The 72,089-nt window shown below is 41.6% G+C and overlaps 1 protein-coding gene across 1 annotated transcript; it reads left to right on the plus strand.

The window, feature by feature from the left end:
- Window positions 1-3,146: 3,146 nt before the first annotated feature.
- Window positions 3,147-29,356, plus strand: UBE2H (ubiquitin conjugating enzyme E2 H). The gene is made up of 7 exons (XM_072147510.1): window positions 3,147-3,587; window positions 16,763-16,839; window positions 18,921-18,995; window positions 24,111-24,150; window positions 25,369-25,421; window positions 26,272-26,400; window positions 28,341-29,356. Exons 1-7 carry the CDS (start codon window positions 3,535-3,537, stop codon window positions 28,463-28,465), a joined length of 552 nt encoding a protein of 183 aa, XP_072003611.1. The 5' UTR covers window positions 3,147-3,534; the 3' UTR covers window positions 28,466-29,356.
- The last annotated feature ends 42,733 nt before the right edge of the window (window positions 29,357-72,089 follow it).

Genomic DNA, 72,089 nt, shown 5'->3' on the forward strand with positions numbered 1-72,089 from the left:
CACATAATTTTTTTTGATCACTTTTTGGAACATTTTTGTGAAGGGATTTTATGAAAAATTAACATTTTTGGCGTGTTTTTACGGTGTTCACCATACGGGTCCAATAATGTTTCTTATTGTACAAATTGTTACAGACCTGCCGATACCAAATATGTGGGGGGTTTTGGTGATTTTCAGTTACTTTATTAGATGTGTATAGGGAATGTTTGTGTTTAGGGGACTTTAACTTTATTTAATTAATTCTTTTTATTAAAAAGTGTGTTTAATTAGTGTTTTTAACTTTTTTCTTTACTTTTACAAGTTGGCTTGAACAAGCGATCCTCTGATCGCTTGTTTAAGCTATTCTTCACCTAATATAGTGTACTGTATATACTCGAGTATAAGCCGACCCGAGTATAAGCTGAGACCCCTAATTTTACCACCAAAAACTGGGAAAAAACCTATTGACTCGAGTATAAGCCGAGGGTGTAGTATACAGCCAGCTAGCCCCCTGTAGTATACAGCCTGTCCCAAGTAGTATACAATCAGCCTGCCCCCAGTATGCCAAGCAAATAATAAAAAAAATAAACTTAATACTCACCCTCCGACGATACTCACCTTTGATGTTTAGTGGCGGCTCCCGGTCCTCGGCGGCGGCTTCTCTTTTCTTTCTTCACTAGCCGGCAGACGCATCCATGCGATCTGCCGGCGGGAGCACACTACGATGCGGCGGTGTCACCGCTGATGACGTCATCGGCGGCGACACCGCTGCATCATATTGTGCGCCAGCCGGCAGGTCGCATAGACGCGACTGCCGGCAAGTGAAGATAGAAGAGAGAAGCGGAGCCGCCGCCGAGGACCGGGTGCGCCGAGGTTCCGAGTGCCGGAGGTTGAGTATTATTTTTTTTTATTATTATTATTGACTCGTGTATAAGCTGAGGTGAGGTTTTTCAGCACATTTTGTGCTGAAAAACTCGGCTTATACACGAGTATATACGGTAATACAGATGTATCACACTGTATTATGTGACACATGCTCAGTGTGTTACAGCCAGGTCCTGCTAGAAGGCAGGACCCGGCTCCTGAAGAGGATCGCGCAGCCCCAGGACACTGGCAGATCCCGGGGCTGCAATCGGAGCCACGGACTCCCCCCCCCCCCCCCTGCACCGCTAAGCGCCACGGGAGTGGGGGGTTGGGGTCCAATTTGCATTAAATGCCCGACACACCGTGGTCAGCACAACCGCAGCATGTTAGGGGTTAACACCCGCGAACTGAGAAATCTCCGATCGCGGGTGTTGGCTATCATATACTGCCGAAACCCGCAGATTCTGGCGCCGAATCCGTTAAGGAGCCGGCACCAGAAGCACGATGAAGTATTACTGCATAATGCGGTAACGCACCTCCCGCCATGCAGTAATACTACGTCAAATGTCGGGAAGGGGTTAAAGAGGTACCCCGTGTGGACGCAAAAGCAATTCGTTTTCAGTCCGTTTAAAAACTGTCCAAGAGAGTCCTGTATGGCAAACAAAGCCGCACCCACCGGGATGGGCCGCTGCCCCATCGCATCGCGTTTCTATGGAAACACCTGCGATCGGGAACGAGCGGCCGGTGTTGCAAGCGCAGACAAAGTGCCACGTGTGGCGCCGACCTTAGCCTTGATCACATACTTAGGTTACTTTACATTTCCACTGCATTTGCTAAACAGCAATGCAACTTCAGCAGGTGGTCAAAAACTCATCAAAAAAGTGACGCATTCCACTGGCTTCAGCCTTGATTACATGCTAATGGTGATGACACACGTGGCGCTTTGTCTCTGTTTGCAAACGCAGACAAAGCCGCACCCACCAGGGCAGGCTGCGGCCCGATCTCATCGGCATTTCTATGGAAACGCCTACGATCGGCAACGAGCCGCTGGTGTTTTGCGTTAATTTAATGCCATAGAAAGGCCAATGCGATCAGGCCGTGGCCTGCCCCAGTGGGTGTGGCTTTGTCTGCGTTTAAAAAGGCAGACAAAGTGGCACGTGTGTCATCACCCTAAGGGTGAAGACACACGTGGCGTTTTTAGGCCGTTTTTAGTTAATTAACGCAAAACACCGGTGGCTCGTTCCCGATTGCAGGCGTTTCCATAGAAACGTCGATGCAATCGGGCCAAGGCCCGCCCCGGTGGGTGCGACTTTGTCTGCGTTTGCAAGCGCAGACAAAGCGCCACGTGGCGCCAGCCTAAGGGCACGTTCACACGTTGCGTTTTGACCTGCATTTTCATTGCTTTGAAACGCATATACAACAGCTGAGGAGAGGTGATTTGCCTAATGACATCACTGTTAACGTTTCAGTTTTTTGAAAACCGGATGCATTTTTTAACATCTAAAAATGGCCCAAAAAGGGCCTTAAAACGCCACGTGTGTCTTAACCCTAAGGTTACATTGCGTTTTAGCAGATGCAGTGGAAACACAATGTAACCTTGGCAAGTTATCAAGACCGAAGACAGTGGAATGCGTAGCATCATGTGAATGCACCCTGAGGGCATGTTCACACGTTGCGTTTTGGTCGCGTTTTCATTGCGTTTGAAACTAATTACAACAGCTGATGAGAGGTAATTTGCCTAATTACATTACAGTTTACGTTTGTTAACACATACGTTAATAAAATGCATGCATTGTTAACGTGTGCGTTAACATCACGTTTATGATGCGTTTAGTAAACTGACATGCGAACAGTGATATAATTAGGCAAATCACCTCTCAGGATCCGTTCACACGTTCAGTTTTTCAAATGCAGTTTTTGATGTCCAAACCAGGAAATGAGTGAGAGAAAAAAAAAGAGGAGCAACCATCTCATCCATTATGATCTACACCTACTTTTGGCTTCCGAATCCACATCTGAAAAACTGAACGTGTGAACACACCCCAAGTTTCCACACAAAAGGATATCTGACAAGAAAACTTCCAGCCCACACCTTATTTCCTTAGAGGTGCATGCTCTGCTTATAGCAGCCTGGGAGCACTCACCCACTGCTGTATATTTAGTAGTGCTAACATGACAATGCAGATGACTACAACTCCCAGAAGGCTTACTGGCCCTCTCTGTAGCGCCATCTTTCTCTAGACGCCGCTTGAAGTCCTGACAGAACAGGTACACACTCTCTGGAGCGAGGCTTGGGAAGCACATAGATCACTCCGCCCTCTCGTCTGACTCCACCTCTCTCTTCTCTGTTTTTAAGTCTTCCTCCGCGACCGGCGCGTCACTATTTGGCGAGGTCACGTGACAGCGGTGCTCGTAGTCGGTTGTATTATTTATGTGTTGAAAGGGAGTCCCCGGTGAGCGAAGACATCGGCGGCGGCAGTGACAACACCGACAGAGGAGTCTAGGGGCAAGCGATATCGAGGCCCGGCCCCTCGGTCGCGTCTATAAACACCGATTGAGACTAAAACCCCGGATAGCACAGCCCCGGGCAGAAAAAAATTAGTCCCGCGGTCTGTGTCAACGACAACCGCCTTCTCCAGCCCTCAGCGCTGCGTCCAGCGGAGTGGGAGACCCCGGGGGGGAGCTGAAGCCATGTCATCTCCCAGCCCGGGCAAGAGGCGGATGGACACGGATGTTGTCAAACTGTATCCTTTTCGGGGTGCTGCTAGTGGGGCACTGGGGTGGGGAGCTCCCGCTAGTGTCCAGGGGGGGCGAGCAGTGCAGCTGGAGGAGCGCTCATTGTGTCTGCCATTTTACCTTGTCATGGCTGGTGGACACCTCTGTAGTGGTGTAGCCCGGTGTATGGGGCGCAGGACGGGCTGGTTACGTGGCCTCTGGTTACTATAAGTAGCTTAGACTGGGGGGGAAGGGGCTGCTGAGATCACCACATGTGGTCACTGGGCTATAGATGACTATATGGAGGTAAATATTGTAATACACAGTAGCACTGGTGACTAAGGCTGTCCTGACTATTATATTGGGAGGGGGCCCTAGACAAACAGGACTTGTATGTGCTGAGCCTGGATTTTCTGTTTACAGCTCATCTTTGTGGATTTTATGTCTTTATCCTCTGTCTATTGTCTTTTTAGCACTTTGCTCTGTACCTTTAAAGCTGTCATGCCCTACTTTTGGTGTGACATGTCCCTGCATTGTGTCACATAGCATATTAATAACCTGTCAGTCAGCGCTCTGTGTCATCTGCTGCTCTCTGTCTTTACTTCTCTTCTCCTTGTATTTTACTCCTGACAAGACTGGCTGTTTTTCTTGTAAGGCAGCACAAAGGCTGTTGTCACATCCCAAGTGGATAGCAAAGTGTTCAGGCCCCATTGCTGATTCTTTCTCCTGGTCTCTATGTAGATGAATAAAGAAGATTTGTCACTGGAGCGTGATGTGTGCAGGTACCTCACCCTAGAGCTTAATTTAGATTGCTAACCACAGCGTACACGGCATGTTCCTCTACAGTTTTGGTGAAAGGCTTTAAATACTGTCACTGCTTCTTTGTTCCTTTCTAGCTTTGGACACAAAGATTTCTGATAGTGTCATTGCATTTAATAAACACAAAGATTCCCATTGGACTTTTCATGTCTGCAATGCAGGGCTCTTCTATAAGGAAAAGGGTCACCTGTCTCTGAGAGCTGGATAGCTAACAGTATCTATTAGTCATGTTGATTAAGTATCACATTTTCCCTAGACCTGCAGTGTCCAAAGCCTACCCCCCCCCTTGGGTACACAAAGTTAACTTTGGAATCTATATTGTAGACCTTGTACACTTTCTATGGGTCTGTCTGGCACCAATGGCTTTAAAGGGGCTGTGCTAAGGGGTGGGGGCTGTTTTGTATGAATGTTATTCTGCTCCACCCTTTTATTTTGCTAGAAGTCCATTTACCCAAGTGTATTAAGTGGGTGAGGACACTATAGTTTTTGTTTTTGCTCTTGAGGTGGTGGGTTTACTGTGAAAGGGAGTCTTGTTGAGGAGGAATGTGGCCCTGAAGTCATAAGGCCTAAATCTAAATCTGGCCACATTGCTGAGTTGTATTTTGGGCATTAAGTTTTTATATGTGTAATCTTTACAAACAATGACCTAAAGCACTTACCTGAGAGGAGTTGGTTAATGGATGGATACTTTTCATTGTTTAATACTGAGCTGGAAATGTTTAGGGCTCGGTAATGACATGAAGCCTGCAGAAATTCTGAGTCACTGACATGTTTTTGTTCCTCCTCCCTTCAGCTGGCCCTATTCTTATGCCCATTACTTATACCCTGAGAATAACTTAATGTGTCACATTGTATTGTGTGTCATATGTTTGTCCATATGTTTGTTTTCTTGTGTGGTCTGTTTGGTTATTGTTCAGTTTCCAGAGTTTTGTGGCTGAGAAGTTCCTTCAACCTCAGCCCAACCTCTATGTAGGGAAAAGGTCACGTATTTAGGACCTGCAGAGTATCGGATGTAAATATGCGGCCCCTACCCCCTTTGGTAACTTCCTTGTTAAACTGTTGCATATTACTAGAGCAGGGCAGGAGTGCTGAGCTGCTTGTTTTGTCAGCTTGCTGTCATATTATTGGCTGCTCTGTTACTACCCGGAAGCAGGGAGAGAGGATGGGGCCAAGCGAACAGCTGATCGACTGACAAAGGAAGCTGCTTTGTGTATAGAGGCAGACTAGCCATGCAGGATCTGTGTACATAGTTGTAAAGTCATTTTGCTGTTGCCAAGTGACAGCTTAAGTTTTTTTTTTTACTTTTTACCATTTCGGTTTATACAGATAAAGATCACATTTCTTTATTGTGATTCAATTGCAGATTCTGTTTTGACACGATTGCATGCAAGTTTTCTTGCACTTTTGCATTTATCATTCCTGTATTGAAGGTGTGTATTTTCCATAAACTTATTAAAAATGCACTTCAATACAATGGTACTTTATTTATTTATTTTTTTATCAAATCATCTTTGTAATCTAGTAAATTTTGGGTTATTCCAGTACTGGCACAGTCCAGTTGTGTTCCCCCAACCTCCACATAAGCTTGCAGGATTGACTAACATTTATACTTAATGGATCGAGGGAGACTCTCTCATCTCCTGGGAATAAAACAATTCATCCAGCATGCAGTATCTTATTACAGGCAGTCCCTGGGTTATGTTAAAGATAGATTTGTTCTTTAGGTGAATTTGTAGACAAGTCGGAACTGTTATATTTAGTAACTCCGGCCAAAGAATTTTTTGGTCTCACCGTCTCTGTAACAATTGGATTTTAAAAAAATTGGGGGTTGAACTGGGAACAAGAATCACAAGAATTACTTTTCTGTAGATCATTGCAGCCTGGGATTAAAGTAATGTATATTACAAGCATCCAGAGATTTTCACCAGAGGTCACTGTGGGCAAAGAAGTCAGTATATAACTAGGGGTCGTCTGTAAGTCAGGGACTGCCTGTGCACTTTATGGGCAGTAGATTATCTGGTTGCCCTCAACTGACCTTATGTCTGTGGGGTACTTTATTAATGTAGCTTTGGAAGCTTGTAGATGTGGCACATGAGGTGTTATTTGTATGCGGTGAGTATGTGACTAGTAAAATGTTAAAAAGTTGTACAAAAGTTGCAAATTTGTTGATACTAGTTTTTCCTGTGCCACTTAGACATAAATCCTCGCCAGTATTTAAGTTTGAAAAGTCACACTTCTTAAATCTGATTAACTTATCTGGATTTAAATGCTACGGCCCCCTGTACGCGAATCTGCCTGGTCCGGTGAAATGGACCCGTGTGCTGGAAAGCTCCCATGGATGAAGTGCAGTGGAGGGGAGTCCTTGATTCATAATGAATTATGATCAAAGGAGTCCCTGTCTGTTGGCAGAACAATCGGATTGTTCTTGTTCAGTTGGCCTGCAGGGGGTCATTGCATCATATTTCGCTAATGCAAGAACTCCCCTCCCGGTCTGTGGGATCTGATCAGCACAAGGCGTTGTTTCCATGGACAGAGGAGTGGGTTGGCTAAAAAGTCACAAATTTGGTGCAAATCGGCAGATGTAGCAGTTGTGAGACATTTTAAAGACCAAAAAGTCGCCCAACTGCAATTATACAACCTCCCGATATATTAGGAGGGACCTGGAGTAATTAATTCCAGTAAAGGCCCTAGGGGTCCCTTTCACACTTGCATTTTTCACGCTTGTGTTCTGCTCGTGCTTATGATGCCCAGAACTTGCATTGCACTCTGACCCATTGTAATCAATAGGTTTTGTCAGACATGCTTTTTTTTTTTTCATGCACACAAGTGCTTTTTTTTTTTTACACACGTTTAAATGCATGCTCTACTTTTGCAAGTCAAATGAGTGCAAAGCGCATCATACAAGTCTATGGGGTTGCATCAAAAACACATTGCACTCTGAGACACATGCAAGTGCAATGCTTTTTTCACTGATCAATTGCCATGGAAAAGAAAGACCACAGCCTTGAGTCAAACAAAATCTGACTGAAAACTGATTGAACTGTGATGGAAAATGTCAGTTTTTCACTGACCAAATCCTGATCGCTCTCTCTGATCAGATTCTGGCGTGATCTGCAACGCAAGTGTGAAAGAGGCCTAACTGCCAGACAATGAGTAAAAAAAAAAAAGCAATGAATAGGTTTATCCAATGCCTTTAACATACTGGGAAAACCTGACAATTTTACGTCTCCACTAGATAGTGAGTTCAGCTGTGTGACACCTGTTGAACAAAGCAGGGCACATTTATAACAAGTAAGCAACTTGTATGAAATTAGATTCTAGATATTTTTTTTTTTTTTCGTGTTGCACAAAAGCTGCATTTAGCTTTCCTGAGAGAAAATTCGATTTAACCAAGACAGTGTTTTAGTAACTATAAATGATATCGTCTGTTTATACATTTTATAAAATTGGCAAACATTAAATGTTATTGATACTCCTGAATATTATATGTATCTTACAAATATTTTGCCTTGTAATAGAAATAAATGAAAAGAATAAATTAAATAGAAATAACTTAAAACCGCAATCGCATACTTCATCGGACAAAACTGCATCAGGAAATCAAAATGTTTGTTAGATTTTGTTGTGGGAAAATATCTTCTTGTTCTTTGAATATAGAAGAATGCGATGTGGATTTTGACAAATTTTATTTTCCACCATGTGTATACATAAACAAAAAATGTCACCCCAAACTGTCAGCACATGTAAGATAGTCCTTTGCTGAAAGTTTTAACCTGTTGGAAAACTCCAATGCATGTGGGTGCTATATAGAGTCCTCGCCGATGATACCTAATGGAGGTTCTCTTTTTCAGAGCAATTGAGGCATAGCCATACATTACATGGCAAGTAAAGTTGCCTTTCCCCTACAGGCAATAGATCACACAATGGGTAGTTAAAAACGGTGTGTCTTCATGTATAATATAAGCCGATATGTAATTGGTTGTTTAAAATTTTGTTCCCCTTAGCAGAGAAGTGTTATTGACATGCGCTATAATGAAGAATTACAATGCTACTGGCCCTTTAATCAGTCTGTTGATTTTCTCCGCGTGGAGCAGACACAGGACAGAAGATGCCCACTGGTCACATGTCCACATCGCATGTCCTGCACCTGCCTGGGCAGGTCATGTGATCATCACTATGGCTGTAGTCGGTTGGTTACAGTGTATCCAGTATGACCAGTGTTGTGGTGAGACATCATCTCAGTGAGCTAATGTGCAGTGATGGCAGTTACACATCATTACTATGGTGACAGAGCAGTACAATCTGTTATATCATCATGGGGACTATAAGAGGTAGGAGGAGTTGCTGAGAACTAAACGATCATGGGACTTGTAGTTTCCAGTGGTGGCCATCTTGGTGAGAATACTATTTTAGAAAGCGCATAAATTTTGTGAATCATAAAATCAAACTATTTGAGCTCCATTTTATATTCATTTATTTATAGCATCAGGGTTTTTGTATCAGATGCTCATATTCCCATATTAAGTCTAGAGGTGTCTCGTGTGGAAGGTGATGCTTTTGAAGGTGTAAATCCACTGATCTCCCCAAATTTGGAAAAATGTTGAATCCCATTTGAGTTCACATTTTACTACTGAGATCTATCTTGCTGCTCATGTGATTCTATACAACTGGGCTTCTGCATTCACAAAAGTCTGACACTTGTCATTGTGATACAATTTATTGTCGCGTTACTAGCCACGTGCTCCCCAGAATACCCAGACTCAATGTCACAGCTGTTGCCAGATGGAAAATATAAATTCCATAATAACCATTTGCCTAATAATCACCCTTTACTTATTGCATACATTTTGTTTTTGCCATTTTGAGCATTCTCTATATGGAACTCAGTTTGGAGGAAAAGTTTTATTTTTATTTTTAATCATTTTTTTCATGTGCTAACACAAGATTGTTACAGTGGACTCTATAGATTCTGGTAGGTAGAGGGCATTTACCATATAACCACTCGGAGGGTTCAAAATACTCCTCTTACTATTTATTTAATAAAAATACTACATAGTAGTCAAAATTGTGGTAGATGACCACGGTGGTGTGCAGGCCAGGGAGAGGCTCAGTACTAGCGTGAGGCTCTCACCTGGCTAATGTGGTGTTCGATCATGTGAGTTGAGCATCAGCCGTCTGTACAGAACAACTGGCCTCTGGTCACATGACCTTCCATCAGGGCTGCGAGCTGCCGCAATGAAGGGGCATTAAAGGACATCTACCACTGGGATGAAAGTCTGTATGCAATGTGCCTGCAGATCGCGTCCAGGACTGAGGGAGGGAAAAGAAAAGCCACACATGGATTTATCAGCGTGGGGCATTTGAAGGAGTAAGCTTGTACAAGCGTTAATGCTGCCTCTGACCACTAGTAGACATTTTTTTGGCCACTCAATGGCCTGCATTACACTTCAGTGGAACCTTTGCCTAGCACATGGTAAATTTGGACTTTGCACAGCAGACCTGAAATAAGCTTCCTAACTCTTTGCCATACAGTTTCTACAGTTGCTTCAATTTTTGTCAGACAAGGTGGAAGGGGTGTACCTGAAGATGCATGGACAGAATTGGTAAATCTGCTCCATTGTGTGATTAGGACTAACTGAACACCTTCATCTGCCCACTACATTTTTCAACAAAATTTTCTGTTTGAATCTTGGCAAACAACATTTTCACATTTTAATGAGACCCTTTCATCGATTTCATGCTGCCTAAATCGTGATTTGCATGAATTTCTTGCAAGGTGTGTTACCACCTTGTTTTACGTTGTTAAGTTTCAAAGAAAACCAAATTTTTAAAAATATCTGGGCAAGGCCAAGACTCCACTGTTTAGCTTCTTCCCACCCTGCTTGATTGACTGGTCCCTCCCTGCTTTTACATAGAAATACACAGGGAATAACATGTCTGTCAAGTCAAGCAAGGTGGGAAGAGGCGGAACATGTTTTACTTAAAGGGACTCTGTCACCAGCCTTTACACCACTAAACTTGCATGAGCATCATGTAGTTTATGAACTATCATTTCTAGATTCCCACTTTTGTGTTATAAGAAAAAAAAGCCCTCGGTGTCATGCAAATGAGACATTGCGTTCCATAGCTGCTAGAATCATTGTAGTTTTTGTATAGATGAGTCTTTCTTTAATACCTTAAGAACGTGGCATAAAATGGCCTTCAGGACACAGCACTTTTTTTTTCCCGGCTCAAATTCCAAAAGAATGGGGGCGCTTTTTTTGTGGTAAGATTGGTATTTTCCGATGGTTTAATAATTCTGAATCATTATGCTATTTTTACCATAAAAATTAACTCTTTCCTACAGTGGAACAGAATACAGGAGCTGTTTTGCCACTTGTTTTTTTATTAAAACTTTTACACAGTTCGCTGTAGAGTATAACAAACATGATAAAACTATTCTGGAGGTTACTATGATTTAGAAAACACCATACATTCACAGGATTTCTTATGCATTTTCCTGTGTGTCGCCATAGTCTGAGAGCTTTAATGGTTTTTATTCCTTTGGCAATAGATGATTATTAGGACCTGTGTATTGCGCTAAAAGGTAATGGTTAGATTGGTACTATTATAGGGTACATCTGATGTTTTGAACGCTTTCTATTGCTAATTTTTTGGAGGTAGAAAGCACTAAAATTGCAATTTTTTTTAATACCCCTCTCAATACAGGTATAATAATGTAATATGTGCTTGGCAAAGGTTGCTATGGACACAAAAATACGGATCAGTGCTGCGGATCAGTGCCAGTGTTCCAGCGCCATCTGCAAGACGATATAGAGCATTTGAAGAAGAGTGAAGAAATCAGGCGATACCTTTTTGAGGCTATCTGAGTATATTTGATGGTGAGCTTCCGAGAATACTACTTCTCTTCGTCAGACATGATGTTATGCATGAAACAGAAAATTCACAGCATTTTATACACACTAAACTGTGATCATCAAAGGATATTAAAAAAACGAGTATTCTCGAAAGCTCACCATCAAATATACTCAGTTAGCCTTAAAAAGGTATCGCCTGATTTCTTCACTCTTCTTCTGCTCTCCATGGCTAACACAGTACAAATCTACAATACTATAGAGCATTGGAATGCTGCAATGGCCTGCTAATTAGGACGATCTATATCGTCCTATAGCACTAACCAGTTAAAAACTTGTGGTTGTGCATGCTATAGAACTGGAGATGGTCGATTAATTGGATCTTTATCTGCTTCATGATTTATCCTGTTGATTTTTTTTTTTTTTTTTTTTTTGTTCTGCTGTGGCTTTCCCATACTATACAAAGCTACGGACAGTGTTCGGCATCCGGCTGTTAGACCCGTGTAACCGTACCTTTATGTGTGTGTGTTGTAAGTAAGCATCAGCAGGACTGTGTAAATGGACAAAGACTATGGACTCCACCTTGCCAAAGGCAATAACTTTTATATATTATATTAGAACAACGTTATTGGAGGAGTCAAGGAGAGTGCTATGCATCAGCCACTACTGTCACCTGGTGGTGTTACTTCATGGGCAGGTGTGTCTAGTCGATACAGAACTGCCCTGACTCTGTACCTCAGAACCTTAAAGACCCAAAGAGTGAGATGGCTATAAGTAGATTTGTGAATAGCATAAGGCATGGTTGTCAAGTTGTAATTAATGGGCAGGCCACACGACAGGTTATTGAGACCGTTTTTTGGTGGTATACCCAGCATGTTTGCTTTTGTTTCAATAAAATGTTTGAGATGAGGAAATCCTTGAAGTGATGCAGCTGCAGAAATGAGCTGCGAAGTAACAAAGTATACAGCCCAGGTTGGTGAGATAATGGTGTGTAACTATAATAAATGCTTAATAACTGGTCAGTTTAACAAAAAAAAAAAAATTCATGCACAAAAATGTGCTGAAGAACACTGAAGACACTGTAATCGCCTTTCCGATGCGCCACCCCCCCCCCCTCCCCCATAGGTCCTTTTTTTTTTCTTCGGGTGCTCCGGCTTTGTCTTCGATCCTCCTCTTCGGCTCCCTACGCGATGCCAGCACCCACACAAGTACCGTTGTCAATGAAGTCGGTAAGCGGTCGACGTCAGTGTATGTGCCAGCCACGCACGGGGACCCCAAGATCGAGCTGGAACAAGAAGAGGACCTGTGGGGGCTTTGGAAAGGGGAGTACAGTGTTTTGTTTTTTATTATAGGCTTGGTATACTCAGGGCAGTCTAGCTGGCAGGCTATATACTAGGTAGCATTGGCTGGCAGGTTATATACAGTGTGTGGGGGGGAGGCTATATACTGAGGGTCGGGACTTCCAAGCTATTTAATGGGGGGGGGGCAGGGGCTGACGAGCTATATACTCAGGGAGCCGGCTGGCTGGTAAATGGTTACACAGGTCTTCAGGACTGCTACCTAACATTTGTCTGCAGCTATGTATGGTCAAAACTTTTGACCTCCCTTTAATTAATATAGTAGTTTTAGAAACTTCTGAGGGCAGTGACTCTCATCTGACCTCCTGTCACAGTTTACAGGATCATGGTTGTCAGCACTGGCTTACAAAAGACCCTTATGTTGAGTGTGGAAGTTCATTGTTAGTTTTACTGACCTTATACACTGTCTGTATTGAGTAAACTTTTTTCTATTGTCGAAGGTGTAAATTATGCCTGGCTAATAATGTTTTATAAATGTGTGTAAAATATACTTTTGTAGCATTTATATGATAAGTGGCATCATAATATATTTATTTGGCTTTGGGCCCAATCCTATTTATTTGTTGCTATCATTTTTGTTTTTTTGTAAATTGGAGAACAATTGGCAAGGAAATTGTTTTTGTAGAATATTTGGCAGCAGATTCAGGAGCCAAAATCCGGTTAGCATTGTACATCAAAATAGTAACTGCCTGTGTTTCCAGTTTCCAGTCTTTCTTGTGATTGTACAGAAGTTCTAATATTGCTTTGATATATTTCTTGAAGGGAATGCAGTATTTGAGGGAAATGAATTCATAAAATCGTTAGTGGACTGTTGTCATGTTATATTAAATTACTGTTGTAGTCCTTGAACAGATCTAACAGTCTTTATTTTGCATTATTTTGAGAGCTATGACATTACTGAATAAACTTTATTTTTTAAATATTTTTATCCTTGTCAGGCACACCGTTTGGGGGCATACAGGTTCCTGTGGAGTATACAGTATATTCAGTATAGTAGAAGGGGTTGTTTATGTTGCCTTTTATGTACAGGCATTCAGAGCTTGTAATCGCAGGGTTCCAGTTTCATTAATACACGGGGTGCAGAAACCATATGTCCTTCTGTCAGTCCTTTTCCATGACTAGATTCACATATGTAGTTGTCTCAGCCAACAGCAGAAGCAGATATCAAACAAAACACTTTTTGGAGCCACACATCAAATTTAAATCACTAAGAACTGTTTTATTCAAACTTTATTACTGTGGTTAGAGGATAGGTCAATGTGATTGGCAGTTAGTGGAAAGACTAAGCACCCAGTGCTTGGCTTATTCTAGAACACCAATAGTTGTTTTTCCATTGATAAGTTGCTTTATTTCTAGTCATCCTGAGGAGTGAAGAGCAAGCAGTATTTGGCTCATGAATGAGTTTTTATTTTGATCATTGTAAAGAAAACATAACCCATACCCTTCAGTAGTTAATTGTGCAGTTATAATTGCTTCATGCAATGTCCGTTTTCACTCCCAGACGAAGGCTCAGCAGGAGCCGAAACGCGCGTCGGGGCATTGCAGCCGGCACAGCTTCTTGATAACACCATACCTGTTCTAACGGTAAGGACTGATAGTTACAGCATTAGGATGTCCTACTAGGTTTCCAAGGTGCCAACTTGGCATGTTTTTGCACCTCAGCACTTGCAATAGACATCCTCAGTACCATACATCATCTCCAGTCCCGATATATATTTTCTTCAAGTAGAATTCTCTACTGTGTTTTCTATGCTGCTGGTGCCGCTTGCAATTTTTCTGTGTTTCACCATTCTGTACGCATCGTAGATTTTTACATTTCATGTTTTTATATATTTTTTCATTAAAGACTTATTGTATTTCCATGATTTGTTCGTAGTTGTCTTTCCTCCTTTTCCCCGTCGTGGGAATACCATTGGATTAGTAGTCATTATTTGAGGTTATTGGACCACATATGCGTATACTGAGGGGGCGCCACGAGGCCTTTAGGTGTGGAGTTCGGATGCCCACACCTATATTACATTATACCCTGTTCTCCCCCGTCATTCTGTTCCTTTTTGTTTGTTTAATGTCCGTTTTATGACTACGCAAGACCGGCTGGCATTGAGGCAACAAGATTCCCAAAAATTATTTTATCTGGGGCTTAAAGGAAGTTATTGCCTGACAGGGGAGCATTTATTAAAGGGGATGGCCTCTCTTTTACATAAGTTGCCCAACCACCTTTACCGACTTAATAATAATCCCTGATTGTTCATCAACAGATTCAGCATTTCTGATATTTTAGTGGTGTCTGTAGACTCGTTGTGATTCTTTGTTTACATGTATGAGCTCTGATGAATAGGAGGGGCTGAAGCAGGAGATTGAGTTGTCAGGAAATTGTGTATGTATCCAAAGGAGAGCCTGGTGAGAACTGGGAAAAGCAGAATGTATGAAAAGAGGCAAAGGCACAGGTACATATCTCATCTAATGGAAGAGATTTATTGTAAAGTGGCCAACCTCATTAAATTGCCGACTTTTCGCTGGATCCTGTAAATGGGCCACTTATTGAGAGTAACTGTTCCTTGAAGTTGTAGTATCTAATGGATCTGTATATCGAGACCTTTACCACTACAGTGCCAGGCAAAAATGGCACGGCTACTTATATCGACCTATAAATGTTACTGCTGTGTTTTTATAACTTGTATTCTAATGGCTCCACTTTCCTAATTTGTATTTGGAGATCATTCAGTTAATTGGTTATCTTGCCTGTTCTTGAATTTTCATTTCATTTCATTTGTGGAAGAAGAGAGCAGGTTTGAGCATTTGGGTATATGATGGTGGTCTTGGGGTTAATGCTCTGTCATGTTGATGTATTTTTAGCTGATGTTGTAGGTCTTCTAGCAGAAAATACAAGCTGTCGTATAATGACAGCAGTGCAGATTCCTGGAAAAGGTTTTTTCATTTTGAGAAGAGATGCCGATGTGTGGAAGAGAACATCATGTGCCGGGCTTTGTGACTTATATGTTGGAGTACACTTTTGAGACCATTTTGTATTATAGCAAGGGATACAAACGGTACTGAGTTCCCATGCTTGTAACAACTGATTGGCAGAGAGACCTATACCTATACAATTACCTTGTCCTTTGGCTCTGATAGAAGCAGTTCACAACTGCGTAAAAATCCACTCTTATCCTTCAACACAAATTCAACATTGTCTATTGCCTTGAGAAATAGGAGCCAATTATTCTAATGTCTAGCAATGGTAATACCCTTACATGAGCCCTTATTATCTTGTAGCTGCTTATAGAGTATTACACCTATCCTTTCTCTGTTCCCTCCATCCCCCTCCTTCTTCATCGTGCCTTCAGCTAATAGGCTGTGGTTGGAACAATTTAAATGGCTCTAACTTCTGAACCATGGCACAAAGAAAAACAGTTCTGGTGTAATTTTAAAGAGAATGATCTCCGCACACACAATAATTGTGTTTCTAGGTGTCGCAGAGAACTGTACCAGTTAGTCAGAAGTGGAGGCTGTATAGGATAATAACACTTATGAATTTATTTTGGGCATCTAGAAACACAGCACTTAAGGGGAGTTTCTCCTCTTTAAATTGACACCAGAAAATTACATGGTTCTAGGTACCGCAGTTCAAAAGATATAGCTACTGTAACTAGGGCTTCTCTGAAAAGACTGAAAAGTCATGCTAAAAGTCTTCTTTTTGGCGCAACCTGGTATCTGTTGAAGTCCTGATGAAGTTTTAGTGGGCCTGTAGAAATTCAGTTCACAGCAAGTCCAGTAAATATTGATTATTACTGCTAACTGGGATGAAGATCAACTATAGCTGGCATATAGGTAGTCTGTGTTCTAGGTCAAATCTAATGGGTCATACAGACTCAAAAAATCAATTTCTGAGGTACAAAGTGACACTTTTAGTATTCGTAGCTCATCTGATGTATCAAAAGCATCTCAAAGTAAGACTTGACAGTGTTAGGCTTTTCCGGATTTAGCAGAGGATCTGAAGCTGGAGGATAAATCTGGCGTTGGATAAGTCTAGTCTAACTTTGGCGTAAAATAAACCCATTAACAGAAGGTGCAAACTACACCAAAGCTCTGGGACTGGCTAAAACTAATTTTAGTATTTTATGTATGGACCATAGATTATCATTCAATTCTGTTCTCCTTAACCTATTACTTTAGTATTGAAAGTAAACATGAAGTTACAATTCTAGGAGGTCTAAATGAATTTATAGTGAAGTTTTATGGACCACAAGGAAGTAAGTATAATTATTTCAAATGACTATACTGTTTCTGTGCTATGATATTGGCTTTTTATTTCATGCTTATGTTGATATCATTTGAATTGGGAATGTACTATGGAGTTTCATGTGTTGAGTGCTTGTATCACAAAGCAAAGCTCAAAATATCAACACCATACTAGAATGTAATACTTGCGTGCGTGTGGAAGGGGTGGGGGTGATTGTGTGACATGTCTAATGGGCTCTGCCAAATCTATCTAGTCACAGGAACAGTTGTTAAAGCTTCTTTCCTACTTGTAGGTTCATGATGCACAATTTAACATTGTTTGCAGCTTGGGAGTAAAGAAATTTGTAATCTATTGAAAGCATGCAGTCTGACAAAGTTGTACTCAATCTTTGGAGGTTACAGAACTGCCATCTTTTAATGGCTATTTATCACTAAGCAGGCTCCTTGCAATGGTTGTAGAAGTGCCTTTGGAGCTGTACTGCCTGTCAGATTTATTAAAGTGGCATTGGCCCTTTAATTTTTATAGTAATAATTGCAGCAGCGCACATACACCAGGGTGAAGTGACCTTGCAATTCTTTTTTGATTATTTAAAAAAAAAAAAAAAAACACATGTCCTAAATCTTTGCACAGTGGTGCTCTAGCAGTGCTTCTTTATTTAAGCCATGTTCTGAGTATTGGGAAAAGACCCTTGCATTTTTGTAGCACATTTTGTTGCAAAAAAAGTCAAAGAAAATTGTTCCCCACTATTCAGCTAGCTGCATCTGAGTACGAACAGTGGCTTAGTGGTTAGCATTACAGCCTTGCAGTGCTGGGGACCTGGGTTCAAGTCCCAGGGTCAACATCTGCAAAGAGTTTGTATGTTCTCTCCGAGTTTGCATGTGTTTCCTCTGGTTTCCTCCCACACTCTAAAACATACTGGTAGGTTAATTAGTTTGTGAGCCCCATTGGGGACAGGCACAAATTGTGCAAGCTATGTGCAGCGCCGCAAAAGCTGTGTGCGCTATATAAATAAAGAAATGATTTATTATTATTATGATGTTATCTGAACTCAAGTCCAAAAACCGTTTCCTTGGGTAAAAAATACAATAGTCTGTATTAGTCAGTAAATATGTAGCAGTAACTCTACTGCATATCCAAAGGGAAATTTGTGCTATAGATCCTTAGTCGGAGTCCTCTCAAACTACTTATAGACTTTTTTCTATATATATAATCTTTAGAAGGAACCACTAAAGTCAGCAAGTTTGTTCATATACATCTAATGTATAAAGTGCAGTGGGATTTATGCAAATAAAATAACCTTGCAAAGATATTATTGACCTTTATGTATATGGCCCAGTGTTTGTCCTGGAATGTCTCACACAATTGATTAGAAAATAAATTAACTGGATAAAGTTCTTGTGTCTTCTAAATAAACAGTAGGTGAAGGTAAGTTTTAATGTTGGAGGAAAGTATTAGTTTGTTCTCAGCAGCCGATATCAATATCAAGGGGTGAATTTCATAGTATAAAAGGGGTGGCAAAGTAGTCTATTGCTTCATGCTCTGCTCTCTGTATTAATATACAGGCAGTCCCCGGGTTACATACAAGATAGGGTCTGGAGGTTTGTTCTTAAGTTGAATTTGTATGTAAGTCGAAACTGTATATTTTATAATGGAAGTTCTAGAAAAAAATTTTTCTTTTGCCCCAGTGACAATTGGAGATTCAAAATTTTTGGTGTAATTGGACCAAGAATTATCAATAAAGCTTCATTACAGACATCTTACAGCTGATCATTGTAGTCTGGGACTATAGTAAAGCATCCAGAGAGCTTCACCAGAGGTCACAGTGGGCAGAGGGGTCTGTCTGTAACTATGGGTTGTCTGTAAGTCGGGTGTCCTTAAGTAGGGGACCGCCTGTATTTAGTGTGGGGCCCCCACTACCTGGACCCGAAGTGATTGTTTTATGGGTGAAACTGCTCCTGTCCTGTGATCTAGGAATTGTTTGACATCTTACACGGAGGTTTATTAACATGTACATGTGCCACAGCATTCAATTGCTTCTTCCTTATGTCTGGGATAAATTTTAGTCATGCATTTTCTTTTCATCTTTGACAGCACCATATGAAGGTGGAGTGTGGAAAGTTAGAGTTGACCTTCCTGATAAATATCCTTTCAAATCTCCTTCTATAGGTTGGTATTGTTCAGTTTAATGTTTTCATAAAAGTAGGATTTGTATTTTTTTTTTTTTCTGGTGACAAAAAAAGTTTATATTCTGAATGTTATTTTATGCATTTGCTGATCTTCCTTTTTGTGAAACTTAAGTCTTATTTTCAATTTAAATCAATAAATGAGTAGGTTTTATTAAGGAACTTTTTATTTCCAGTCATTTTAATAGTAAAATAAAAATCACTGCATTTAGGATGTGTGCTTTGGCAGACTTGCAAAGAAGATGCTTTTCAAATGTTCTGCACAGGTCTCCAACACTCATCTTGCCAGGGAATCCATGTTAGTCCAGTACTACTAACTACCACCCAATCAATCTGTAATCTCCCTTTTCATTTCCAAGCTCCTGCAACCCCTGGTCTATTCTCGACTAGCCCGTTATCAGTCATCTAACTCCCTACTCAATCCCCCACAATCTGGTTTTCATACTATGTACTCCACTAACACTGGTCTTAGTAAAGTCTCCAATGATCTCACTGCTAAATACAAAGGTGCCTATTCTCTCCTCATTTTTCTGGATCTCCTCAGGATGCTTCACTCTGTTGGCCTAAAGGACACTGCTTTTCTACTGATCTCCCTTACCACATTTTCAATGTTTGCTTTTCTGGATCTTTCTCATCTCACCTTCCCCTCACTGTATGGGATCCTCAGTTCTAGGTCCCCTTGTCTTTTCCCTCTGTTTCTCCGATGGGGCAGTATAATCAGCAGATTTGGTTTCCAGTATAATTTTTATGCTGATGATACCTGACTGTATACTTCTGCATGTAACCTCATCCCTGCTTTACTTCAGAACACTGATGATTTGTCCCTCTCCCCTCTCCATAGAAAATAATGCTGCCCAGCCTTACATTCAGGAAAAGATAGAGCATGCTTTCTTTTCCCTGTCTTTGGAATGGTACGGTGCCATCGCTGGGTTGCCATAGCAGTCTATAAGGATGTATATCCGAACGCAAATTTGTGGCCGTATGTACGTCCCCACGACGGCCGTGTGAAAGAGGCTTAAGACTGAACTTCTTGTCTTTCCACCATCTACTAACTGACCCAACCCTGGCCTCTACATGTCGGTTTGTGGGATCACTATATCACCGAGGCAGGCTCTCTGTTGGGGTTGTGCTGGACTCCAACCTCTCCTTTGCACCCCATATTCAATCTCTTGCTGCATGTATTTCCAGAAGCTGCACATTTTTTACAATTAAAAAAGCTAATTCTTGCTCTCATTCACTCTCGACTAGACTACTGTAAACTCCCTGCTAATCGGTCTCCCACACACTAAACTCTCCTCTAGTCTATTCTTAACCCAGCAAACGGGCTTGTCTTTCAGACCAAATGCTATGCGGATGCATCCAGTCTGTGCCAGGTCACTGCACTGCTTGCCGGTCTCCTTCCGTATACAGTTTAAAAATAACCCTCGTCCACAAAGCTTTGCATAATGCTGCACCTGTCTATTGCCCAACCCATGCTCTTCGATCTGCTGGTGATATTAGATCAATCTGTACCTTAAATTGAACCTATCACACGCCTCCAAGACTTCTCCCGAGCTGCACCAATTCTCTGGAATTTCCCTTCCCCGGGCTCTCAGACTAATACCCATCCTCCAAAGTTTCATACGTGCTCTTAAAACCCATCTCTTAAGGCAAGCTTATCACACCTGATAACTTCATGAAATTTTAACTCTTTAATAACCCATTCTGTGTACTCCTCCCTGTTGTTCAGCAAAGACCAGATAGATGCCAATGTCCAGGCTGATCCTGTGCAGTCTTATTGACTTTGGACTTTTATATAAGATGCCGGCTGATGGCGTGTTCAAGCAGCAGTATTTTTATTGATTAAATGTTATTGTATTCCCTTACAAAGAATGGCTGGATCATTATACAAGCTCTTATACCTCTTGTGTCACCCCCTCATCCTCAGGCTGTAAGCTTTGTACTCTGTAATGTAGTATTTTATTTGTATGTGCCCCCTTCGATTTTGTAAAGCGCCAAGAAATACGTTGGTGCCATATAAAAATTATCGCTATCAACTGGAAAGACAGGAGCAGCAATTCATTTAGGAACATCTTATTTTGATCCTACTAATGAACCTGACAGTTGTCAAAAATAGCAAGTAAACTAATGGACTTTTTCGGACTCTGCCATTAGCCAGTTAACCCCTTATCACCGAGGCTTGTTTTCAGCTTAGTGACCAGAGTCAATTTTTAGAATTTGACATGTCACGATAATTGATTAGAACGTTGGAACGCTTTAACATATCCAGGTGAATTTGAGATTGTTTTCTCGTGACACATATTCCTTCATGTTAGTTGTAAAAGTTAAGTGATATGATTTCCGTTTTGTCCTGGAAAAAAAGAAAATATGGGAAAAGTTAGGAAACATTCTTCATTTTCAAAGTTTGAAATGTTGTGTTTTTTAGGCAGATTGTTAAAATACCCAGAAAGCTTGATAAATAACATTTTCAGAGCGTCTGCTTTCTGTTGGAATGATATTTTATGTGTCTTCTCATTATTCTAGGTGTTAAGAGTCTTTAGGTGCGATTTTATTTATTTTCAGCTTTTCATGAAAATTGCCAATATTCACATTTTGAGGAACAACTCTGCTTTCAAATGACTTTGAAAGGCCTAAATAATAGTAAAACCCCATAAATTACCTTGCCATAGAAACTACACCCCTCTATGTATGTAAAACAACTTCTATTAAGTCTTTTAACCCTTTACATGTTTCACATGGACTAAAACAAAATGCAACTGTGATTTAGAAACTTTTGAATTTTTGGGGAAAATATATTCATTTAGGCCAAAAATGACACTTTCCTTATGAATAAAATGATGAAATGCTCTGCAAAGTTTGATACCCAATGTAGTGTACCGATGGCCAATATGTGGTGGTAACCTGCTATATGGGCTCACGGCCGGGGATAGAATGAAAGCCACACCATTCGGAGCAGATTTTTAATCACATTTTAGTCTTAATCACGTTTAGTCTAAAATATATAATTTTTTTTTTTTTTTTTTTTGGTAATGCAAAATCATTATTTGCGGGGTTAGATACAGTGTAGAGTTAATTAATTTTGGGGTTCTATAGCTTATTCACAAAATTTTTATTCAGGATTCCAAGGGGGCTCCAACAAAATCATCAATTTTTATTTTGTATTTTTACCCCCCCCCCCCTTTTTTTTTTTTTCCCAACTTGCTAGAACATAAAAATATTTTATTTTTAGTTCTCTGGTTCACTACCATTATGGTGATACCTCATTTATATAGTTTTTGTTATCTTTGCTCCGTTTTACTGAGCAACACCAATATCGTAGGAAATTGCATTGTTTTTACTGTCAACAACTTTTCAGGTGCATAACTTCTGTATTTTTCTGTTGAACGATCTGGTTGAGGACTTATTTTTTTTGCGTTGTTTTGTCTTTTTATTCGTTTCATATTAGGGCGCTTAATCACTTTTTAGATTATTTTTTGTGAGGGTATTTGATGAAAAATTCCATATTATGGGAAGTGTTGTGTGTTGTTGTTTTTTTTTTTTTTTTTTATATAACCAGTTCAATATTTTCTTAGATTTATTGTTAAGATTGATACGGACGCGGTGATTCCAAATATGTATAATTTTTTTTGGTGTGTTTTATATACATTTATTTGTATTTTAGATGTAACTGAAGTGATAAGGGGACTTTTTATTTAAGTATTATTATAAAATTATTAAATAAATGGGGGATTTTTCCACTCCTGGGCTTGAACAAGCGTTTAACTGATGGCATGTTCAAGCCTTTACACTACAATATATGCATGCTCAGTTGGTTACAGTTGGCTCCTGCCAGGAAGTGGAACACGGCGCAAAGAGTCTGTAATCTGTAATGCATCATCTGTAATTTGTGCAGATAACCCAAAAAAAGGAAAGTCTTGGTGCAGTCATTTCGGATATCACCCAAAGACAGAAAGCTGAAACGCCTTACTTGTGGCACAGATCTCAGCAGTGTAACCTGACCATGGATCGAAGTATCCTATGTCTGTCATACTTGGATACCTGTTACAAATAGTATAATAAAAATGTAGTATATTTTATGTACAATTGTGCCTCCTAAGGGACATAAAAAAAAAATTATAAAAAGGTAAATCTCCCCTTTTCCCTACAATGCACATATAAACAAAGTATAAACTCATTAGGTGTCCCTACATCCCAAAATGCAGATTGTTAGTGTTTACTATATTGGATGATGATAATGATTATCTTTATATAGCGCCATAATGATCTGTAGCACTTTACAAATCATAGAGGACCTAAACAAATAAAATACTACATTACAGATTACAAACAGTCATATAGAACAATAGGAGTGAGGGCCGTGCTCACAAGAGCTTACATGCTATGAGGATGAAGGGGTGACACAAGTACAAGAGCTTGTATAATGATCCAGCCCTTCTTTAGAAGGGAAAAGAATACTTTTAATAAAGAAAAATGCTGCTGCTTCAACATGCCATCAGCTGCCATCTTATATATAAAGTCCAAAGTCAATGAGACTGCAGAGAAGCCTGGAGCTTGGAATGTATCTGGTGTTTGCTGGATAATAGGGAGGAGGACACAGGATAGGTTAGTCAAGAGTGTGATAGCCTTCCCTAAAGAATAGGGTTTTAAGAGCACTTTTGAAATTTGGGTATTAGGATGATATTGGGGAGGTGCAGCATCATGCAGAGCTTTGTGGATGAGCGTTATTTTTAAACTGTATACTGAAGAGTGGCTGGCAAAGACTGGAGGCATCTGTGTAGATTTAAATCTTAAAGACCAGCCTGGCTGTTGCATTAAGAATAGATTGGAGAGGAGAGAGTCGGTGAATGAAAGACCGATTAGTATGGAGTGGAAGACCGATTAGTATGGAGTTAAAATTTATTAAAACCATTATCCCAGACAGTGAGCAGAGTAACAGAAGAAATAGTTTGAAGCTAAAAGGCAGATGCTCACAAAACTTACTAAAAATAAGAAGTTCAGATATAATACAAATCAGTAAGTGTTTTAAGGTAGTGAAAGGGTTACACCTATACCTATTTTAACAAGGTTTTTAAAATACTTTTTAACATTTTTGTTTTAGGATTTATGAACAAAATATTTCACCCCAACATTGATGAAGCGTAAGTTACCTCTTTAAATTTTTTTTGACAAATAAATAAAACCCTCCTTGTTCTTTGTAGACCTGTAGCTTTGCTAAGAACAGTATTTAAGTGAGTTTTTTGGGGGTCTGCTATTTGCACATGCCCCATTCAGTTAGCACATGTGTATATAAATTGTGTTAATATAATTATATTCTGTGTACTGAGAAGTTGGGGAGGGGGGTACAAATGCAGTGAAATTGGTGAAAAATGCATTTGTGCCATTTTCCTGTGGGCTTGGATTTTACAGCTTTCACTGTGCGCCCAAAATGACAGTCTTTATTCTTTGGGTTGGTACGATCATGGGATATTAAATTTATATAGGTTGTAATGTGTTTTAATGTATTTGATCCTTTTGTGACGCGCAGATACCTAACAACATTTTACAATTTATATTAATTCTAGGGTAAGGGAGTGATTTGAATTTTATTTGAATTCTAGACCACCTAGATAGTCTGATGCTACCATATACTGCCATTCCTGTATGGCAGTATATGGGGATTTTACTACTCCTTTATTACAATGTGACCCCATCACATTATAACAAATGGCCTTTGGGTCTTTCAAAGACCCGAAGCTTTCATGGAGACAATCATTGCTCGCCGAGGACGTCCCTGGGAGCAACAATCTAAGCTAATATGGCGGTGCCCACACACCCACGATCGATGCTAGCACTGATTGTGGGTGTCTGCTGCAATGTATGGAGAGGTCTCAGCTCGTGGTACCTCTATTAAATAAAAGAACGGGGTCCTTTTATCCCTAATTGAATGACATGATGTGTCCTTCTGCTTCATTTTAGAGGCTTGGAAATTGTAGAGTGTTGATCTTGTGATCTTTGGGACTTCCAGCAGTCAGACTGTTCAGGTTTTTATCCCTTATCTTGTGGATGAGGGATAACAAATGAACTTGGTACAATCCTTTTATGTGGTATCCCAACATTTTAATATATCTCTTCTTTCTACATAAAGTGTTAAATTGGTGTACCTTGGCTTGGTTCCATAGTAATGCCACATAGTCATGCATTTTAGTAAGAGCTAAGCTCCAAAGAAAAATCCACAAGAACATGATGCATCATATGGTTTGAGACAAACCCTGCATGCAGTTCCTGCCTGCTTGGTGTGATTTGGACTGACTTGGATAAAACCCAATACCCACTTTGGTGTAATACTTACTCCATTTTAACACTTTGTCTCTCCACAGATCAGGTACAGTGTGTCTAGATGTTATCAATCAAACCTGGACGGCTCTGTACGGTAAGTGTCTTCATGTAACAGAGCGTACTATATGAAGCAACATATTCAACTTTACACATTTTAACTGTAAATATTCACACACTACTTTTAAGTATGTTCCACCCATGTCAGGATGAGGAAGGGGGGTAGGGGTGTATCCTTCTCTTGGTATAATTCAACTTTATCAAACGTTGTGTGACTCGTTCTAACATTGCACTGCTTGTTTGTTAGCTTAGTTCCCAGTAACACCTTAGTGACACACAATGTTTCCCAAGATGCTCCTTGGACTATGCAAAAAAAAGTCTTAAAAAAAAAAATATATGAATGGGGTACGAGCCAGTTTAGCTTTAAAGTGTGTGTGTGTGTGTGTGTGTGTGTAAATTTTTTGTTAGCTTTCTCGTATTACAGGTCAATTTCGCTCCGATCTCATATAGTTTAATTGGGAAGGGTAAGGATGGATGGATAAATAATGGCACATTGGCTAATGTAAATGGCAGTACTTGGTATGCGGCTTCCTCATTGGTTAAACCCTTATTGATGATATTATTGCTGCTATAGTAGTAGTCGCTACAAAGCTCAATACATGAAGTGTGGGGATGTGCACAGTGGTTGCAAGAAGTGCTCTACAACTGTGTGTATAGATAATGGTGTGAAACCCAACCACATAGTGTCCCTTTCACTAAATGTATGTAAATGATTGTTACAAGATATATCTTATTTTTTAAATTTTGTTAAAGGTAAATTTTAGGCTTAAGTGACTTCTTAATATTTCTTCTGAGCAGGGAGCATAGACATTCTGAGACTCTCTTTTTTTTTTTTTTTTTTTTAAATAAATAATCCTCATATCTTTTTTTTAAAAAATTTCTTGCAGATCTTACAAATATATTTGAGTCCTTTTTGCCCCAGCTTCTGGCCTACCCCAATCCAATAGATCCACTTAATGGAGATGCTGCAGCTATGTACCTGCACCGACCAGAGGAGTACAAACAGAAAATAAAAGGTGAGTTTGCAGGTATCAGTAGTACATGGTAGTGTATTGTTAGAATCCCTCAATCCAAACAAACAATACAATGGGGCACATTTACTTACCCGGCCCATTCGCGATCCAGCGGCGTGTTCTCTGCACAGGATTCGGGTCCGGCTGGGATTTAAGAAGGTAGTTCCTCCGCCGTCCACCAGGTGGCGCTGCAGCGCCGAAAATAATCTTAACGCCCCGGAATGCACCATCCCATAGAAGGTGAAGGTGAGCGCTCCCCAAGCGACACATTTTCGGTTTTTAAATGCGGCGTTTTTTCCGAATACGTCGGGTTTTCGTTCGGCCACGCCCCCCCGATTTCTGTCGCGCGCATGCCGGCCCCGATGCGCCACAATCCGATCGCGTGCGCCAAAAACCCGGGGCAATTCATGTACAAGCGGCGCAAATCGGAAATATTCGGGTAACACGTCGGGAAAACGCGAATCGGGCCCTTTGTAAATGACCCCCAATATGTTCATCTGTATCAGAAACCTAAGGGTAAAACAATCTTCTATTTGCAGTGGTGTAGTTTTAGAGGTCTCAGTGGGTGCAATTGCCTCTCGGAAATTGAGACTAATCTGCACCACAGTAACTTTGGCATAAGGGTCCTAAAAGTGCTCTTCTGTCCATAGCTAAAGAGGACTCAAGTGTGAGAAGTGGTTATTAATTTAAGTATTTTCTGATGTCTGATTTGATTTCTTAGGTTTCTGCTCTTTTTCCAGACCCCTATCTTTAATATGGTACTCTAATCATCTTTCTAGGTATCATAAACAACGAGCGGGGCTGTCTGAAGTGACTCCCCCACTGCAACCTCTCTTATGACTCTCTTCTGCTCATTTTCTTATGACTTTGGAGGAGACTTTTAGGGGGAATGTAATACCCTACCTGAGAGTGCTAGTTAAATGGTTTAAAATCTGGTGACCGTCCCTTTAACCCCTCTCTGCAAAAAGATGTAAAAGTACTACACAGCAGGAAGGAACTTTCCACAATCCTCTGTACTATTAAGTATGGCCCGGGCTCACAAGTTGAGCCCATATATTCTAGCTGACGCTGCTCTGTGACACCCACTATTAAGGTAACACTTCATAAATACATTTTCATAAACTCAAAACAAATCAACCAAGATTTTCAACTAACCTAATGTATGATGTGTCAGGAAAAAACATTCTCACAGATTTTGTGAAGGCAAAGTTAAGCAGTATTCTCATCTGGACATTCACACTTACTTTAATCAGCCAAATACATAATTTCTTTAATTGGGTGTTAAAAAACATTTTTTTAATTTGATTTCCCATAAATGTCGCCAATTTGTGCTTTAGAAACAAAATGGCTGTCCTTGGATATGGCCACATGCGCACCCTGGAAGCAATGTCCGTGCTTGGCTTTTGAGGCACCTGACCTCCTTGATTCAATGTTCATTACCATAGGATGACTGTAGGACATGTAGTAGCTCCTGGCCATTACATATGCAAAAATTATTTCTTTGTTCTCCTTAGATATGACCATTAAGGCTGGAGAGATTGCACAATCTAGTTTCTAATGGCTACATTTATCAGAGGTTATTTTCACATAGGTACTTCTTTTCAATGCGCTTTTTCACGCTTCAGGTTTTTATTTTTTTATTTTTATCCAATGTTGTCAGTGAACAAAAAACGACAGGGCTCAAAATATTTTTCTACTGCCCAGTGGAAAACAAAACGGAAAGTGTCAAATAGCACATTGGAGGAGGTCAGGCTTTTCAGAACCATTCTTTTCAGTTTTATTTAGGCATTTTTGTACGTTCAGATAACTTTCTTTCAAAAGAACATTCCTTGACTTTGATTCCTTATTTCATTTAGTTTTTGTTCTTGTTTTTCTTCTCATGCAAGTATTTAATTTTTTTTTTCAATTTATAATTTGGATATTATCCGGTGTTCTTCTTCTAGAGTACATCCAGAAATATGCAACAGAAGAGGCGCTTAAAGAACAAGAAGAGCGCACAGGGGATAGCTCATCTGAAAGCTCAATGTCTGACTTCTCGGAAGATGAAGCCCAGGACATGGAGTTGTAGTAGATACAATCTGCTTTTCGGAAGTGAAAAAAATACAAAGACTTATTTCCTAACCCTGAGAAGCAGACTATAATATTCATATTTAAACAAAGCAATTTTTTTTATTACTAAACAAGGTTTTTATGAATAATAGCATTGATATATCACCCTTTAGGTCTTGATTTTCCTGATCATTTTGCAACCCAATGTGCATAGCGTATGCCCCTCCCTCCCCCCACATTCCATTTTGGTAGCTGTGTGCATGAGTTCAGCAGTCCAACGTTGTACGCTACTTGAACTGAGGAGAAAGACCACAAATATAGCAACAAACAAGTGTGACTGCTGTGATGCCTAGTTTTCAAGTAGTGTTGTCCTTTTGATCGACACCCTGCCAAGTGGATCATACCTTGGACTCCGCTGGAATAGTACATTCTCTCAACCTGTATACATTGAGGCATTTTGTGCACAAAGAAAAAAAAACTTAAATTTAACAAACTTCCATGGAATGTGTGCTTTAGGGGGCACCTATTGGTGTTGGCCCTGCTCCTCCCCCTCCTTTTTTTTTTTTTTTTTTTTTTTTAATACATTCAAAATTAGCTTAAAAAAAACTTAAATTGGCCCCTACAGAAGGGTTTCATACATGCCTGTGTCTGTTTTTAATTACAGTTTTTCCTTTTTAATGTTGATTTATCACCCTTCTTCCAAGCCGAGAGGGTTTAGACTATGACCATGTTTAATTTGTGGATATGGCGATGTATTCCATCTATAAGGAGTTTATTCATTTGGAGATGGGGTTTGGGGGTGTGCAGAACCAGTGGTGAAGTGACCCATTGCTATTGTTTCCCTTTAGAGAAAAAGAGGGTGGTGAATTGTATGACTTAATTTACTTTCAAATATAGAGAAAACATCAAATATGTGTCACATTATTCATGTTCTTTCAGTGCACCTTTAGCTTTTTGCTTTCACTTCCATTCAAGATCTACTTATCATTCCACGGTTATTCTTCTGCATTTCAAAGGGCTTTTCTGGTATACAATTCAGTTAAAGGAGTTGGCCACTTCCCCTCTTTTTTTGTAATGTGTGAGGTAATTTAACAGTATACATATATTAAAAGTTCTGCAGTTTTTTTTATATGTAAAGTGAAGCCTCCTGTATTTTACCTTATCAGCCATATGTTCCTGCCATAAAATTGGCACAGATGGGGGGGGGGTAATGTGATCTCTAACTGTCCATGAGCAATCAGCCTTCAAGGACCTTATGATAGTATTCATGAATATAAGATTATGGGTTTGGCAGAAGGCCTGATCAAGGGCAGTTAGAGATCACCTGACCCTCCGTCTGTGGCCACTTCATGGCCTGGAATGTCTAGCTGATGTGGTAAAAGACAGTAGGCTTCACTTAACATATCAGAGACATATCATCCTGCCCCCCTCTCCCCAAACAAGTGGCCTACCTTTTAATGCCACAATAAAGAAATATTGCTAACATACCCAAAAACTTCAGTGTTCTTAGATACTGGTGTACAAAACCTTTTGTAGAGCCTTTGCAAAACAAGTGGCTAAACTTGTACTTGTAAGCTAAAACGGCACTTTCTTGAGGTGAATAAAGTCAAATGCCTTAATAAAGCAAGTTAAAGTCCATCAGTAAAACAAATCAATGTATGCATTTTAGTCATATAGGATTTGATCGAAAACATTTCATCCGTACAGGCTTTAATAATTATATCATGATTAACTTGCTGTACTGATGGATTTTTGTATGCATTTATAAACTATTGGATTTTATTAACCTCAAGAAAGCTCTGAATGCTTGCTTTATCTACGAATTTGCCAATGGTGTCAGAATGTTCCATGTGATCGGGAATAAAAATGTGAGTGGGGAGCTTACCGCTTCATTTTATGTTGTATTGTAATTGTATGCAATCAATGCACTGTGAATAAGGCTTTTTCGCAATCACTTTTTCTGCAAGCCTTGTAGTCCACATTACATTTCTCCGACCCCACTCCCACACAGTAGGGAGGTGCAGTGTGCTTGAATCAGTGCCTGCATTGCATTTATTATGGGAATATAATAGGGAGTTAAGTCCTGCAGTGATACAAAGCTCCTACATATCCCAATATTACAATTAATAATATTTGGCCTGCACCATTTTATATATTCTAAACGTTGTTTGAAACGCTGAGTTGCACACGCTAAGGTTTGTTGGCACTGGAGGTATGCATTGGGCTTGTGGTGTTACAGCATTTGTTGTTTGTATCAATACCTATTTACTAACATATGATTAAAACTATAAAAGCTATAAAAAGGTTCTCCTTCACGCTGATTCAGCATGACACCTGCTGTCACCAACGCCTTGCCATAACTTGGTGTGAACAGACTGCAGCCTAGTATTGTACTTGACCAATTGAGTAACCTGTTTAATACAATTTCTCCAAAAGGTCCTCAAGGGGCTGTGCTGACATGTTCCAGCAAAATAAGTTGCCCATGCACAGGGTATTTAAAACCCAGCCATTACATGACATCATTGTTGCCTGTTTGGCCACATCCAGACATTATAATAGCTGAGGAGTATTTTTTTTTTGTGTAATAACGAATAATCTATACCAGTGGTGGCGAACCTATGGCACGGGTGCCAGAGGTGGCACTCAGAGCCATTTCTGTGCGCACTCAGGTTGTCAACCCAGGACAGAGCTCACCAGACAGAAACAAATCCGCCATATCCTGCAGTCCCAGGCAACTTAAGAGTTGCTGCTCTCAGCGCTATTTTAAAGTGACACTTCATTGGCTGTTTGGAACTGTGGGAAAAGTGAGAAGGTGTGGACAGGGCTGCATTATCTTTGGAGGTCTTCCTGCTGGATTCGCCATTCTTCCTGTACAGAGAGACCCTGTAGAGAAGCTACAATGATGGTCTGAATTTGCCCTCCTTCTTTCAACTGTAATAGTGGCCCCAGGAATTAATACGATTGAAAGATGTGGAAGAACAGGTAGCAATAAATTACTGATTAAAATGCCATGTTGGCGCTTCACGGTAAAAAAGAGGATTTTAGTTGTAGCTTGGGCACACGGTCTCTAAAAGGTTCGCCATCACTGATTTTTCTATAATATGTGAATGCAATAGCAGATTTTAAATCCTAGCAACAGTTTTGAACTATTCTAGTAAATGGTGTCTTGGTTCTTTGTTAGAATGTGATCTTACTCTTATTTGAGTAAAATTATCTTTTGCTGTCTAGCAGGTAAGGCATTGTGCACTTTAACTGGGTTGGTTTTAGCTGGTCTGTCAGGATCACTTGGCTCACTTCAAAGAGCAGTTTTTTGTTTTTTTTTAATTTTGTAGTGATTGGTAATGTGAAGAAATCCAGCAGAATTTACCAGTACCATAAGTAAAACGTAACTTTTAATTACTGATAAAATAAGTTCACAGTGTACCACAATAGTATGCACATCAACCATCTAGTCAGCAAAAACACATCCGAAAGGGATCTCGTTCAGACCTCCAATAAGCCTCGTCTGATACGGTCCCCAGTAATACCTCGCCATGCCTTAGTGCATTGCTATATAGCATATGACACGGTGCATCATCTCAAAACCACGGACCAACATTAATCCGGACAGTAAGGAATAATAGGGTGGATCTCACCAGTCTTCGATGCTCCGTCTCCTGGTCGAGCGGTACTGGTGCGGAGATACAGGACCTATTAAGCCCTACAATCGCTTTATACATTACTTTATTCCCCTGATGAGTGCGTCACACGACGTACGAAACGCGTAGGGATTACATATTGGGGACTAACAGGGTCTGAAAGGGACAGTAGTGGGACCGTCCTTGTCAGGGCGGGAGCAATATTGCGGGGTCAGGATACAAAGCGATCGTAGGGCTTAATAGGTCCTGTACCTCCGGAACAGTACCGCTCGACCAGGAGACAGAGCATCGAAGACTGGTGAGATCCACCCTATTATTCCTTACTGTCCGGATTAATGTTGGTCCGTGGTTTTGAGATGATGCACCGTGTCATATGCTATACAGGAATGCACTAAGGCAGTGATGGCGAACCTTTTAGCGGCCGAGTGCCCAAACTGCAAACCCAAATCCCCTTATTTATCGCGAGGTGCCAACCAAAATTAGAGCAGTATCTTATTGCTCCCTGTTCTTCAACAACGTTCAATTTTCCTGGCCTCCTGAGGACACCAACACAGTAGAAAGAAGGAGGGAAAATTTGCATAATTGTAGCTTCTTTCTAGTGTCCCTCTGTACACAAAAAATCATGGGGCAAGCAGGAAGTCCTTCAGAGATAATTAGGCCCTGTCTACACATTCTCCCTCTTCCTACAGTCCCAAGTAGCCAAGAAAGTCGCTTTAAAATATCATTGAAAACAGGGCCCTCACTCCTATCATTCCTTTGCTTGGAACTACAATTCTTTGAGTCCTGCCTGGTGTGCTGGGGCGGTGGCCCGGGTGCCCACAGAAAGAGCTTGGAGTGCCGCCTCTGGCACCCGTGCCATAGGTTCGCCACCACTGCACTAAGGCATAGTGAGATATTACTGGGGACCGTGTCAGACGAGACTTATTGGAGGTCTGAACGAGATCCCTTTCTGACGTGTTTTTGCTGACTAGATTGTTGATGCGCATACTATTGTGGTTCATTTATTTAATTCTTGAAGGTTGGACTTGATGGACTTGCGTCTCCTTCCAGCCTTATATACTATGATACTATGATACTGTGAACTTATTTTATCAGTTATTAAAAGTTACGTTTTACTTATGGTACTGGTACATTCTGCTGGATTTCTTATCGATTTATGGATGTATTTTTCTTGACTTGAAAAGTGAGCCAACTAGGCAACCTTTTTCTGTCTTGTTCGGATTTAGAATTTTCTGATTGGTAATGTGGAGCTAGATTTCAAGACCTATTTATATACCTCCTTCTAAAGAGTGTACATTATCATTAACTTCATTTTAATTGTAACATTAGATCATAAAGTGTAATCTGCACAGGGCCTTTCTTAAAGGGAACCTGTCACCACATTTTCTTCACAAATACAGCTAGTGACAAGTTCCCATAGAGCATTATTAACTAAATGCCTCCCTTTTAGCCAAAATTGTTTCCCACTAACATCCCCATAAAATCAACTTCATCTTCCTTGGCATTCAGCCAGATCTAGCTGGAGTCTGAGGGAATGGTGTGTCCTTTTTGGCCAAGTCCAGCGGCTCCTCACTATTCAGCACTTCATGTAATCTAACCAGGGTGATGTCATCGAAGGCCATTTACCCACTAACATTTGAAAAATCTTCACCATGTATGTATCTGGTCACATGGAATCACAGCATGCCTCAATGGACGTCTACCCCTCCTCATACCTCCATGGAGGCATGCTGTTATTTTCTGTGATGCATACATTCGGTAGATTTTGCAATTGTTGGTAGGTAGAGGACCTTAGATGACTTCACCCTGATCACATGACATGAAGTGCTGAATGGGGTACTAACTGGCTGCTAGATCTTGCTTTATGCCAGGTAAGATAACAAAGTTGATTTGATGGGAATGTGAGGAGTACAATTTTTAGCTAAAAGATTGGTGGTATTTAAAGGAAACCTACCACTTGTAGTGGCAGGTTTCTGATGGAAATACCGGGCACCAGCTCAGGGTGAGCTGGTGCCGGAGCTTATTTTCGTTAGTGTTTTAAACCGCGGTATCGCGGTTTAAAACACTTTTTAAACTTTATAGCCGGCGCAGGCAGGTACGCGCTCGGTGCTTACCGTGCACGCGGCTACATAGGAAGTGAATGAGAGACGCGCGCATGGTAAGCGCCGAGCGTGTACCTCCCTGCGCCGGCTATAAAATTTAAAAAGTGTTTTAAACCGCGATACCGCGGTTTAAAACACTAACGAAAATAAGCTCCGGCACCAGCTCACCCTGAGCTGGTGCCCGGTATTTCCATCAGAAACCTGCCACTACAAGTGGTAGGTTTCATTTAATGATGCTGCAGAATACATCAAAAATAATAAAAATTCTAAACTGGAAGGCTAGTGTTTCAGTAAAAGATGTTGGTTACGGAAAGTGTTTCTATTTGAGGTTTAATGGTTACATGCAACATGTTTTTGCACTGTCCTGGTGCCTTTTGTAAGGCATTTACTTTAATGTACAAATCCTGTGCATGCTTACAATAAATCTAGCTTGGATTCTCGAAGTAAGCTATGCCCATTACTGAAGTACTGGCATCCTAGATCTGATTGTGATGAAATGAAGGGATTCTTGGTTTTCCACTTGGATATGTAGGTGATACGATTCTCTGCAGCTCTACGTTCCCATCCAAGTTAAATCCTATGTACATTTTATTTATTTTAAAGTAGGTTCCTATTTTGTTCACATGTACTTTTGTTGTGTTTTTTATTTTTCGTTTTTCCTAAATCTTAACAGTTCTATTTCTTTATTATACTTGCTGTATTTTCATTATCAAGATGTGAGTGATAGACATGTACAATAGATCCGTTCCAGTAAGTGTATTAGAGCTGGGTCTTCTAACTACCTAAGCTTGTATCACTATATGATTAGGATTGATTTTCATTACCTGGAAGTAAATTATTGAATGACAAAAAGATGAGAATATTTTGAGGAACAAAATGTTTAAATTAAACAAAATTATTTAAGACCATTTAATTCCCTAGTGGTTAGACTCCTCTGCTGTAGCCCCCCCCCCCCCCATTGGCTCTCATCCCATTAAAATAACGAACTCCCACCCCCCTCCTCAGCTCCCTCTGTGCCATATTTACTAAATCCACCCTGACACACACACACACACACACACACACACACACACTCCCTTCTGTAAAACTTTCTCTCCAGCTCCCCACCACCTTACTTTATGCTGCGTACCCCTTCTACTGAAATTCCTTAGTCTACCTGCATCCCTTAAGCTACTCGCAATGTAGCTACAAAGCTGCTTGCTTCTTGGTCAGGTGTCTTGACTGTTAGAAGGGGAGGTACAGAGCAGTGCAAAGGCAGATCAGGGGGATCTGGTAGTGCTGGCTCCAGAAAGGGTTAAAACTCACAGCTCAAAGCTGTATAAACAAACAAGAGAGCAGAAATAAATCTAGTAGTCTGGAAGATCTGGAATTTCAGCCAGACATCAACTGGGAGAGAGCAGTTACTAAGGGGCACTTTTCAGCCGGTTTGTAAAGAAAGTATTATAGAAAAATGTTCACAACACTTGCGCTGGCACAGTAGTATAAATTATGTCTAACTACAGTTACTCTTTACATCTAGGCAGCACACAAGGTTTTCACAATATATTTGCTGAAAATTAGTATGTATCCTTGTGTTTATCAGTTTTCTCCTCTAATTTTTGGTTCTCCCTCAGATGCTGCTTCCATCTCTCCCAGTCACTGCACATTGAAACCACAGAACATTCTTCTAAATTGATCTTCCTTGGAAAAATCTGCATATGTGACATAGAGGAATATTAATGGCAGTACTGGGATAGAAAAATGTTTCTTAAAGGACAACTACCATCACATTTAGGGGTGGTTTACTATCACCAACTGCATTGATGTTTCCCTATGTCGTGGCCACAAGCGCTGCAGACAGCCGCTGACATCACCCAGCAGTCAGCTCAGGCGCATGCGAGAGATTAGCACACTATCGGCCCGAAAGAAGTGCCGCTTCACAAGGAGACAGACGCAACTTCGTCCAGCCAAGAGGAGGAGATTTAAATCCTAAAAACACCAATTTCCTTCCCTCTTTGAAGATTTATACAACTCTCAGGGGCACATGCATCTTTTATTTTGCTTGGCTTTTTTTTTTTTTTTTTCTTGCTGCTTTTTAGGCAGATTTGTAGTTTTGTCCGTAAGCTATTTATCATTCAAAGTTTGACATTGGTGTTTTTACTGCAGTGTTCCCTGAGTTATCAACTTTTTTTTTCTTCAAAAAAGTCAGTTTCAGATTTCGGCACAAAACAATACCTGCCTTTGCCAGGCAAAGCAAATGGGATTGGAGTGAAAACTCACAAAATAACTTGTCCCATAAACCCCAAAACATATAAAGAGACATGATTTAGACTCTTTTTGTGCATTATAACACAAACCCCACATACATAGTATAACCACATCCGTAACAACTTGTAGAATAATAGTAAATATTTATTGCATTTATTGTTAAAAAACAAACTTAAAAACCTGCCAAAAATTATTTTTTACCTATTTATTGAAATTTTTGTGGGATTAAAAAGTGATAAAAAAAACATATACTCCAGAATTATACTGTTGCAAAGTACAACATTTCCCGCAAGAAACAAGCCATCAACCATCTTGGTAGCCAAAAAAGAAAGAATACTATGCCACTAGGGAGATGGCAATGAACAAATGATTTTTTTTCTCCACATTAGGGTTTTATTTGGCAAATTTAGTAAAACATAAGACAAAATATTCAAGTATGGTATCCCCGTAATTGTATCGACCCGTGGAATAAAGATAACATGATTATTAGGCTAAACGGTGAACACCAAAAAAAACATTAAAAAAATCCAGTACAGAATTGATGCTTTTCTACTCATGCCCTCACAAAAATGGTAACACTGGAAAATGCATCTCATCCCGCAAAAAAATGCCATCACATGGCCCCCGATAACGAAAAAGTTAAAATTTTATAGCCTACAAAAAGGGCCAATGAAGAAAATAAAATCCTGGAAGCTGCAGGGCGCTCCTTCCCTTCTGCGCCTCGCTGTGCGCCCATAAAACAAGTAACGGCCACATATGTAGTCGTGAGAAATTGCAGAACAAATTGTAAGGTGGGTTTTCTCTTCTTATTTTTTGAAAATGTGTCCAAAATTTGTCCATTCTAAATTTCACCTCCGTTACCATGAAGATCTCAAGGGGTTAGCAAACTTCCTAAAAGCTGTTTCTAATAGTTTGAGGGGTGCAGATTTGAAAATGGGTTGATTATATAGGGCAGTGGTGGCGAACCTATGGCACGGGTGCCGGAGGTGGCACTCAGAGCCATTTCTGTGGGCACTTAGACCATCGCCCCAGGACAGAGTTCACCAAATAGGACCAAATTCTCCTGCAGTCCCGGCAACTTAAGCGACACTTCATTGACTGTTTGGAACTCTGGGAAAATTGAGAAGGTGTTGACAGAACCACATTATCTGTGAAGCTCAACCTGCTGGACCCACCATTCTTTCTCTACAGAGAGAAGCTATAATGAGAGTCTGAATTTGCCCTCCTTCTTTCAACTGTATTGGTGGCCGCAGGGGGCCGATACGATTGAAAGATGTGGAAGAACAGGTAGAAGCAAATTTGCTTGGTTTTATCACTCAAATTTTACTCAAAACATAAAGTTCAATATGTCATGAAAAACAATATTAAAATCACCTTTGTAAATTAAAGCATTCCAAAGTTATTATCATCACAAGGGATGCATGTCAGATTTGCAAAATAGAGCCTGGTCATGGTAGATGACTATTATTTACCTCCCCATTCCCGTGTGTCCCAAACTTAATTTCTTATATCTTTGCATGGCCGCATTTCTGTAAAAAAATAAGTTTATAAGAAATGCAAATTATCCTGTGGTGCTCTACCCGATGATGCTCCGCAGAGCACCACAGGATAATTTGCTTATCTTATAAACTAATTTTTTTACAGAAATGCGGCCATTCAAAGATATAAGAAATGAAGCTTGGGAAACAATGGGACGGGACGGTGAGGTATGTAATAGTCATCTACCATCAGGTTACCTCCTGTGGAAACTAAGTTCTGGTATTGTCAAGGCCACTCACTGCTACTTTGACATATTGAAAAAGGTATTGGATAAACAAAACATCATCTTTCCCTTTTTGCAATAGCTATTACTTAGGATACATTCGCTCAAGAATATTCCCTTAGAATCCATGTGGTTGAGATGTAAAGCGTGCTATTAGTCATTTTAAAAATAATCAAAGGGTTTCCTATATTAATGCATGCCCCTTCTCAAAACCTATGCCTGCGTAGCAAGCTCTAAATTTGTTGGATTCTCCAGAAATGCTTGCAATGTGAATATGTGAAGTCACTTGTAAGATTTGATAGTAGAGGAATGATTGTGTTGAAGCTCTTGGTCCAGTAAAGAGAAGACAATGTGACATATACAGTTATGCTCAAAAGTTTACATACCGCTGCAGAATTTTGTTTTTTTATATCCTTTTTTCAGAGTATATGATTGATGATACAAAAACTTTTTTATACTTGGGGTTTGTGCTTGGGTGAAGCCATTTGCTGTCAAACAACAACAAACGGCATAGAGACAAGGCTCAAAACTTCTGGAACAAAGAAATTTGGAGTAATGAGACCAAAATATAACTTTTTCGCCACAACCATAAGGGTTAAATTTGGGGAGGTGTCAACAAGGCCTATGATGAAAGGAACACCATTCCTACTATATAGCATGGAGGTGGATCACTGATTATATGGAGATGTGTGAGCTATAAAGGCACAGGAAACTTGAACAAAGTTGAAGTAATGATGAACGCAGCATGTTAAATACTGGAGGCCAATTTTCACTCATCATCCAGGAAGCTACGCATGGGACGTACTTGGACATTTGAACATGACAACAATCCTAAACACAAGTCCAGGTCGACCTGTCATTGGCTAACGCAGAACAAAGTAAAGCTCCTGCAGGGGCCATCTCAGTCCCTTAACCTCTTTATCTTTGAGCCACTCAGGGACATCTCAAGCCTGCAGTTCATGCAAGACAGCCCAAGAATACACTGGAGGCTTATTAACAAGGAAAATGGGCAGCTTTACCATTGGAGAAAATAAAGAACCCCATCCACAACTACCACAAAAGGCTTCAAGCTGTCATTGGTGTTAGGCAATACAAGGTATTAAGAACTGGGGTATGTGAGTTTTTGATTAGGGTCATTTGGATATTTTTGGTTGTTATTATGAGTTAAAAAGAAAAAACAGTAGTTTGCAATAAATGGCTTCACCCGACCACTGACCATGAGTGGAAAAAAAGTGTTATTAATCATATTCTCTGAAAAAAGGCTATGAAAGCAAAAACTTTGCTTGGGGAAGCACTGTAACAAAGTTAGCAAATGTGTACATTGGCTCACCTCACTCATATCCAGTAATAAATGCTTAATAGTGCATCCCCAAAAGTCCAATAGGTGTTTTCTTCCACTGTAGAAATGTAGAAAGTCCATAAAGTTTCCACAGCCAACTACAAGACCAAGACCAGGTTCCACCATATGGACACTTTATGGACTTTCCTAAGTGGATGGATATGCCAAGTAGACATTTGGTAAAGTGTTCTTCTGTATTTACTTTTGATTTGTCTATTTGCGATTATCTTTTGGGGAACAGAAAGCAAGAGAGGAGCAGGGGAGGAAAGGGTCTGTATAGGTAACACTTTCATGGTTGATCCAATAATACGGAATCAAGTAGAATTATATCATAAGTTACTCTTTCAGAGTACACATAATAGTTTTACTTGAAGACAATGTTTTTTTTGGAGGGAGGTCAGTATGTTAGTATTTCTTTTTGCATATAGGTATTTTACACTTTGGTGTTGTGTTATTCATAATATAACACTGAAAACAATAGTGCTCTCTAGTCTTCTGTACTTCCTTCTGTGGAAATGTAAAGGTGTCTTTAGCAGGTAGTTATCACTGAGGCATGGTCTATTAGAATGGTTTCTGAGTTTAGAATTCTGAGTTAGAATTTAACAACACAACTAGGATGAAAAGTAAAGGTCTCTCTTCCTAGAGTGGGTACAGACCCCTTTAATTTTTTTACTTTTTGTTTCATTGCAAGATCAAAAAAGTTTTTTTTGTTTCTCATTAATGTTCACTCCGCACCTATTGTTGAAAAATAAACACACAGAAAAGTAGATATTTTTGCTAATTTATTAAACAAGAGAAAAACTGAATTTTCACATGGTCATAAGTATTCAAACTCTTTGCTCAGTATTGAGTAGAAGCACCTTTTGAACTTATACACCCATGAGTCTTGGGTGTGATGTAAAGCAGTCCCCTCAGGTTGTATGGTGAAGGTTGGTGGACGCCATTTTCCTGTTTCTCCAGAGATACTCAATTGAGCTTAGGTCTGGGCTCTGGTTGGACCAACCAAGAATGGTCACAGAGTTGTTCTGAAGCCACTGCTTTGTTATTTTAGCTGTATGCTTAGGTCATTGTCTTGTTGGAAGCATAGAAGAGAATCTGAAGATGTGCAGCCAAACCATTGCATTTCAAGTGGGAATTTGCCCATTCTATGGCATTGCTGAACAATCATGAGAAGATGAAAGCTATTTTGGGTTTGCCAGACAGGCTGAGTGACTTAGGCCCTCCTCCTACAGTCCAAAGTAACCCAGTATGGGCTTCTAATTTAACGCAATACTTCTAGGACTTCTTCACTGTATGAGGAGGTGTGAATAGGGATCGATTATCATTGAAACTCCTGCCCCGCGATTATTCCTAAGAGATGGTACAATGGTAATTTGAATTTCCCCTCCTTCTTTCAACTGTATTGGTTTCCTCACAATGCCAACACGGTTGAAAGCTGTGGCAGAGCGGGAATCAATAAGTTGCTGATTAGTTTGCTGTGTCTGCACATTGTGATAAATAAGTGGGATTTTGGCTTGAGTTTTGGCAATTGGCTTCTAATTGTACCACCTAATTGGTGTGGTTTAGGACTATTTTTTCAGTATTTCTTCCCCATTGTTATCCACTCTTTTCTATACAGAAATCTGAACAGTGTTGTAAAAACATAACAGTTACCAATGGTGCCATGGCTAAGGGGTGATATATGGAAAAAAGACAAGTGCAAAATGCACACCTTTGCATTGGAGTAGGGAGCTTAATACTCCAGCACATTTCTGTGGGGAAAGGAGGCCTTTATAATAAGGACTCAAAAAGAGATATATTGGAAACACTTTCAAGCATAAGTGATAATAATGACTATGTTAGAATATTGATCTCAGAATAAGTAATATCCCAAGTGGGTGTTAAAATGCACACATCAAAATAACAAAAAGGTTGCAAAACTCACCAAAATGTTTGTGCAAGAAGGTAGCAACGAACATTTTGACATTTATTTTGGTACAACCCTGGTCAAGATCTGATCTCCGACTGCACACTGTACTTAAATTGAACAAAAAAAGCAACCTGTATAATTTTTGCTTCCCGTTTGTTCCCATTCATTTAATGTCTACGTCAACCTAGGTTTACTGTGTAACCCCATTGTGACAGAGTGTCATTGGTGTCTGAATGTCAGATCATTTTTTGTAGTTCTGTTTTGCTCTTTAAATCGTTATATCTTAGGAAACGCTTCAGATATCATAATAATTTTGACTTTAATTATGCATGACGTGAGATTTTAACTTGATAGAATAATTTTATTAATAACATTTTTGGTAGAGTTAGCAGACACTTAATGGATATCTATCACCAGGATCAAGGATTATAAACCAAGAACACTAATATGTTGCTGTGCGGCCTCCCTGGCAGGTTCTGCCATTCTTTTAGATTTTGATGCCCTAGTTTTTAAGAAAAAAAGGCCTAAATAATGCAAATGAGCCTTAGGAGCTCCAGGCTCCGTTAACACCTATGTAGTCAGAAGCCCTTCAGGGCTTACGTGAACCCTCTTCATACAGAGGTGGGGTTTGCTGCATATGGCAGCAAACACCCACTGCTAATACCCGCGAACCGTACTAGCACAGATCACAGGTATTACCCCTTCCAATAACCCTTACAGTGGCATTTTAAAAAAGGTGGCCCCCATCTTTGTTCTGATCGTCGCTCCCCAGGACATCATCAGGGAGCGGCGATTGCTTGCCATAACAGCCTCGGATCTTGTCTTGTCTGTCTTGTCAGACCCGAGGCCGCATGGCATTTGCAGTTTCGTTACAAAATCAAAATATATAAATGGAAAATAGCTCCCAAATGTCAAATGTCCTTCAACCCAGAGAGACTTTTCTGTTAAATTTAGAGGGTCAAGGATGTTGTCAAGATCATGTGATCATCATCATAATTGCAGGTCCTTTAGTCTATTACATTTACATGGAGCAGGCTGTGTGAAGAAGAAAAAAAACAGGTTACGCTGAAGAAAGAGTGAGCTTTGGAGTTGCAGGTTGGTTAAGGTGAATATAGGGATGCAGACTGGAGAAAGAGATGAGGTGAAGTTTTCTGACTTTCTTAATTTTAAACCTCTACTATGCCTATCAGAGCCTGCCAGCACCAACCTCTCACCTCATTTACCTTGGTTGAGCTAGAAAAAGTTCTAGCCAAAAATGGGAAGATCCCAGAGCCAGACGGGTTCCCCATTTGGTACTCCCATTTTGGGAACTGTTCTTACTAAAGAGTAGGTAAATACCATAGTCTCTGCTCTAATTATCACTTTATTTCATTGTTGAGCACTGGCTATAAATGATGGGACATAATATTAGTGTTGCACATTGTGCTTGTCAATGACACCTTCATAAGGCAGGATCGGATGGGAATTGGGTAGGGTGGGCAGGCACAAAACTACAAGGTTTATACAATGTATTTCTTTAAAGCCAGGAAAATTCCATTGGTCTCTCTTGGCACAGAGTAAGTTGGCAACATATGAGATCCACTTTGTAAAGGTTTGGCTTCTCCTTTTCCTTTATTGCTACTATCTTTACCCCATGCAATGGTCCCTCTGTTTAGGCTCCAGTAAATGGAACTCTAGGACTTTTAAGATTAAAAAAATGACCAAGATTATGTAAAAATGAGCAAAGGAGAAGATTAATATTTAGAAACATTTTTGGTGTCATATTGAAGACAATAATCTCTTCTTTCATACTGCATCAGGATTGTGGTTCTGTGAGCTGTAGAGACGTGGCATACAGGCAGTAAAAGTTGGAAAGAACTGAAGATGGGTGCATCTGGAGTGGCACTCCCCTGCAGCCTCTAAACTTAACTTATCTCAGGAAAAATATGATTATTTTCTTCTCATTTTCATGAGGTACACAGTACAATCATACGTATCAGACAGTACTATATTAAGGACATCCTGGGATAATTACATCTTCAATGAAGCAATTAAATAACAAGAATAATCCCGATATTAGGCACGTCTACCCCAAGGTGGAGAAGACACACATTCACCCAGCACATACGCAACACACAAAAAAGAAAGTTATTCCTCCTCCGTATTCGAAGCAGTCTGAGCAGCCAACGATGCATAATAAGTTTATAAACATGCCTTGTCCCCCTCCCCAGCTGAAAGTAGTCTTAAATCTACCCATTGACCTGTATCTATGCCCTGGACCTGCTGGAGCTGGAGTCACTTGATAAAACTCATCAGGGAAACCTAGTCTACCAAGCAGTCCCCACTCTGCCAAATCTAATGCTTTTTCGTAATCCAGGGAAACAATGTAAATGGAGTAGATTTCAGACAAGAGGGAATTATACAAAAGATATTACCCTACCTGAGGGGGATAGTACTTTAATGGGGTAAAACTGAGTCCCTTTAAGGAGTGACAGATAACTGGAGTAGCTAGTCAATCTTATTCCAGCCAGCTGGAAAATGTAATTACGGACCTGGGCCTATCCCGGTCCCATCTGTCAACCCAACCTTTTTACACACTCCATTCTTACAGTGATCTCCTACATTCCCCCACCTACACTATCACAAGATCATGATTTTTATATGATTTCATACAGGTTACTCTAGCATTGAATCCGTGTACTTTCTACCTTTCCATTATCTAAGTGGATGTATCAGTTGCTTATTATGGATATATTAGTTTTATTATTTTGATGTTCTAGTTTTGTATGCCTACACCATTCTTTATAAACTTTATTTAAGATAAAAAAAAGCACTTGTGTCACTCTCGGCAGTAGTTTAGCACCCAGCACGATTCATAAAAACAAAATGTGAGCGAAAATCAAAATCTCCTGTCACCCATGCAGATTCAATACATCATCTTTGGAGGAGGGATTCTTTTCCCTGACCCTCTGCCATACCCACACAGCTCATATTGCTGGTGTCCCGGAGACACCGTGTTCAGTAATATAAATACAGCTCGCTAGAACAACAACAATGTGAGGACATTGTGTGCTCACTGTGCCAGCAATTCCACTTCTTCCACTACACTGTAAGGACACTGTTACTGCTTGAATTATAAAACAAGCCATGGCCTTGTTTCCACTTATGGTTATGTGATATGTTAACCCTTAGTTCTAACTAAAGTGGAAAGGAAAACCTTAAAAAGTTAATAATTTGTGCAGCAAAGGCTATACATCAGTAACTTGTATAAATAGAATTAGTGGGAATTTACTAGGTACACTGCTATGATGACATGGCTCCCACCTTTTCACAGATTCTTTGGTGGCATGTAAAATTATGGTAGAAACATTCCGCTGATATTTTGGCCCTGTCCCACTGCATAAATTCATTTTTAGAAATGTCTAGAGGTTTGTAAAATAGAGATCTAGATGTCATCCACCAAATCACCCAGATCTCAATCTGATGTTCTGTCTAAACAAGTCTGATAAATGGGTTCCTCACCTTAGAACTAAAAAGGAACTGCTGCCAACATATTGGTGCTAGATATCACATGACTCCTGTACACATCTTGAAGAGACCATATCTCAATGTATTAAGTAATATAAGGCTGATATAATACTGCTGTAGTTCAAAAGAAACTTTTTTTCATTATTTTAGTAAGCTATGTGCAGCAACTTGTTTTTTAATGCTGCCAGGGATAACTGTTAACAAGATTACTAATGTAAAATGACATTTTCTCATGATCTACCTCCACTTCCAGACATGGCATCTGTTTAAAGGGAACCTGTCATCCAGAGCCCTTTTTCTTGCTCCCCCATGTCCACATAGAGAATAGTGTACACATTGCCAAAGAGTTTTTATAGTATAACTGGCTTTTTCTGAAAAAAGATAAGTTAGATCAAGGGTCACCTTTCTGTATGCAGAGCTCTATCCCTAGTCTTATGGGAGGGGCCACTGAGGAGTGGTTCCCCCCACCCTCGGGAAACTGCTCTGTCATGCATGGATTTTAAATGAAAAAAACGTCTATCTCTCCCATATCTCCTCACCCCATCACTTCCCCCCTCATGAAATCATTCATGTCTGCCCTACTCCTCACTGGCCACTCCCATGGGACTATGGACACAGCACTGAATACAGAAAGGTAAACTTTGAACCAGGGGCGTCGCTAGGTCAAAAGATCCGGGGCCCGTGCCCCGGATCTTTTGACCTGTGCCCCGAATGTCCTGGTGTCCGGGCACATTTCCCTACTCTCATCGCTATCTACGTCCTCAGGACGTAGATAGCGATGAGCGGATGAACGGAGCCGGCGGCCGTTCTCCACTACAGGGAGCAGGATGAACGGAGCCGGATGAATGGAGCCGGCGGCCGTTCTCCACTACAGGGAGCAGGAGACGCGATCTCACAGCGTCTCCTGCTTCAAGCAGCTCACTACAGTGCCGGGACCAGGAGACGCCGGGTGATGACGTCACCGCTCCTCAGCGCTGCAGTGAACGGAGAGAAGCCATGGGAGACACAGAGGTGAGTAGCAGTGTTTATTTTTTTTAATTATGCAAGGTGGAGGGGGCACATTGGGGACTTTATGGTGTCTAGGGGGAACATTACATTACAGGAGGCTTTGGTGGACAGTAAATCCACTATAAAGACATTGCGGAGGGGTGCTGTGGAGGACATTACAGGGTGTTTTGGAGACATAACTAAGGGCTCTGAAGACTTTGGGAGTGGGGGGGGGGCTGTTAGGGACATTACTGGGGGCTGTGAAGACTTTGGGGGGGCTGTGGGGAACATAACAGTGGGTTTTGAGACATTAAAGTGGACTGTGAAGACATTGGGGGGATGTGGGGGACATTACAAGGGGCTACAAAGACATGGGGGGGTGGGGGACATTACAGGGGGCTTTGGGGACATTACTAGGAGCTGTGAAGACTTTGGGGGTGCGGGGGCTGGTAGGGACATTACTGAGAGCTGTGGGGAACATAACAAGGGGCTTTGGAGACATTACAGGGGGCTGTGAAGACTTTGGGAGGGCTGTAGGCAACATTACAGAGGGCTTTGGGAACATTATTGAGGGGATATTGGAGAGATTACTGGGGGCTGTGGGGGACATTGGGGCTGTCAGGGCATTAGGGGGCTGTGTTGAAAACATTATAGAGGACTTTCGGAACATTACTGGGGGCTGTGAAGACATTGGGGGGGGGGCTGTTGGAGACATTACTGGGTGCTGTGGGGGACTTCTTAGTGGAGCTGTGGGAGTCATTACAGGGGACTGTGATGACATTGGGGGGCTTTGGGAACATTACTAGGGGGCTGTGATGACATTGAGGGGGCATAGGGGACATTATTGGGGGCTGTGGGGTACATCGGGGGCTGTGACGGCATTTGGCCGAGGGGGAGTTCTTAGTTAGGGCTGTGGGGAACATTACAGGGGCTCTGGGGAACTTTTTATTGGGGGCTGTGTGGACATTACTTAGTGTAGGTATTCGGTGAGGGGATTCTTTATGTGGGCATGATTAGGCAGGGCATTATTTAGTTTAGGGCCACGTTCAGAGCTAATTAGTGGGGGGCCACAGTTATTAAGTGTAAATTGCATTCTTACTTGTTAGTTCAAGAATAGGGAACATTATTAAGTAGGTGGCACACTGAGGGGGTGTAATGCAAATTATGTGGCCTTATACTGTGGTGGGGCAGTAATTCTCAACTTTATTGTGTGCAAACCAGAATATATGTGTATAATATATACAGGTGACGTACAAAATAGGTTCTGTAGGTTTGTTCTTAAGTTGAACTTGTATGTAAGTCGGAACTGTATATTTTATAATTGTAACCCCAGACAGAATGAGTAGGGGAGTGTTCTTGAGTAGGGGACCACCTGTATATAGGTTTTATGGCTTTATGGCCTCCTGGCACTGGAGGTAACAGGTAGGGATTTCTCCTGTGTTTTATGTAGCTGTATGTGTTGTGTACGGGAGTGGGCATTACTGAAAGTGTTATGTATACACGTTGGGGCCCGTGCCCCAGATGTTTTACCACCCTAGCAACGCCCCTGCTTTGAACTAACATATCTTTTTTTGTAAAAAGATAGTTAGTTTTACTATAAAAGCTCTTTGGCAATGTGTACACTATTCTCTATGGCAGTGTTCCCTAACCACTGGGCCACGGTCCGAGACCGAGCCAAGAACCACCTGGTCCAGGGCCGTAGCCGAATTATCCAATACTCCAAAATCCAATACTCACCTTCCTCTTTCCCACAAAGAAGTCCTCTCTTCCTTTACTTCATTTCCGTGTTAATGTAGTGCTCTTTTGCCGACGCGCGTGATGATATAATCACATTGCATCTGCCGACATTAGAGCCATACATACATCCAGAAGAGAAGTGAAGGAAAAGAATACTGCTGTGGGTGAATGTAGTAGGCAAATATTGGATTTTTTTTTTTACAGAAAAAGGAGACATTGAGGGTCTTATGCTGCAAGAAAAGGGACGTTCAAGGGGGGCATGCTGAAGGAAAAGGTATATTAGAGGGGGGATACTACAAGAAAGGGGACCTTGAAGGGGGGCATGCTACAGGAAAGGGGACATTGGAAGGGGGGCATGCTACAGAAGAGGGTCCATTAGAGTGTGGCAAGACAAGGGGGCATTTAAGGGAGACATGCTGTAGGAAAGGAAAAATTGGAATAGGGGAGGCAAGATACAGGAAAGGGGAATATATAAGCGGGAGGTGTTTCTTCAGGAAAAGGGACAATATAAGCTAGTTGCACAGGGAGTTACGGTGGGGTGTGTAAACATACATTTTTGGCTATGAAAAATGACACCAGACCCTATCTCCCCGCCCACTGGTCCTTGGAGAAAATGTATGCCCATAGCTGGTCCCTTAGAAAAAAAAGGTTGGGGACCACTGCTCTATGGGGACATGGGGAAGCCAGAAAAATGGCTCCTGATAACAGGTTCTCTTTAATATAGCAGTGCACAACAGCAGTTTTATTGCATGAAGTAAAACATGTTGACAGCAAGGGTAGCATAAACCATGGAGTTGTTCCTGTGCAGGAGGTGAGGAGCTGTAATGTCTGCCTGCACTTGGAGGAGAACTCCCAGGTCCAGTGTGTGTACATGTGCATGGAGGTGAGGGAGCTTGATAGGAATGGATATGATGGTTGAAGTAAGGTCAGAGGAGCTTAACTGGTACAAGATATGTTTGTTACATGGGACTACATGCCTGGTGCAGGTTGGGGTAGCATGTGGTGTATGTTACTTGGGCTGCATGTATGGTGCTGTTTGAGGTGTTATGTTACATGGGCTACATGTCTGGTAGGGGGTGATGTGGCATGAGATGTGTGTTACATGGGACTGCATGTCTGGTAGGGGTTGATGTGGCATGAGATGTATGTTACATGGGACTGCGTTTCTGGTGCAGGCTGATGTAGCAATGGGGTTTTCCTATCGAACACGTTAGGCCCTACCCACAGTTATGAGACCCCACAGATCATGAAAACGAGGGGTCCTAGGTACCTCCATTGGACCATTCTTTGCTGCCTGAGATGAATAGAGCATACGGCCGTGCTTGACAATCTCCGTCAATGAGAAAAACAAAATAACTAATACTTACTTTTCTCTTTCGCTATAGTACATTGCAGCACCTCCGGTCTCTGGTGGTATACAGAGGCTCAGCAGTGACCGTACGTTGATAGCATACACTCAGGCATGGAGTTAGGGGACGGCAAACTGGCCATTTGCCCAAGGCCCCCTGTCCTAAAGGGGCCCTCTGCATTTGAACTTTTGTGGGGTGTATTGCTCTTTTAATAACTCTTGGTTAAAGGGGTTGGCCACTTTTCTATAAATCTCTTCCATTAGACAGGTCTCTGCATGTATATGTCCCTGTGTCTTTGCCTCCTATGAAGCTTCAGCCTTTCCCTGTTATCCACATGCTGCACTTTGTATCTCTGCAAAATCTCTCTGCTTCTCACATCTTCAGTCCGTCTGTAATGGCAGCCTCCAGTGTGTCTTTTTTTCTCTTTGTTCGTCTCACTGACACACACAGGGAGGTTGGAGGGGGGGAGCAGGATGAGTCATCATCTCCTGCTGCAGGTACCTCCTATTTATCGGTGTTTACATGTTTATGCAGAGTGATCAGAGAGTCTGCACACAGCATCAAAGGAAGCATCAGGGATGATGACTCAATTGGCGAGCATTCAAGGATTTTATTAAGGCAATAAAAGCATAGAAAATTTATGTAAAAGAGTGGCCAGCCCCTTTAAATGTCTGGGTGGGGATGCTTATCATCTATGTCCTATAATTTGTCTGTCATCAATTTATAAATCTATCATCTAGATCAGTGATGGGGAACCTTTTAGAGCCTGAGTGCCCAAACTTCAACCAAAAGCCACTTATTTATTGCAAAGTGCCAGCGCAGCAATTTAAGCAGTAATTTATTTCTCCTTGTTCTTTGACAACTTTCAATCGTTCAGCCTCCTAAGGACACCAACACAAGTGAAAGGAGGAGGCCAGATTCCCCTATCATTGTAGGAAGATTCTGCAGGCAGATTCTTTGAGTTCTGTCTGGTGAAATTCATGCTGGGGTAATGGCCCGAGTGCCCACACAGAGGGCTCAGAGTGCCGCCTCTGGCACCAGTGCCATAGGTTCGCCACCACTGATCTAGATAGATGAAGAAGCGCCTTGAGCGTGGAAACAACTCATTCCTAAGGGTTGCTCCTGCTGTTTATAGCCTCTCCCCTATGTCTGTAGCTAACTCTTTTATAAGGATGGAATTAAGAGAACACATTTTAAAGGAGAATTATGGTGAGTGCCAACTTTCTTTTCTCATTGAATTGATTCTATCTATAAATTGATATAATCTTTCATATTTATCATCAATCTACCTGTTATCTGTCTCTCTCCTATAAAATTCTACTACAGTTCCATATTACAGATACTTACCTACTAATGTTTGTAAACTACAACGTGTCATTATTGTGCAGGACTAAAAGGAACCTCTTAATGAATGTGACTCTTCATAAAATAGTTTTATTTTGGGGCCTCACTTTTAGTCTTTCCCAGGGCCCCATTAAAACCGTCCCTGCATACACTCCCTGCAGCCTTTTTATTTTACACTACCTGAGGTCAGTATTTAAAGAAAAAGAACCTAGGCAACAAGTTTAATAATATATATTGCCAATTTAATAATTTGAACCCTCTATAATAATTAAGCTACCATATTGTCTACGTTACAAAAAAATTTACGTTTTTTAATAATCGGACCTTGTTCTTGAAGCCCATAAATTCAGGGCTTTGGAGTTGGAGTCTTGGGTTGGGAGTGATAAAATGGACAGATTCCAAGGACTCCACAAACATATAATAAATTATAAAAATTATTACATTTTCTTTAAATGCCTGTTCTATTCCTGATCTAAGGATTTAGGTCAGGGGTAAACAACATTCATTGGTCCAACCAGCACCCTAGATGCACAAACAATCACAGTACAAAATGTCAACCACAGTCACAGCGCCTGGATCTATGATGTAAGCGTCCCTGGTTTATCATGATGAATATCTTGTTTTCTTCAGCCTTACCGGCTATGGAGAGGGCTCAGCCCTTGAGCCCTCAACATGCACTGGAACCCGATGTGTGTGGTACTACTATGGCGCGTGTCGGTGAGGGGTTAAGCTTTATTGTTAATCTTGATTCAAAATTTTTAAAAATCCAATTGTCACACAGACCAAAAAAAATTTGGCTTGGCCTACAATTATAAAATATACAGTTCTGACTTGCATACAAATTTAACCTAAGAACACACGTACAGAACCTATCTTGTACATAACCCGGGAACTGCCTGAACATAGATAGGAGAACATGGCTGGTATAGCAAATGATATCTACTGAATATATTTTGCAGCCTAGCTGATATCTATTAGATTGATGACCCACAATTATCCATATAGTGAAATAAGTTAGTTTTTGAATGAACAGATTAAATTGGGTCATTTGAGTGTTGCACATTGCATTAAGCCATATGGCTTGCAAATATGAGCAACACACAAATTCTTCATCAAGTTGCAACAAATAATATAACCACTAGATGCTGCTCTTGTACCACTTTTGCCTGTGTTTCTTGACCATCAAAAAGTTCACTGCTGAAATGAAAGCATTAACCCCTTCAGGACTCCTACTATGTCATCTTCAGTGCGCAGCTCCTGGTAACTGCTAACACTCGTCCGCACTCTACATAGACTCTCTATGCAGAGCCGGCGGCCGCATGTACTCGGCTTCGAAGCCGGAGCTATTGGTTGAAAGAGGCTACTGGGGTGTGGAGTAGCTGTGCCGTGTAGCCAGTAGCCACTTTCACATATTTGCATATTAGGACAATAAAACTTTTAATAAAATTACCATGCACTACTAAATTCTGCCTATTCAACATGCATTTATTACACACAAAATAATATAAAATGTATTACATCATTTTCCCCGCGTTTCCTGTGTGGGTTCAGTAATAGTTCTGTTTTATTATACAGATTGTTACGGACGCGGCAATACCAAATATGTGGGGAAGGAGGGTTTGTGTATTTGTGATTTTTATACTTTAAGTGTTTGTATGGGAAAGTGACATTTTTGGGGCTTTTATTTTTATTAATTTATTATTTATTTTAATTTTTTAAACTTTTTTCTTAACAATTTTTACTTATACAAACTTGAACTTGCATGAGTGATACTCTGATGGCTCACACACGTGCATACAATTTACAGTCAGACCCGTAAGGGATCTGACTGCAGAAGACATTGAACAGCCCCTGGGCACTCGGCATACCTCGGGGCTGCCCAGAAGAGGATCCTATCCCCCAGTAAGCAGCACGGGGGATCCGATCCCTACAGGAAAGATCCTCTTAGGAAAGAGGTTAACACTCCATACCGGAGCCGGGTGTAATATACAGCTGGCAGCTGCTGCTTCAGGTACAAGCTATGTTTCTGAGCCGGTGCCAGAAGCGGGGGGTAATAGAATGTCCCAGAGTGGGAAGTATATTCCCGCAGGAATGTACTTTTACATCCAAGTGCGCAAAAGGGTTAATCCTAGTGAATTATGCAAATATGTTTAACAGGATAGAAGAAGGAAAACATTTACTAAGGGCCCGATTCGCGTTTTCCCAACGTGTTACCCGAATATTTCCGATTTGCGTCAATTTCCCCTGAATTGCTCCGGGATTTTGGCGCACGCGCTGGCATGCACACGACAGAAATCGGGGGGCGTGGCCGAACGAAAACCCGACGGATTCGGAAAAACCGCCGCATTTAAAAAAAATAATTTGTCGCGGAGCTTGCACTTACCTTCACTCAGCCCGGCTCCGTGTATTCCAGTGCGTTTCGGGGAACTTGAGCACAGCAGCGCCACCTGGTGGACGTCGGAGGAACTGCCTTAATAAATCCTGGCCGGACCCAGCACAGAGAACGCGCCACTGGATCGCGAATGGACCGGGTAAGTAAATCTGCCCCATTGTCTCTTAGCTACCTTGTAAGGCAGCCCCCTTAAAGGGTTTTGCCCATGAAATAAAATTCTCATATTTTAATCCCCTAGTGATGTTTACACAATAAAGATAATTTTAACCCTTATAGCTCCTATCAGTGATGGTCAGTGTAAGATTCCAGAGTGTGAGTAGGAACTCTCTAAGCAGACACATACTAACAATGGGGTTAGATGAACAGAGTCCAGGTTTATAAACACTTTTATTTAGCTTATGAATATTCACTTGTACCTGACACATAGACAAAGAGAGATCAGAGTTGATGAGATCCATGCGATGCACATAACACATGACATTCTCAGCTCTACCATATCTCACCTATATCTTACCTATAACACATATTGTAAACATTTTCTCATTTTTTCATCCTTTCACTTGTTCACTTGAATTATTAAAAGTCTTTTCAGGACGGGCACATCACAAAGATACTAAAAACTTAACATCACCAATGAATACCACCTACATAAAGGAATGAAGTCATTGGGCCTCCTTTCGGAGAGGTGAACTCACCTGCGTTGAACTTGAGTGCATGATGGCGTAAGGTGTAATGGTGTCTCGGGTAATGATGAGCACTGCGCATGTGTCTGCCCAGCTATCGCGCAACCAGCACAATCCTCCGCCTCCTGCTTGTGCCAGCCGCACGTCACCAGGTAGTCACACCCGCGACACTCCCCCCGAATTACGCCTTCATGCTCATGATGAAGCCTGCGTCTAAATGCTAAGTATGTTTAATATGTGGCTGTAAAACACAATGGGACAGATTTACTTACCTGTCCCTGCGCCAGGGCCGCATCTGCCATGAGGCTAGATGAAAATCTCGCTTCAGGCGGCAGAATGCGGGTCCCTGTAAAGGGCGGCGAAATTTGCCGCTCTAAAGTGGGCGATTCGGGCGTCCATTAACGCCCGAATCGCCCACCAGCTAAATAAATCGCCCTGTCTCTTTAAGACACAGGCGCACTTTATATGCGGAGCGACGCAGCGCCTTTCCGGCAGCTGCGTCGCTCCGTTCTAAGCAGTGACACAGGCGTCATGACATCACGGCGCCTGTGTCACTGTGCGGAGCCGCGGCTCACAGGAGAGCCGCGTGAAGACCGGAGCCACGCGCCGAGGGAGCAGCTGCCTGCAGGTGAGTATATATTTTATTATTTTTCATGTACTTTAATTAAATGTGGGGAGGTTTCATGTTATACTGGGAGAGGGGGGTACTATATGGGGCTAGAAAACGTTTAATACTGGGGGGGGACGCTATATATATATCATATGGGGCCATAATTATTTTATACTGGGGGGGGGGGTAATGGAATGCTATGTATTTTATTTGGGGCTATAATTATTTTATACTGGGGGGGGATGCTATATATATATATATTATTTGGGGCTATAATTATTTTATACTGGGGGGATGCTATATATATATTATTTGGGGCTATGATTGTTTTAGTACGGGGGGGGAGGCTATAGATATTATTTGGGGCTATAATTATTTTATACAAGGGGGGTTCTGTATATTTTATTTGGGGATTTGGGGCTATAATTATTTTATACTGGGGGGATGCTATAGATATTATTTGGGTCTATAATTATTTTATACTGGGGGGATGCTATATATATTATATGGGGCCATAATTATTTTATACTGGGGAAGGATTCAGTATATATTATATGGGGCCATAATTATTTTATACTGGGGGGAATGCTATATATTATATATCACTATATCACTAAGCTGGGGGGATGTATATGGGATACAGTATATTACTAAGCTGGGAGGATGTATATGGGATACAGTATATTACTAAGCTGGGGGGATGTATATGGGATACAGTATATTACTAAGCTGGGGGGATGTATATGGGATACAGTATATTACTAAGCTGGGGGGATGTATATGGGATACAGTATATTACTAAGCTGGGGGGGCTGTATATCGGGTACAGTATATTACTTAGCTGCAGGGGCTGTATATGGGATACCGTATATTACTAAGCTGGGAGGGGACTGTATATGTGGGGCAAGATTTTATTTAAGCTGTAGGGGATCTGTATATGGGAGCTGTATATAATTTAATTGGGGGGTGAATAACGAGGCCTTTAAATATATGAGAGCAGGGATATATAAAAATAAATGTATTATATATATATACACTCACCGGCCACTTTATTAGGTACACCTGTCCAACTGCTCGTTAACACTTAATTTCTAATCAGCCAATCACATGGTGGCAACTCAGTGCATTTAGGCATGTAGACATGGTCAAGACAATCTCCTGCAGTTCAAACCGAGCATCAGTATGGGGAAGAAAGGTGATTTGAGTGCCTTTGAACGTGGCATGGTTGTTGGTGCCAGAAGGGCTGGTCTGAGTATTTCAGAAACTGCTGATCTACTGGGATTTTCACGCACAACCATCTCTAGGGTTTACAGAGAATGGTACGAAAAAGAAAAAACATCCAGTGAGCGGCAGTTCTGTGGGCGGAAATGCCTTGTTGATGCCAGAGGTCAGAGGAGAATGGGCAGACTGGTTCGAGCTGATAGAAAGGCAACAGTGACTCAAATCGCCACCCGTTACAACCAAGGTAGGCAGAAGAGCATCTCTGAACGCACAGTACGTCGAACTTTGAGGCAGATGGGCTACAGCAGCAGAAAACCACACAGGGTGCCACTCCTTTCAGCTAAGAACAGGAAACTGAGGCTACAATTTGCACAAGCTCATCGAAATTGGACAGTAGAAGATCGTTGCCTGGTCTGATGAGTCTCGATTTCTGCTGCGACATTCGGATGGTAGGGTCAGAATTTGCCGTCAACAACATGAAAGCATGGATCCATCCTGCCTTGTATCAACGGTTCAGGCTGGTGGTGTTGGTGTTATGGTGTGGAGAATATTTTCTTGGCACTCTTTGGGCCCCTTGGTACCAATTGAGCATCGTTGGAACGCCACAGCCTACCTGAGCATTGTTGCTGACCATGTCCATCCCTTTATGACCACAATGTACCCAACATCTGATGTGCCATGTCATAAAGCTGGAATCATCTCAGACTGGTTTCTTGAACATGACAATGAGTTCACTGTACTCAAATGGCCTCCACAGTCACCAGATCTCAATCCAATAGAGCATCTTTGGGATGTGGTGGAACGGGAGATTCGCATCATGGATGTGCAGCCGACAAATCTGCGGCAACTGTGTGAAGCCATCATGTCAATATGGACCAAAATCTCTGAGGAATGCTTCCAGCACCTTGTTGAATCTATGCCACGAAGAATTGAGGCAGTTCTGAAGGCAAAAGGGGGTCCAACCCGTTACTAGCATGGTGTACCTAATAAAGTGGCCGGTGAGTGTATATATATATTCATTAGGGGGTGCTATATATTTATTAGTTATAGGATACAGATTACTTTGCATCATGTAAACCAAATGTTGGGGGGGGGGGAGGTCTGTATTAATAAATTGGGGGTGTTGTATATTGATTGGTGCTTAGCATGCTATAATTCCAGTAGACTAATATATATATAAAATAAAGGGATGTGTTATATGTGGGGAGAGTGCGGTCAGTTGTGTTGTGAGCGGTATATATTATTTAGGAGTGCAGTGTTTATACAGACTTTATACTGTAAGTGACTGTGGTATTTTTAGGGACACCGGGTGGAGATGCTGCACGGAGCTGAAGATATCCGGCCGTGAATTCAGCAGTGATACGTCATGGATGGGAGAACCTGGAATAAAGTCCTCCTGATGGAAGAGATTGTCATCTATAAGGTACTAGATGCCACTAATGCCTCTCAGATCCTGTAGTCAGTCACACAGTGTCAAGGAGCTGTCTGTAGGGTTGTTAATTGTTAGTAAAGTTTAAGGATTTACTTAACAGGGAGTGGGGGGGGCAGCATTTTAATATTCGCCTCAGGCAGCAAATATGCTAGAATCGGCCCTGCCCTGCGCAATCCCCGAGGTGCGTTCCCTGACTCCACTGCACAGCTGCCACGATTCACTAAGATCTTGCGCCCGATATCCTGCATGTGTTGCTTCCCCGCTCAGGTCCGACAGAGTTCACCTTCTTCTTCCTGGTGCATGTAAGTGCTTGAGCTTGCGACACAAATTCAAAGTTAAATCCTGCAGTTTGTCCGAATCCATTGGATTGTCCGACGGCCCGCCTCCCGATTACTGACGCATGAAAGCCGGCGCCAATGCGCCAAAGTCTGATTGGGTGGACACAATCCCTGGCGCGATCCCCGAAAAGTTGGAAAACCCAATGAAAATGCGTCCGTGGTACCCTTAGTAAATAAGCCCCAATGTGTACACTTTACGTGCGCCACCCATATGTGTGCAGGGACATGTGTGCATGTTAAATTATTAGTTAAGATGAATACAATATACACATCTACAATATATAAATCTAGAATAATGTGCAAGTGCTCATTGGATATGTGTAATCTGTTTAAGAAAATTATCATAACAGATAAACTATTACAGTACACATATGCAGCATGTCCCGACTCTCCATCGATCATATCGAAAGTCTAATCCAGTCAATGAGCTCCATCATAAGAGATGGGAATCAATGAATATGCTCAAAGGATATGCAGAAAAAATATATTGCATACTGAAAAGTCCAAGTTGTGGGATAGCCCCAGATGTCAAAAGGTTGAGGATGAAAGCTCATAAATGTATGACAATTCCCATCTGTTCAATCTGGTATTGCAGCATATAGATATTTGCTTGCTGATATTCTTTTGTAGTTGATAAATAGTCCTATAGTTCATATAAGGAAGGTGCTGGGTGAATCCTTTTAGTGGTGTTCAAAAAGAATTATACTTATGTTTTCTATATAAACAACACCCAGCACAACTGAGACATATACCCCTGAGGAAGCCAACAGAGGCGGAAAGCGTGGGACATGAAATCCCTTCCCCCAACCAATACTTGGTGATATCCATTTCATGTTATATTGACATTATGTGATAATTGGTAGCTAATATCCTTTCTGGTTTTGGATATATATTCATCTCACCATAGGTACATGCTGTCTTACTTTTTTACATTAGCTACAGATTTTTGACATAGACACAGTCAGTACCGGATTCATCCATTATTATTACACACCAGTATAGGTCTCATATTGACCAACAGGGGTAAGGTAGAATAATGCATGTATCTGATGCTTTCATGCATTACGGCTTTGCACATTGCTATGTATTTTTTAGTGTTTTTATTGTCAGTGCTACGTGCATTTAATAATGGTAGAATTATTTTTCAATATTTATTGATATCTTGGCTGTTTATGTACACATCCCACTTTTCTGTTTGTGTTAATATACCAATAACACATACTGTCAGATCTGCTCTGTCGCTCTGTCGCCCTGTCCCCCAGATAAAGATCTGCAGTTTTACTCTCCTCACAAGCTGTCAAGAAGTAATGTGGGTGTTTTTGAGCTTGTCCTGGAATTCAAGAGGGGGGGGGGGCTAGACGGAGAGAGCAGAGAGAAGCTCCACAGTGTCAGACAGAAGAGCAAGATGTCTTACCTGACCCTAAACTCAGAAGATCCAGGGTCAGGTCTAGGTGCAACCAAAATTGTATACACCAGGACTGATAGAGAAAGGTTGGACTTATGTCTGTGAAATGTTGTATTTGTGTTAATAACAATTAATTAAATCATGTGTTATTTTGTTATCTCCAGCGCGCAACCGTATGTTAGTAGCACGGGTGAACAAGTCGTGTGAATTTACCCTAACCGCACATCCATGAATATCCATATAATTACAAATACATCTATTGTGTATAATTAACATAACATACGTAACATATATTTGACTACTTTCAGTTGCCGGATACAGCATTGAATCTAACAATGGGGAACGTAAACATGATATGAGCATTTTTATACTTCTTCACATATTTATATAAACTCTAAGAGCTTTAAGACACTGCTTCTTAAACAACAGAGTTTCGAAACTCAGTTAATTTGCGTTGCCTCTTGCACCCTTCTTACATCAAAAGCTAGGACCTTAAAGGGAACCTGTCACTGGTAGCCTAAAGACAGGCTACCGAAGCCCATTACACCTGCAGTGAAAATCTGCCTAAGCATTTGCATTACAAATTGTGTGTTATAACTTACCTGCATCCTGACAGACTCCTCTGTGTATTCCCAGGGGTTGGACTTTGGTTTGGGTGTACTTAAAAAAACAACATGTGACTTGTCTGTACTGCAGACTGCGCAGCTCTTGGCCCCCACTGTTGTGCTCCTGTACAGCTCCTCCCTCCTGCTCCTTCACAGAGCTCACAGCCTGGTAAGTTATAACACACAATGATATAGTAATGCAAATGCTTAGAAAAAGCAGCAAGGAATATTCGAGTATAAGCCAAGTTTTTCAGCACAAAAAATGTACTGTCTATAGCCAGGGGCAGGGGGCTGGCTATGTATCTGATAATTATGTCAGTGTTGCTGATATGTTCATTTATATTAATGTGTTTGACATGCCTCCTGCCAGGAATAAGCGGGTGGGTAGTGTCATGAGTCCAACTTTCCTCTAGGGGGTAGGGACCATTCCAGCAGGAGGTTGGGCTACTATAGGGAGTGACCTGCCAACCTATGGATACCTGTTGTCCTCTGAGACTACAGGGCCTGTCTGTCTGCCTTGGCAACTGGGTAAGAGGTGGAGAGGTAGGAGAGGAAGTGGACGCTACCTGTGGTCACAGACCATCGCCACCCTGACACACAGTCGGATCATTCCATCCCCTTGTGGACTCACCGTCTTTCTCCCTTCTGATCAGGTGGCTACCAAGTCTGATGGAGGCCAGGAGACATATCCAGGGAAACTAAAGAAGTAGAGGTCCCGGCACTCATTGTCTTTAGATGCAGTTAAGTTTATTCAGTACATCGGAACAGCCACAACACAGTAACAGGTACAACGCGTTTCAGCTTGTAGCCCAAGCCTTTGTCAACTACAATGTGTGATTACAAAGATACGAGCTAAATACAAAGTTACAAGTTAATCCTGCCCACCCACGTCACATCCTACCGGAACGTTGCCTCCCGTGGTGTGACGTAGTGAGTTCAGGTGTTTTCTTCATTCCAGTTCCGTTTGTAGGGGAAAGGTAGAGAAGGGGGTTAGAAACTAACTCATGTAATATTAATAACATGTAGCACCAAATCTGTGTAACAAACTCATTAAGGCTGATATGGGGAGCTCCTCTGTAATTCAACAGCAACGTTTTCTATCTACTAGAAAGAAGGGTACATTCCCGTATCTAAATTGTTCTGAATGTTCAAATATTATACGGGGCGACACATTCTACCATCCACATGCAGGAAATCCTTTTAAAGTGAGAGGTTATTATACGTGCAATACTCGCAATGTCATTTATTTAATTAAATGTCCTTGTGGACTGTTATATATCGGGGAGACAATACAGCCAGTAAAAACTTAATAAACATAAGTCTACCATTAGATGTAACAACCACTTACTGCTGATTTCTTTTCACTTTCATGAGAGACAACACACTATAGCTCAAGTAAAATTCCAAGTTATCGAGCATATAGAATCACCTAAGAGAGGAGGTAATATCAAAACACTCCTACGACGGAGAGAAGCCTATTGGATTCATACCCTCGGCCAGTGATGGCGAACCCTTTGGAGACAGAGTGCCCAAGATACAACCAAAACTCACTTATATGTCGCAAAGTGCCAACATGACAATTTAGGCAGTAACCTGCTGTAACAGAGGTTTTAATCGCATTGGTATCCTGCGTTCACCAATACAATAAAAAAATGATGAAGAGGAAGATTCAGGGGACCTAGAGCACTAGCTCCAATGACAATCCATCTCTATCCACACCTTCTTGCTACTAATGTAGCCCAGGCAGCCAAGGATGTCGCTTTAAAATAGTGCTTAGCTTGGCACATCCTGGGCTGTATTGGAACACAGGACTAATCCTTTTAGTCATAGCTGGCAAACTGTATGTTGGGATGAAGGCCTGGGTGCCCACAGGAAGGGCTCTGAGTGCCACCTCTGGCACCCGTGCCATTGGTTTGCCACCACTGCCCTAGGCACACTGGAACCGAGAGGGTTAAACAGAGTTTACGATCTGAGTAGCATTTCCAAAATGTTCTTTAATTATATTGTTCTTTAACCCCTTAACGCTGAAGCCACTTTTCACCTTCCTGACACGGACCATTTTTTAAAATCTGACATGTGTCTATTTAAGTGGTTATAACTTTGGAACGCTTTAACATATCCAGTTGATTTTGAGATTGTTTTTTCGTGACACATTGTACTTCATGCTGGTTGAGAAATTTAATAAATATATTTAGTATTTATTTATGAAATAAATGGAAATTTGGCAAAAATTTTGAAAAAAACAATGTTTTCCAAATTCAAAATTTTCTACTTTTTGGAAAGTTGGTCATATCACTAAAATAACTTGATAACTAACATTTTCCATATGTCTGCTTTAACTTGGCATCATTTTTCAAACATCTTTTCCTTTATTTTGGATGTTAGGAGGCTTATAACTTTAGGTGCAATTTTTCAGATTTTCACGAAAATCATCAAAACCTACTTTTGGAGGGTCAATTTAGTTAGAAGTGACTTTATAAGGCCCACATGACAGAAACCCCCCACAAATGACACCATTTTAGAAACTACACCCCTCAAAATATTCAAAACAACCTTTGGGAATTTTGTTAACCCTTTGAGCGTTTCATGAGCGTGAAAGATAAATGAAAGTGAAATTAGAGAAATGTAATTTTATCTTACTATAGATTCATTGAACACTAAAATTTGCACCTTCACAATGGGTTAAAAAGGAAAATGCATTTTACAATGTTGAGGGCAATTCCTCTTGAGTATGCCAATACCCATTTTGTCACTGTACCCTGCTGTACGGGCACAGGGGGGCACTTGGAATGGAAAGAGCGTTGTTTCGTTTTTGCAGGGTAAATATGGCTGAAAAAGTTTACATGTGTCAGGATGTATTTGGAGAGCCATAGTGGTACCAAAACAGAGGAAAGCCCCAACATGAGACACCATTTTGGAAAGTACACCCCTTGGAGAGTTTAGCAAGGTGTAATTTGTGTATTTTCCCCAACAGGTGTTTGATTCAATTAGGCCCCAAAAGGGAAAAAAGGTGAAAATTTTCTAGAAAAAGTCACTTTTACCCCAAATTTTTGTAAGTCACAAGGGATAAAAGATGAAACAACCCCATAAATGTGTAAAACTATTTCTCCTAAGCACAGAACTGCACCACTTTTGCATATAAAGTGTTGTATGGGTGCAAAGTAGGGCTCAGAAGGGAAAGAGGGGCTTTGGCCTTTTAGAAGCCAGATTTAACAATCATCCTTTACATGTGTCAGGATGCATTTGGAGAGCCCTAGTGGTACCAAAACAGAGGGGAACCCCAACAAGTGTCACCATTTTGGAAAGTTTACCCTTTGGAGAATTCAGAAAGGTGTAATATGTGTATTTACCCCTACAGGTGTTTGCTTCAATTAGGTCCCTAAAAGGAAAAAGGTGAACATTTTCCCAAAAAAGTCACTTTTACGGCTAATTTTTGTATCCCATAAGGCATTAAAGATGAAACAACCCCAAAAAATGTGTACTAGCATTTCTCCCGAGTATAAAATTGCCCCACACATGCAAATAAAATGTTGTATGGGTACGCAGTGAAGCTCAGAAGGGAAAGAGGGGCGTTGGCCTTTTAGAAGCCAAATTTGACAGACATCCTTTACATATGTCAGGATGCATTTAGAGAGCCGTAGTGGTACCAAAACAGAGGGGAACCCCAACAAGTATCACCATTTTGGAAAGCACACCCCTTAGAGAATTTAGCAAGGTGTAATATGTGTATTTGTCCGTAAAGGTGTTTGATTTAATTAGGACTTAAATAGATAAAAGGTGAACATTTTCTTATAAAGGACATTTTACTCCTAATTTTATATAGCCACAAGGGATAAAAAAATGTAATAACCCCTCAAAATGTGTAAACCTATTTCTCTCGAGTGTAGAAGTACCCCACATGTGTATATAAAATGTTGTATGGGCGCACAGTAAAAGGAAAGGGGAATGTTTGCCTTTTAGAAGCCAAATTTGACAGAAATGTTTGACATGCATTTGGAGAACCCTAGTGGTATAAAACAGATAAGAATCCGAAAAGTGACCCTAATCTTTGAATGCACACCCCTTAGAGAATTTTGCAATGTGTAATATATGTATTTGCCCCTACAGGTGAATGATCCAATTAGGCCCGAATCATTAAAAAGGTGAAAATTTTCCTATAAATGTCACTTTACCCCTAATTTATGTAAGCCACAAGGGATAATATATTAAATAACCCCAAAAAAGGTGTAAAACTATTTCTCCCGAGTGTAGAAGTACCCCACATGTGCATATAAAATGCTTTATGGGCGCACAGTAGAGGAAAAGAGGGATGTTTGTCTTTCAGAGGCCAAATTTGTAAGAAATCCTTCACATGTGTCAGGATACATTTGGAGAGATGTAGTGGTACCAAAACAGAGGAAAACCCGAAAAGTGACCCTAATTGTTGAATGTACACCCCTTGGGGAATATAGCAAGGTGTAATATGTGGTGTAGTGTAATACACGTGGCGAAATGAGCATTTTGACATATAGGTGGTTTCCAAATATGATGTGCAATGAAGTCCGAGATGGAAATTGCAATTATTTTTGGAAAGTTCAGTGCCCGTTATGTGGCGCCCCTTATGAAATAATGGAGGGGTATAGGGAGCAACGGGACATAACAGTTGTTACAATTATTCATTTTACCGAAATTAATTCACAATAGGTTGGGCGTGAATTGTGAATGTTTAGTGTATAAGGAGGTAGAATAGACCAGGGGACCAACTAAACTTTTGTCACTCTGTAGGTGTCGCAGGTCTATTAGTAGTATGTAGTGTCCATCCTTAGTATGTAGTGTCCATCCTTACTCCTCTTTTGGAACAGACTCTTTATTGAGTCCTACCATTAGAAGCAGCAGAATTCACCGGGAAATGCTGTCCTGGCAAAACACAGGAACATCTAAACCAGAGGTACTGGGGCCCCGTCCTTCTTGTCCCAATATTAGTTTCCTAATATCTTCCTCTTGAAAACAGAGAAATGATACGGCAGGACATGCACATTGGAACAGCTCGTAAGAGTTGTACAGCATAATCTGTACAATGTGCACGGCCAGCACTTTTGTACCATATCTTGGTTTTTCGTAGGGAAATTATCGCCAAGTGTTGCTCTTATTCACCCTAGCGATGCCCATTGTGACGAATATTGCTGCTTTTGGCTGGACCATATCGACCAGCAAATAGCGACAAACATGGACAGAGGGGGGCAACAAAACCCCTCTGGACCGCAAGGCAAAATTGGTGGCTGTCAGGAACAGCCGCCACCCTGCCCCGATCACCGTGTCTATAGACATGGTGACCGGTATTACTGACGTCATAAGTAAATTCGCTGCTATCGGCTCGTCTGAATTGATGAGCCAATAGCAGCGATAATAAACTGGGGGTGTGTGGGGGGGACGTAACCCTTCTGGTCCATGGGGCAGGATGGATGGCTGTCAGGAACAGCCGCCGTCTTACCCCGATCAGTGAACAGCCGCCGTCTTACCCTGACCGGTGTTGGAAAGTCACTACCCGCCGCACCGTTCTATAACAACGCTCGTTGGGAATAGGCTATACAATCTTTATTTATTTTTTTAAGCAATTTAGACAAATAAGGGCTTATTTTTTGCGAGACGAGATGCACTGTAAAAAAAACCTTCATTTTAGTGGGTTTTTAGCTTATTGAAGAAATTTTATTAACTTTTTACGTGTGGAGGAAAATAAAATCATCAATTCTTCTTTTGGATTTTTAGCATTTTTTTGGGGGGTTGTTCACTGTAGCATAACAATAATATATTATCTTTATTCTACGGATCACTACGATTACGGTGATACCTCATTTATATAGTTTTATTTATATTTGTCCAATTTTATTGAAGGAAAACTAGAATAGAAAAAATTGCATTTGTTTTAGTATTGCCATTTTTATAGTGGCATAATTATAGTATTTTTTGGTTTACGGAGCTGGTTGTAAGCTTATTTTTTGCGTGACAAGTTGCTCTTTTTATCGGTATCATTTTGGTGCTTGTAACTTTTTCGGATCAATTTTTAGAACATTTTTTGTAAAGCAATTTGATAAAAAGTTTTAATTTTTGGCAAGTTTTTGGTTTTTTTTTTTTACCACGTTCACCGAGCGGGTCCAATTATGATTAGAATTTATTGTACAGATTGTTACGGACGCGGCGATACCAAATAAGTGGGGTTTTTTCGTGATTTAGTGTTTTTTATACTTTATTACTTGTGTAAAGGGAAATGTGATGTTTGGGGGGACTTTCACTTTCTTTTATTATTTATTTTTACTGTAAAAAACCTTTATTTATTTATTTTTCCTTTTTTTACAGTTAATGACATCTAAGCTTGAACAAGTGATCTTCTGATCACTTGTTCAAGCTTTTTTACAGGTTACACAGTGCAATACAGATGTATTGCACTGTGTAATGTAAGACACTGAGCATGCTGCGCATGCCCAGTGTCTTACAGCCGGGTCCTGCCAGGAGGCACGGACCCGGCACCGAGAAGAGGATCGCGCAGCCCCGGGCACCGGCAGTCCCGGGGCTGCGATCGGAGGAGCGGACCCCCCCGGTAACCGCCGCGGGGGGGTCCGATTCGGATTTAAACAACTTTAAATGCCTCTGACACGCCGCGGTCAGCGCGACCGCGGCGTGTTAGGGGTTAACACCCGCGATCGGAGAAATCTCCGATCGCGGGTGTTAGAGGCGGGTGTCAGCTATAACATATAGCCGACACCCGCAGCTTCTGGCCCCGGCTCAGTTCAGGAGCCGGGGCCAGAAGCTTGACGTAATAATACTGCATTTTGCGGGAACGCACCTCCCGCGATGCAGTACTATTACGTCAAATGTCGGGAAGGGGTTAATTATACTTTTCCCTCTGACAACAGGGTATACATGTTATTAATATTAATATTACATGAGTTAGGTTCTAACCCCCTTCTCTACCTTTCCCCTAGAAATGGAACTTGAATGAAGAAAACAGCTGGACTCACTACGTCACACCACGGGAGGCAATGTTCCGGTAGGATGTGACGTGGGTGGGCACGATTAACATGTAACTTTGTATTTAGCTCGTATCTTTGTAATCACACATTGTAGTTGACAAAGGCTTGGGTTACAAGCCGAAACGCGTTCTACCTGTTACTGTGTTGTGGCTGTTCCAATGTACTAAATAAACTAAAGAAACTAAGCGTTTCTTTTATTCTCACCGCGTCGAGTCAGGGGTCTCAGGTAGGTGAGTCTGCAAGTGAGGACCAGGAGAAGTCTCCCAGGTAAGGACTCACTGCCCATTCCCAACCAGACTGTCTCAGGACAGGGTCAGTCTGTCATGGTGACTGGGTCAGTAGCGGACCGGAAGAGGATGCTACCTGCGGTAATAGAAACTATCGCTGCTGTGATGCACTGTCAGAGCATTGGACCCCTCAGGGGCTTGCCAACTTCCTCCCTTGTGACCAAGTGGCTGCCAGGTCAGACGGAGACAGATCCAGGCAAACTGGCAGAAGACGTGGGGGTCTCTTCTATTCTCACCATGTTGAGTCAGGGGTCTCAGGTAGGTGGGCCTGCAAGTAAGGACGGGAAATACCAGGAGAGGTAGGTCTCCCAGGTAAGGACACACTGCAGGGCCAATTACCAACCAGACTGTCACAGGACAGGGTTGGTCTGTTTGCCTTGGTGACTGGGTCGACAGTCACAGCGCTGAGGCCCCTCGGGGGCCCACTGACTTTCTCCCTTCAGACCAAGTGGCTGCCGAGACAGACACAGGCCAGGAGATAGAACCTGTGAAGCTGTAAGAAGTTGTGGCAGTCTCGCCAATTCTTGCCATGTTCAGTCGGCGTTTTCAAGGGTGTTAGACACTGACGCTAACCTGAAAGTTCAGGAGGAACAGGTGGTAGAATCTCCCTTGGACTCAGACTCTAAGTGGGTCTGGGACCAAGGACGGCTGTACCAGGGGATGGTTCAGCAGATTACAGGTGTGGCCCAATGACCGACAGATAATGGTACCCAGTCCAGTTTGGGCAGAGGAATCCATGGGGGATTTGGAAGTTTGCCAGCAGCTCCCAGCAGACCAACGGTCCCAGCTGTGGGCAACCCTACACTCCTTCTGGGAGTTGCTCAGCAACCAGGAAGAACCCGTTGGCAACTCACAAGGACTCACTGCCCATTCCCAACCAGACTGTCTCAGGACAGGGTCAGTCTGTCATGGTGACTGGGTCAGGAGCGGACCGGAAGAGGATGCTACCTGCGGTAATAGAAACTATCGCTGCTGTGATGCACTGTCAGAGCATTGGACCCCTCAGGGGCTTGCCAACTTCCTCCCTTGTGACCAAGTGGCTGCCAGGTCAGACGGAGACAGATCCAGGCAAACTGGCAGAAGACGTGGGGGTCTCTTCTATTCTCACCATGTTGAGTCAGGGGTCTCAGGTAGGTGGGCCTGCAAGTAAGGACGGGAAATACCAGGAGAGGTAGGTCTCCCAGGTAAGGACACACTGCAGGGCCAATTACCAACCAGACTGTCACAGGACAGGGTTGGTCTGTTTGCCTTGGTGACTGGGTCGACAGTCACAGCGCTGAGGCCCCTCGGGGGCCCACTGACTTTCTCCCTTCAGACCAAGTGGCTGCCGAGACAGACACAGGCCAGGAGATAGAACCTGTGAAGCTGTAAGAAGTTGTGGCAGTCTCGCCAATTCTTGCCATGTTCAGTCGGCGTTTTCAAGGGTGTTAGACACTGACGCTAACCTGAAAGTTCAGGAGGAACAGGTGGTAGAATCTCCCTTGGACTCAGACTCTAAGTGGGTCTGGGACCAAGGACGGCTGTACCAGGGGATGGTTCAGCAGATTACAGGTGTGGCCCAATGACCGACAGATAATGGTACCCAGTCCAGTTTGGGCAGAGGAATCCATGGGGGATTTGGAAGTTTGCCAGCAGCTCCCAGCAGACCAACGGTCCCAGCTGTGGGCAACCCTACACTCCTTCTGGGAGTTGCTCAGCAACCAGGAAGAACCCGTTGGCAACTCACATGGACCCCGGGGACCAAACCCCAACCTAGTGTTCAGCATATCGGGTCCCCCCTGAGGTTCAACAGCGACAGAGCTGGGTGACTGACAAAATGCTGAAGCTGGGTATCATTCAGACATAAAGAGGTAGAAAGTGGGCGCACTGGGAAACACAAAAGTGCTACTCTTTAACTCCCTCTAAAGAATTGAGGTGTGATAAATATGGCAAGTGTTGGTACAAACCCCCCACTTTCTCCAACCTAATCTGGAGGGTCATTATCCTCATTGAGGGTCATTATCTCTCCAAGAGATAGAGGTTTAAAGGACTTCCTCAGACGCACAGGCACCAAGGCGTCCATTCACTTTCAGACAAAGGGTTATATAAATACCAGACCGATATGTTGGTTATGGGCAGCTATGGAGTTATGATTCATCTCAGCCCAAGGCCAGATACATTTTTGGAATCGGTATAGCCAGAGCCGGATCATCATTGGCGCACTTGGAGCGCCAGCGCCGGGCCCCCGGATCCGGATTTATTGGTTGGGGGCCCCCCGGCCTGGCGCTTCTTATAGCGCCGATGTTTAGGACCGGCTCCGGAAGCTCCGGCCCGTCCTTGAATAGTGCTCCATGCGGCCGTTTCTGGGCCCCTGGAGCACTATCACTGGAGCAATGTGGCCGGAAGACAACCCGGCGCACATCGCTCCTTCAACTAGGCCGCGCACCCTTTCCTGTAGGGCAGCGGCAAGAAGAAAGAAGACGCGGGACCCGAGGTGAGTATAAGGTTGGTTTTTTTTTAAATCAAACAGCATTAAAAGATGGTGGGGGACGAAATATTTAAAATAATTGCGGCGGGGGCATCATATTAAATATTTAATTTTGTGGGGGGCATCATATTAGTTAATTATGGAGGGCAGCATATTAGATAGTAAATTGTGGTGGGGGCAGCATATTAGATAGTTAATTATGGGGGGGCAGCATATTAAATAGTTAATTATGTGTGCCAGCATATTAAATAGTTAATTGTGGGGGGGGGGGGGAGGCCGGATACAATATTAACTCATGCTCTGAGGCTTACATGTGCGGCACATTGGGGCCTGTATGAAGAGGGCTCACTAGTTGAGCCCTCTTCATACAGTGGTGGGGTTTGCTACATATTGCAGCAAACACCCACCGCTAATACCCACGATTGGTGCTAGTGCCGACCGCGGATATTAACCCTTATGATGCTGCCGCCAACATTTAAAGTACGGTGGCACATTGGCGCCACCATCTTTGTTCCGATTGTTATTCACTCCCTGGGACGTCATCGGGGGCGGCGATCGGTTGGCATGACAGCTTCAGGTCTTCGTCAGACCCAAGGCTGCATGGCATCTGCAGTTTTGTTACAATGTGCCAGTGGCTCATTGTAATGAATACTGTGTAAAAATGCCATATACTGCAATTCACACCATCCAGGATTAAAGTACTATGAAAAAAATATTTAAAAAAAAAAAAGCTTAAAAAATAAATCCCCCCCTTTCCCTAGAACTGATACTAATTTATTAAACAGTAAAAATCACAAACATGTTAGGTATCGCCGTGTCTCAAAATGTCCGGTCTTTCAAAATATAAAAACAGTTATTGCTGGTGTTGAACCACATAACTGAAAATGGCGCCCAAATGTCCAAAATGCAACTTTTACACCATTTTACATAAACAGTAACAATGAAAACGTCAGCTCATCCAGCCAAAAAATAACTCCTCAGTACCTTATAATACTCAAGTATAAGCCAACCCTTATATAGCCAAAACCTGCCCCTGATATAGCTCTCCTCCTGCTCTGTATATATAGACAGCCAGCCCTCATATATACCTAGCACCTGCCCCTGATATAGCCTGCCCCCGTATATAGCCAGCTCCTGCCCACATATATCCTGCTGCCGTATGGGGGAACTGTATATGCAATTTTTCATTAAGGCTCAATACCACTGCCCGCGCCCTTTGTGTGACCCAGACAGTGCGGTTGAATAGTGATGTAGTCAATGGTGCCACCTGTGTCACAGAGAGGTGATGATACTTCTGCTGGTGTCCTAGAGGAGATGTGCTGGCCGAGGAAGAAACTGTAGGGAGTGCAGGTAGGTTAGTATACATTTTTTTTTCATTTGGTGCTGTGTTACAACATGGGCATTTAAGGGGGCTACCTATATACAGGAGGCATGTGCTGGTATATATTTATGCAGGGACACGTCATGTGGGCTATCTATATATTGGAGGCATGTACTGTTCTTCCTTTATACTGGGAGCATGTGCTAGGTTACCTATATACTGGGGAGCCAGTGCTGGGCTACTTATACACTGGGGGGCATGTGCTCGGCTACATAAATACTATGGGCATGTGCTGGCTACATATATACTGGTGGAATGTGCTAGGCTACATATATACTGGGGGCATGTGCTAGGCTACTATATGCTGAGGGCTGTGCTAGGCTACATATGGTAAAAGGATTGTTTGCATGCAGTGTGGAACATTCATATTTTTATGGTAAATGTTGGTCCAACTTCTGATTGTTCCATGCTACTGACTTACATCATTAAAGGGATGTTGTCCTGCATTTATAATCTTGGGTGCTGGACAATATTTTAAAAGGGGGATGCATTCTAAGGGCGGTACGGTCCTAACAAATTTATATTGTGGCAGCTGTGATTTCTAAATGAATGAGATTCTGGTATTTAATATGAATTGATGAGGGTGAAACTATATGGTAGTATATATTTAATAATGCACTGAGGTGTCACAGTATATTATCTGTATATGCAGGGGGAACATTGTGGTAACTTTGATTTTTTTAGGGATGAAGTGTGGAGATGTTCTCCTGAGGCCAAAGTCATCTGGGTGACAACTTTTGCAGTGATAAGACATGACCAGGAGAAATTGTAATGACATTCTCTACCTGATGGAGAACAATTGCCAACTATGAGGAGTTTGCCAGGAAGAAGATACGGATGTACCAGGCCAACAGAGATGTAGATGTAAACAGCTACACCCCAATTTGAAAAGGGATGTCTGTGCCTGAATGCAGCCCAGTTGTGCAGTACATTTAATGCTGGTACATATTTATGTGTGGTTATTTACTGTTTGCTCTTGCAGTATATTCATATTGGTATGCTTGAAAATGGCTACATTAAGCTAGCTGAAACGTAGCTTTGTATTCCACATGTGAATAAATATATCCTGGATTAGGAAGTCGGAGTGCCGCTATTTCTTCTATTACCTGCATACAATTGGGTCTTGGGTCAGACCAACATAGCAGGCACCCACACGGACTGAATCCCCGTTTTTTCTTTTCACTGTGCTGCCTACCTGTTTCACGTTTGCATATTTGGTATATGTTTATATGTGCTGAATATTTTTATGTGTGCTGTTAATTCATTGCTGGTAAGTATTTATTTGTGCGGCATAGTCATCTATGTGTTTGCTACATTCATTGCAGATATATATTTATATATGTGGTATATGCATTTTAGGTATATATTTATGTTTAGTGTTTTAGCTGGAGGGACATATGTTCTATATGTACTGTATTTAATTCTGGTCGGCCTAATTTTAGATGATCCCATAGCGAGTGGCCGCTTAGATTTCTTTTAAGGCTACTGCTGCATCCTGCTCTTAGAAACCCAAGTTACATACTACGGTAGCTTAGTAGCACTAATTACACACCTTCTTCTTGGGAGAACTATCCTTAGACACTCACATAGATACTCTAGATCTTGTTGAAAACACACAGTAGTCAGAATGGGACAGCAGTGATCTTAAAAAAGCAATTAAGCTGTTCTTTAAACAATTTAATGTACAGCATATACTTGTGTATAAGCCGAGTTTTTCAGCACAAAAAAGGGGTTAAAAACCTTATCTTAGCTTATACATGAGTCAATAAAAAAATAAACTTACATACTCACCCCGATGCTCGGTGCCGTTTCCTGATGCTCCATCCACGCGTCCCCTCTTTATTCTTCTCTCTGCTGTAACAGTGGTGCATGAGCACAAAGTAGAACAAGAAGT

This window comes from Engystomops pustulosus, chromosome 4 (genome assembly GCF_040894005.1).
Source record: "Engystomops pustulosus chromosome 4, aEngPut4.maternal, whole genome shotgun sequence".
Taxonomy (NCBI): domain Eukaryota; kingdom Metazoa; phylum Chordata; class Amphibia; order Anura; family Leptodactylidae; genus Engystomops; species Engystomops pustulosus.

Bases quoted from the DNA above. Each gene is read 5' to 3' on its own strand.
- UBE2H (XM_072147510.1), top strand. From the start codon at position 3,535: ATGTCATCTCCCAGCCCGGGCAAGAGGCGGATGGACACGGATGTTGTC. The intron at 18,996-24,110 runs GTTGGTATTGTT...TTTTTGTTTTAG, and splicing joins TTTCAAATCTCCTTCTATAG to GATTTATGAACAAAATATTT. The intron at 26,401-28,340 runs GTGAGTTTGCAG...TTCTTCTTCTAG, and splicing joins GTACAAACAGAAAATAAAAG to AGTACATCCAGAAATATGCA.